Source organism: Oreochromis niloticus, linkage group LG2 (genome assembly GCF_001858045.2).
Source record: "Oreochromis niloticus isolate F11D_XX linkage group LG2, O_niloticus_UMD_NMBU, whole genome shotgun sequence".
Lineage (NCBI taxonomy): Eukaryota > Metazoa > Chordata > Actinopteri > Cichliformes > Cichlidae > Oreochromis > Oreochromis niloticus.
The window spans coordinates 1,729,260-1,801,348 of record NC_031966.2 but is presented as its reverse complement, the minus strand read 5'-3'; the positions used below and the strand labels follow the sequence as shown (position 1 = coordinate 1,801,348).

The 72,089-nt window shown below is 41.6% G+C and overlaps 2 long non-coding RNA genes across 4 annotated transcripts in view; both read right to left on the bottom strand.

Annotated features, from left to right (window-relative positions):
- Positions 1-39,973: 39,973 nt before the first annotated feature.
- Positions 39,974-50,737, bottom strand: LOC109203244 (uncharacterized). Its single transcript, XR_002063163.2, has 4 exons — positions 50,581-50,737; positions 45,515-45,547; positions 41,315-41,474; positions 39,974-41,098 (listed from the first exon to the last, which is right to left on the bottom strand). It is a non-coding gene; the product is annotated as an uncharacterized LOC109203244 (long non-coding RNA).
- A 19,222-nt stretch (positions 50,738-69,959) lies between these two features.
- Positions 69,960-72,089, bottom strand: part of LOC102082311 (uncharacterized) — a 2,250-nt gene continuing 120 nt past the window's right edge. Inside the window, exons 1-4 of one of the 3 annotated variants that reach the window (XR_003221118.1) lie at positions 71,390-71,570; positions 70,774-70,968; positions 70,202-70,675; positions 69,960-70,084 (exon numbers count right to left, since the gene is read on the bottom strand). This is a non-coding gene — a long non-coding RNA (uncharacterized LOC102082311). Of the gene's footprint in view, positions 70,085-70,201; positions 70,697-70,773; positions 70,969-71,389; positions 71,571-72,089 lie in introns of those variants that run through there. The other 2 variants (XR_003221120.1, XR_002063067.2) reach the window with 2 other exon arrangements.

The following is a 72,089-nucleotide window of genomic DNA, read 5'->3' as shown; positions in this document are numbered from 1 at the left end:
GCTCTTCTCACCATCATTAAGACCATGATGTAAGCTTTGGCAAGGAAGCACACGGGCCTGATAACACAAGCCATAATCACATCTGATCGTTGAATTACCTTCTTTCAGTCACTATTATATCCATCCCTGAGCTCCCATCCATACAGAAATACACACACCAATACAAACACACATACACACACTGACACACACACCATAACCACCTATCTTCCCTCACACAACACCTATCCAAAAATCCCCAAAGATGTGCTTTAAAAGGCTGAGGAATCCTATTCTGGTGTCCGAGTGCAAGCTGGCATCAGTGTTTGCAGTGTGTTGCATCAGCGCATGTACAAACACACTCTGACACAAGCAAAGAGGTGCAAAGGAGAGGGGTCGCCTGGCGGTCTTGATAGTCACAAACATAGTCAAATGACTAAGGGATCTTATGGTCCCTTGGGGTTGGCCTACTTGTAACTAAAAGCCACACCTGGTGCTCCCAGCTGCTTACTCACCACCTTTCATTTCTAGCTGTAAGAGCTAGAGTCGTCTACGGGGGGGATTGACGATATTCAGATAGTGAGAAATAACACATTCTTAATATTTTAATGTTTTACACACACACACACCCACACACACACACACACAGTTGCTCAGTCTCCAACTTATTTTGTTGAAATTTAGTTAATGCTTTAAGTTAATGCTTAAATTGGCAAACACTACTTTGGATTACTCTGCTGCATTGAGGATTTGTTGAATTTTGCAAAGTAACGTATGTAGCACTGATGAACTCTTTCACAGGTATTTCTGATTCATTTTAAAAAAGACATCACTAACTGTCATGTGAGGAGCTATGGAGGCTGGTTTTGGACCCAATGTGGTTTGGAACCAGTATGCAGGATTGAGGAAGTGGAAACACTTGAGGAACACAGCTGAACAGAATCTAACTAATGAACCAAAAGAAGCAAAACTGAACATAATGCACACTGGACAAGAGACTATCAAAACAAGACAGAACACAATAATAGAACACAGGACAGAAAGAATAATACACAGAGACAAGACTGGCTTCATATAGAAATGCTAGTGACCAAACACAGAGATGATACCAGGACAAACTGGACACCAAGGAACTGAGAACTAGAAACATACATAACAAAACTCAAGATTGGCTGGGAAATAATACTGTAGTAAAAGATTTAAACAATATAGGACCAGGACATTAATTACTCCATTAACTCAAAAACTAAAACATGAGCCCATAAAACTCAAAACACCGGTCAACAACCCAGGTACTATGACACTAACTAACTTATTTAGTTGAGTTACACTTCCAGTCAAAAGTTTGGACACACCTTCTTGTCTTTAATGGTTTCTCTTTATTTTCCTGGCTATTTACATTGTAGATTCTCACTGAAGGCATCAAAACTATGAATGAACACATATGTAGGAAACAAAAAATGTGAAATAATGTTTTAGATTTTAGATTTTTCAAACAGCCTCCCTTTGCTTTAATTACTACTTTGCACACTCTTGGCATTCTCTCAAAATTAGTTAATTTAAACAATACTTTTACTCCTATTTCTCAAATCAAATCAAATGCTAAAAAACTCATTCATGCATTTATTACTTCTAGGCTGGACTACTGTCATTCATTATTATCAGGAAGTCCTAAAAATTCCCTGAAAAGTCTTCAACCTCTAGTTCCTTTGAGTATTCTTGCTTAACGAGAGAGCATATTTCTCATATACTGGCTTCTCTTAATTGACTCATTGCTATATCCAGAAATGTAAGTTAAAATCCTTTGCATCACATACAAGGTCTTGAATAATCAGGCCCCATCTCATTTTAAAGACCTCAGTGTATGTTATCACCCCGATAGAGCAATCAGTCTGCTGTTTTACTTGTTGTTCCTAGAGTATTTAAAAGTAGAATGGGAGACAGGGCCTTCAGTTTTTAGGCCCCTCTTCTTTGGAACCAGTTCCCAGTGTGGATTCTGGAGACGGACACCCTCTCTACTTTTAAGATTAGGCTTCAAACTTTCCTTTTTGAATAAGGATATCCTTAGGGGTGGATCCGGTAATCCTGAATCCTCCCTTAGTTGTGCTGCAGTAGGCCTCGGCTGCTGGGGGCTGTTTCTTCTTCACTCACTATGTGCCGCTCTACATGTAATCATTAGTTGTTATTAATCTCTGGTTCTCTTCCACAGCGTGTCTTTGTCCTGTCTTACCCTCCTCACCCCCAACCGGTCGCAGCAGATGGCCCCGCCCCTCCCTGAGCCTGGTTCTGAGAAGGTTTCTTCCTGTTAAAAGGGAGTTTTTCCTTCCCACTGTTGCCAAAGTGCTTGTTCATAGGGGGTCATATGATTGTTGGGTTTTTCTCTGTATGTATTATTGTAGGGTCTTTTTCTTACAATATATAACGCCTTTAGACAACTGTTGTTGTGATTTGGTGCTATATAAATAACACTGAATTAAACTGAATTGCCCATCTAGTAATTGTAGAGGGCTGGGGCTCATTACTAATGGTAATGCCGAATAGACCAATAACATTCAAAGGGGTTGGGTTGCCATGCAGAGTTAAATTCTCATCTTTTAGCTTTATTGGGTTTTTTTTTTCAAATAAATTTTAGTGTGTAGAATAATGTAGTTTGATGAAGTTTTGTTTTATTCTTCACTCACCTGCATGCTTTATATTGTCTGTAATGTTATCAAATACCATACTTTCACAGACTGAGAGGACAAACTAAAAATAACCTCTGAGGTGAGGTATCAGAGAAAATGAAACCAAGGGAACGTACACATCTCCAAACAATAATGCATTACACAATATAACACTACAAGTTCCCCCAAATAGTTTTGGTTATAGTCTGCAGTCCCCAAGAAACCTTAATATTTACAGCCTGTGAGAAATCTGATTACACTTTGGCCCTTCAGCAACTGGGGAAAAGGTTTTCTGTGAATTGTTGTAGTTGTTTTTATATGTCACAGACTCTGAGTGAATCCTATTTTGTAGAGCTAAAGGTCAGGGATCATGGCACAGGTCTGGGAGGCCAGATTCAGATGAAAAGGGAGGAAATATTAAAAAAGAATCCCTCAAGCACATTAAAATCACTAAGTGTTTCTTTCTGTCTTTATGGTTGACTCATAGATAAGAAGTCCTTCGGAGATCCTGTTTGACAGAGACCATCTTTGTGCGCTCAAAAAGTTTGCAGTTATAATTGTTATCAGACATGTTCACACAACTGAACTGAATCATAATGAACTGAATCCCACTAAGGGGTAAAAGCTGCAGTATAAACTGCAATTTAAAGAAGGCAAGACAAAAGAAAGAGCTTTCCTCCTGCCCCAGCTCATTCAAACTGCAGACTTTTGGCTTTACACATGTATTAAACCCCACTTTCTTGAATGAAAGTCTTAAAGTTAAAAGAGATTCTTTATTTTATTTTGAAATGACTGCATTCCACTGACTGTGATTTAATCTAAAGAGACTTCTGATTGGCCGACCCATGCGAGATTTTCTGAAAATAGAAATCAGTCAAGTCTAATTCCCTATTTTCCAGCGTGTCTTTCAGATTAACTAACTGAATGGTACTTTCAGCGCCTCTCTTCTTCACAAGCGGTCCAAACAGCAGGTAGCGCTCCATGTGTGACTTGTCAGATGCCCTTCCTGATGCAGCCTTAAAGGAGTTTTTGACTCCTCACAGGATCAAATCAGAGATTTCTCACTTATTAGACAAATGTGGGAACTACAGCGTTAATAAGCCTTTTAAAAAGCAACTTACTAATACAGTTATATTTTTAAATATGCTTTGATTTCCAAACACAGGTGGTCTTTGTAGTTTTTATCAAGCTCGAGCTTTATAATAATGAGAATGATCATGTTTCCTCTTAAAAAGAATTCTACAGACTCTCTGAGAGTTTTGTTAGACTGCCTCGATGACATTAAATCGTGGTTTGCGTTAAACTTTTTGAATATAAATGATCAAAAAAACGAAATACTATTATGACCTCCTGACCCTCGTTTTTCTCTTAAGGTTGACCTTGGTCCTCTGGAAAAGTCCAGAGCTCCTGTACTTGGCTTGTTTACACTGGTTTCCAGTACGTTATAGAATCGATTTTAAGGTTTTATTGGTTGTTATTAAGTCTCTAAATGGATTAGCTCCCTCATAGCTCTCTGATCTTTTAACTAAAAACACTCCAAACAGAACTCTTAGCACAGCTGAGAAGTTGCTTCTGATTGTCCCTAGAAGCAGGCTAAACCACAGAGGAGACCGGGACTTTGGGAATGCTGTGCCCAAACTTTGGAACAGTCTGCCTCTTCAGATTAGGATCTCTCCAACACTCGACATCTTTAAAACCCGTCTGAAAACTCATCTTTACTCACCAGCTTTTAATTGTGACTGAGCTTTTGTTTTATTCTCTGTGTGTGTTTGTTCTACTTTGTTACTCTGTGCAGCACTTTGGTCAACGTGTGTTGTTTTTAAATGTGCTTATAAATAAATTGATTGATAGATTGATGTTAATTAGTGTAGTCGGGAGCTAACTTTAGTTTGGTATTTTTACATATGATGACTATAAAGTTTTTCAAAAACGATGAGCCGCCTCTAATAAAGTTAAAGTAAGGAAATATATTCTATTTACTGAGTACTCAAATTGCTTTTTGTTGCCATTCACCCAATCACACACACACTTTTTATACACAAGTACCAACTCAGGGTTCATTAAGTTTCTATGGATACTTCAAAGTGCAGACTGGCGAAACCAGGGAGCAAACCACTGACCTTCTGGTTGATGGATAACCTTCTCTAGCTCCTGAGCTACAGTCAGGGAAAGCTGTCAGCTGTTGGACACATTTCTGCTCTAGTCCAGAACCTTTGGGCAATAACAGCAGAGCATTGGAAGCCTATTGGAAGCATGACATCAGATCCATGATGTATTATGTAGGCGATCCATGGATGGGCTGAAAAACAAATCAAATTTTAAAATCAAGAATGATTTGTCGTTTTTCCTTTTGCCTGTTACAGGTCGAACAGTGGCGTTTTAAATCATCTCCAAGTGGTGATGAAGTATTTTGGAGTTCATAAAAGCTGAAAACATCACTGATCAAAATCAATAATGAGCGCTGAACAGACACAGCTGAGCGCTACATCAAAGCTAACCCTTTACGATACTAAAGATGTAATTAGCCAAAACTTGCAGTCGTCTGTTCTTCCACTGGTTTTCTTCCCTTTCAGTTAGAATCAGGGTCCTGTCTAAACTGGAACGCTGCTACGTGACATCTACTGGTCTGAACAAAACATAGCAACAGTGAAAAGTCAGAGGGGAGCAAGTCTTTGTTGAGTTTCAAAACATACTCCGTACAGCCTCAGCTAGTGCTCACATTGATTTGACTTGTGATTAAGATGTGTGGCATAGCAAATCATCTGTCATTACAAATCTGCCGTGCACACTCGAGAAACAGCTCCACACTCAAGGTCCATAACATACATGGATATGGATACATGATGACATGCAGATTATTATAGCTGGCTTACCTCTGACAAGTCCAAACGCTTACATCAGTGGCACAGAAGACGCACACATCAGTCAGCAACACAGCAACTGTTACATCGTCCACACAGCCAGGTCGTTTAACTCCATGTAAATATAAAACGCATGGTTTGTCTTCAGCTGGTGATATACGTGATCCAACACACACACACACACACACACACACACACATAAGGCGATGCAAATGTGTGTGTACTCTGAACATTTAAACTTGTTTGATTATGTCACCCTCCAAGAGAGCTTTGCTCGAAAACTCAAAATGTGACACACCTGGCAGCAGCTTGTGCGACATATGTTACACTCAATTACATCACATTGTTTGTTTGTGTGTGTGTGTGTGTGTGTGTGTGTTTCTAGAGAGACAGAGAGAGCGTGTGTGTGGAGGGTTGCAGTGCTCCATCACTTGTTGTAGTCCTTGAAACTCCCTGGAAACCTCCTGGAGTTTCCCACTTTGGAAAAAACAAGTCACCTAATCCATGAACACCTTGAAGAAATTAGCTGGGTGTTAAAATATCACAGAAACAGCATCAGTTGAGCTATAGATTAAGGTTAAATATAGTTCAGAGACTATACTGACCTGGTTTATTGGACACACCTTTGTTTACCGGAGAGAATATAAGTGTGCTGTTAATAATAATCTACTTTCCAGTGAGCTCAATATGATCCATGAGTGAGTCACTGGGGACATTAGATATTCCCTGAGTCGTAACTCAGCAACAACTCTAAAGAGGCAGCGTCTCCATCAGCAGTGATTCTCAATGAGCTGCTGTAGTTTGTAGAATCATTGAGTTTCTCAAAGAATGAACTCCAAGAATGATGGTCACACAACCATTTGATTTGAACGAGTACAGGTTTAAAGGGTGTTAAAGTATTTTTTCACTTTACTGTATACACTTTTAATGATTCACAAATTGCATTGCCTTCAGGTTTTATTTGTTTAGTATTGCAGTAAATTTGTAGTAACTCCAAATGTATGAAAACAGTACAAAGGTTAAAGTACTACAGTATGTACTGCCAGTGAAAGCTGCAGCTGCTTCTCTGAGCTCGTCCCGAGCCTCTGTGCCTTCTCTGAGGATGATGTGCAGTACTTCTGACACTATCACAGTTTTCATGAAGTGCTGGCTCAAAACACCAGTTGAAGTTTGACCGTTTCATGCTGTGCCCCTTTGTGCCACCAAAAAAACGAAGCCTACAGCTGAGCTAAGTTCAACCACATGATGAAAAAAACATTCTGTACGTATCTGAGTTCAGTGAACTTTTGGACACTGGTTTACGTACATAGACGGGGACCTCCAGAAGCCTTTTCAAAGGTTCAGGAGACTTTGGGAGGAAAGCAGTGTTGTGCAAACAACACACTCTTTACTAGTCGGGATAGTTACAAAGCTTTCTTCTTTATGAATGAGCGATACATTTTTTATTAAACCTTTGATCATAATACAACACAAACTGTCGCAGAGGACACAAAGTCAGAGAGTTACATGTTGTGAAATGACAAGGAGCAGGTGCATCTAGTACATGTAGTAGTAGTAAAACAATGATGTACAAGCAGAGCGCATTAGCCAGTGCAAGAGAAATCTTGGGTCTTTGGCTCCAGTGTAACGGTCAGCACAGTGCATGCCGTGCTCTGTGTGAAAGGGTCTTTTGGCTCTTTGCAAGCATATACAAGACAGGATGCTAACGCTAAGCTATTCAAGAACCCAGAGTGATGTTAAAGCTACGTCAACGCCGACCTGAGCCCAAAATCCAGACCCTGAACTCCAACAGGTAACAAACAGTCAGGCTGCAGCCTCCTTTTCTACCCGTTTATATTTATTTAAAATAGAATCACTGTGGTGGTGGTTTTGAAGTTCCTTTGTGCTGGTTTTCATCAGCTTTGTGACCTAAATACTAAAAAAAGATGACCTATCTGTTCTCATCACGATGGTTAGGATTGGAGTGATGTTTACCACCTCCTGCCTGTGTTTACCTGTGTCAGTCTTAAATTCAATTCAGCGTTATACAGCACCAAGTCACAACAACAGTCACCTCAAACTGCTTTTCGTTGCCCTGTACCTCTGACATGTGCAATGACAATAAAGTTGAATTCTATTCTATTCTATTCTTTTCTATTTATATTGTAAGGTAGACCCTACAATAATACTGCCTTCTGGGAGGAGCCCTGGTTTCTCACTCTGCTCTACTCACCTAACATCGAGCAGCGAGGCTGCATTTAGGACCAGTGCTGCCATCGTTTCTCCACCAGTTTGTCAGCTTCCTCACGGTGGTAACACGGCCTCATTGCTTCTAGCATTCTTACTTGTGTTTTGTACTTAGGTTATGTCCTGTACCTGGACACCAGTCATATTGGCATATACTGCAATCTACTCCTTGGAATCAAAACTACTCAGAGTTTTCAGCTGCCTGTCATCTCCTCTGGATCATCATTAACAAAATGTTAGAACCTCGTTCCCTCGCTCAGACTCTCTCCCCAAAGCTGCCTGCAAGACCAGTGTCCTCTTACCTCCTCGTACTCGCTCCTCACTCACAGGTCTAACTACACTCTCCCTCTGTTACAGTGCCTCCACGCCACGCGCCCACGCCTTGTCATTGCTATGTTTGTGTTTGCAATAAACTTGTAAAATCTTACAGCTGTTTCTGTTTGGTGTCTGCACGTGGCCCACTCCCAGGTACTGGCCTCCAGGCCCCTTTGGTATGGGGTCTGTAGCCTAAACATCTATATTGTTAAATACTATTTATTATTTAAGACAACATACTTCAGGTAATTATAAGAAGAAAAATGAATGTAACGTAACAACTAGTGTAACAAATTACTTTCCCTGGCGAGTAATTAAGTAAAGTACTGTTAAAAAGTGTTCTGTGAAATAACATACTTTATGAGTAACAAGCTCAACACTGATCACAACAAAGAGGAGAAACGCCTCCAGCATGCACAAACATTTGACCACACAGCATGCAAATGATTTATCTTTGATATGCTGCTTAGCAACAGTGGTGCCTCTCAAAGTGGAACCAAAGAGAATCAATAAGGAATCGACTCAGTAAGTGATATCGATAATGGAATCTAAATCACTAAAGTTGGCTCAGTGACCATCCCTATCTATCAGCAGAAGTGACATCAGAGATAATGTGTTGCATAATTTTCATCAAATCATTCAGTGAACAAAGGATGATGGATTCATAAAATAATACATGCAAAAATGTTTGATCATAAAGTAAAGGTGATCAATCAAGACAGCTTAATTTGCAGTAATTCTTTCCTAGTAGGATAAAAGTGTTACAGCTTTATCTGCTGTAATGTTTGTAATGTGTAATGCTGACAATCCTCGCAATAGACTCACTGTGTACTCCGCCTTTCAGCCTATGACAACTCAGATAGGCTCCAGCATCTTGTGACCCTGAACTGGATAAGTGGTTAAGAGACGCATGGATGAGTTTTGTGAACATTAGATGACCCTGATAATAAAAGCATAAAAGCTAAGACTTGGACCAGCAAGAAAACATTATCAGAGGTGGTGTGTTTGCGTGAGAGCATTTCAGTGTGTGTGTGTGTGTGTGTGTGTGTGTGTGTCAGTCACACACTAATGCAAGGTGTGGGTACAGTTTGCCCAGGACATGACACATCATACTCAGTCTGTGCTGTGATGTTCCAGAGAAAGCTCTCATCAACTTACTCATTGCCTTTCCACCAACAGCGGCTCCAGTTCTGCCTTCAACAGCAACATATTGATTTCATGTATCACAATATTAATGAAGTTCACTCTAGAGGAAAGCATTTAATACCAGACTAATTGATACAAGGGAAATTAGCCCAGTTGCTAAAAAGCAGCCATGACTTTATTGCTTACAAATCATTACCATCTAACTGACAAGTGATTCTATTATGATGATGAATCGCATTAATGGATGTTTAAAATAATTATGGGCGGGTATTAGGCAGTAATAAACATTTGCAGTCACCCAGGACTGGAGGCCAGCTGTGGCAGGATGAAAACTGGACCTTGGGCCCAAATCTGGAGCTGGAAAAGCTCAGAGGTTCCAGGGGAAGGATGTGGAGGGCCACAGAGGAGGTTATGGGGACACCGAAAAGAGAGTATATGCCTGGTGGTGAGGGTAACGGGGGGTTAGGAAGTCTCCCATCAGCAGCCCAAGGCTACTTCAATAAGCTAGAGGCAGCAGTGGAAGGAATTCCCTCAAGTTTGAAAAAACAAGCCCCAAGACAAACCTTCAACCAAGGACACCGCCAACCCAGACCTGCTTACACTGCTTCAACATAATCCTCAAGGGTACGAGTGGGAGAGTGACAGAGACACAGACAGAAGGAGAGAGAGAGAGGAGGGGAGAAAGGGCAGGGGGACTGAGGAGGGGAGGGTGAAAAATATAACACTTAGTTTCTCGCACCAATGCACAGCAGCACAACCCGCAAGCTTTCCTGCCCCTCAACTTATACACCAAGAGGCAAAGTCAAAGACAAGGACTCCGCAGCAAAGTTACCAAAGTCTTAAAAGTCAAGTGCAACATGAAGGGCTGCAAACAGTAAAACTGAACCCAACTCTGAATAACATGTACAGTGGAGTGACACGGCACTTGGTCTTTTGTTGAATTAATATTGTATAGAGGATTTTAATTTATTTATGACTATTATCTCTTTCATATTTTAATTTTAATATCTCAGAACCCATCAGATAATAATCATAATAATACATTTTATTTGTGGGTGCCCAATGTCACCGTACAAAGCATAAAAGATAAACAGTAAAAAGGATAAAGGACAGCATTAGACAACAATTAGAGTCAATTTGAAAGAAAGTAAGCCAGTTTAAACAGTTGGGTTTTGAGCTTTGACTTGAGCGCCAGTATTCCTGATATCAGGAGGAAGTGAATTCCAAGGTCGTGGAGCAGAGTGGCTCTGATCCCCATACTGGTGAGACAGGCAGAGGGAACAATAAGGGGACAGAGACCTAAGTGAATGGGAGGTAGTAGCAATCAACAAGTGGGGAGGGGCCAGGTTATGGATACAAGTAAATTTAGTATCTATGGGCAGCCAGTGATGCTGCTGAAGAACAGGGCTGATGTGCTCTGGAGGCTGTGGGAATTATGATCTGGGCTGCAGGAGTTTGTGAAGGGACTTGTTAGGGAGACTAAAGAGAAGAGAATTACAGTAATCAATCCGAGAAGTGACAAGGCTATGGGGTGTGAGGAATGATGTGGCGTCTTCCCTTCATTGGCTCCCTGTTAAATCCAGAATTCAAAATCCTGCTCCTCACATACAAGGTCTTAATAATCAGGCCCCATCTTATCTTAATGACCTTGTAGTACCATATCACCCTATTAGAGCACTTCGTTCTCACACTGCAGGCCTACTTGTTGTTCCTAGAGTATTTAAAAGTAGAATGGGAGGCAGAGCCTTCAGTTTTCAGGCCCCTCTTCTGTGGAACCAGCTTCCAGTTTGGATTCGGGAGACAGACACTATCTCTACTTTCAAGATTAGGCTTCAAACTTTCCTTTTTGCTAAAGCATATAGTTAGGGCTGGACCAGGTGACCCTGAATCCTCCCTTAGTTATGCTGCAATAGACGTAGGCTGCCGGGGATTCCCATGATGCACTGGGTGTTTCTTCTTCACTCACTATGTGTTAATAGACCTCTTTGCTGAATCATATCTGTTATTAATCTCTGTCTCTCTTCCACAGCATGTCGTTATCCTGTTTTCCTTCTTTCACCCCAACCAATCACAGCAGATGGCCCCGCCCCTCCCTGAGCCTGGTTCTGCCGGAGGTTTCTTCCTGTTAAAAGGGAGTTTTTCCTTCCCACTGTCGCCAAAGTGCTTGCTCATAGGGGGTCATATGATTGTTGGGTTTTTCTCTGTATGTATTATTGTAGGGTCTACCTTATAATATAAAGCACCTTGAGCTGACTGTTGTGATTTGACGCTGTATGAATAAAATTGAACTGAATGTATGCAGACGGGGTGATGTGATTAATATGAGACTGAAATAACAAAATGCTGTCAAGGATGACCCTGAGACTCTTAACCTGAGGGGAGGGGAACATGGAGGAGTTGTCACCACTGCACATGAACCACAGCAGATAAATCTGTATATTTAACTTGGCACAGTTTTATCCAGTTACCCAGTTGGGACCAGCACTAGACGTACTGTTCCCAAGCTTCTCCTTGGGAGTTGTGATCCCTTGAGGCTGGGTTTGTGTCTTCTCCTGGTCTCGAATACATTTTACTGATTTTTGAAAAACATGTCTGCAGCTCATCACTACTGTTCTGGCTGGTACTGCTAACCCTGCATCATCAACATCTCACAACATGATTGTGTGACAGAATAAGATACAATAAGTACATATTACACATAAAAAACAGTAACAAGAATTTGATGGCACTGTAATGTCATTGGGGTCCTTCCTACTCATGGCTGGGATGTGCATTAATGCTTTGATGTTGTATTTTCTATGTTATGGTGTTTTTATTTGCATTGATTGAACTGTTGTGAAGTATAGCAGACAAGACACTTTAACCATGTGCTACAGTGTTAGCATTATGTTTTTACTTACAGAGTCAGCTCATATAAAGTAACATTACATAACTAGAAAATAATACAAACTGGGCAGCCACTGAAATTAGTTTTGCAAAGATGTTGAGATTTTTTCTTTTGTTGTTTTAAGTGTTCCTAAACCATTAAAAAAGTAAAATCTTCTGTTTTCAAGCTTTGCAGCAAGTTGTTACCAGTTTCTCTCTATTATTGTAGTGTCTTTATCTTATAGAATAAAGCACCTTGAGGTGTATATAGTGCTTCTCTACTCTAGTCAACATTCTTTATTCACTCAATCACACACATTCATTGAATTTTACATTGTATAATGACCAGTTTAATAAAGTAACCACATGCAAACTGTTAAAAGATGCTCTGTTTGTTAAACTTATGATACTGAGCAGTGACTGTAACTGTGAACCCAAGTGATCCTATTATGCTCATTTCTAGTGCACGTTCGAGAGAATGTTTGCATGATTTGCAGCTAAAACAATTCATTTATTAGTCTTTACAGTGGACAGGTGCAGCCCCACTGTTCCCTGAAACAAACCATTTTAACAGTTTTCCTTTAAAGGCCAACTTCTCCTGATGAGCTGCCCCTCAAAATCAAAAGGGTTGAACAGCAGGCAGGTGGGGCTGAGGTGATCACAGCCACAGCTGTGTTCTCCATTACACCGAGTTAAGAGAGGAAAAAACCTGACTTTAAGCCCGAGCCTCACCGTGAGCCAACACCTCATTAACAGTATGCACCCATGAAATGTGTAAAAAGCCCCCTCCCCGTGGAAAATAGTTACTACCTTGCATTCATATGGAGCAAAGCAAGAAAAGCAATAATAAAAATGCGACTGGCTGTCTGTCTAATAGTAAACATTTATTCTCGGCTGTCAAGCTTCAACGCTTAAAACACATTCCCATCATGCTGCACTGGATGCAAATGCATTGTTTGTGATTCTTGTGTGCTCCTAAAAAATGTTAATGTTAGCGGTCTGACTTTTTGTTTCGTGGGTTGTGTTATTGTTTTTTTGCTTTATGTTCTACTCTGCAGTTTTTATTAAATCCTGTACTAATCAGAAGCAAATCCACAGCTGTATTCCCTCATTGCACATGAGTTGTGTCTTTTTCATATTAGGATGTAAAATGCATAGCCATGCATGACCTCTGCTGGTTGGAGTTTCTGTTGTTTACCAGTGGACTAGCCAGCCACTCTATCACACATTAACCCTGGGGCCTAGCTAACAAGCTCTGGCCTGTGCTGCTCTCCAGCCTCATTAAGAAAACCACAGCGAGATCGCACCTGAGAATGCTAATAAACCTGCCTACTGTCATACAGCCCCCCCCCACCCCACACACACACACAAACACACACACACACACACACACACACTCATGGATCCTCTCCAGGTCATTCAGTTAAAACAGTGTGTGCAGGTTAACACAAGTGTATGGGGAGTAAGTCAGGAGGAAGTAACAGTTTCCAATCCAAGGTTCAATTCCCACTGGGAGACGTAGTTAGCAGGACTGGATGGACTGGTTCTTATATAGCGCTTTTCTACTCATCTGAGCACTCAAAGCGCTTTACGGTTTTCATGCAGGCACATGGCCTAAAGGTGCTCAGATGACGTGGGCACCTGCCTGTATTGCTAGTCCTGTGGTGTAGAGTTTAGACATGCTGTGTACTTCTGGTCTTAATTGCACTCATAGCATCACGTTGTATTTGACTTTCGGTGACTGTGCTCACTGTGAGCTCTGAACAGACAGCACTCCTGTGATACGCTGAGCTACACTGACTGCAGGACTATTTACTATGTGCACTGTGCTAATCTTTTTTCAGGGGAAGGGATGAAACTAAGAGGCCTTGGAGATGTGAAAAAATGAGCTTGGCACTCTAAACAGCATATACTTCAGAGGTAATGTGTTTGGTAGTTAAGCCAGTGACAGTGACCTATTCCTCCTCTGTCTTCAGAGAGCCAACACATCTTCCTGCCCTGCAAATGGACCATCTGGATCGCCTGTTTTAGCTCATGCAGATTACAACTTGACCATCATTTTTAACGGGGTTTTGTATTTCAATAGGCAGAAAAAAGGCAATTTGTCCATCGACGCTGGGGAAGATGAAAAAGTATGGGGTTATTAAACAGACATAATGGCAGAATTTAATGAACTTTTGGAATCTAAAAAGATAAAACTGCTCAAAGTCAGGGCTGGTCAGCTCAGAGAAGAAAAGTGAGGAAATGCTTCTGACAGCTGTATCATGTGCTGAAAAATTGCAGTGATTTTAGAAGTCATTTAAAATTCTCACAGTCCAGTTATAAAATGTAGATCTGTGCAGATATCCTGGTGACGTTTTTCTTACCCTGCCCTCAAGGTCTTTGGGCGTTTGTGAAGGTATATTTGCTTTTACTCTGCCTGGCTTCAATTGTGTGCGATCTAATATTAGTATTTATATTAATTATTTTTAATTAACTGTCAAAGTGCTTAATTAGCATTATTAATGTTAATGTAGCAAAACCACTCGGTGGTTGCTGAAAAATGAGACTAAATAACCCAGACCCAAGTTCATAGAAAGTCGTCATAAAGATTTAATTACACTAATTAATAAAACCTTGGGGGAGAGATTCATTAACCAAAGACAAGGCAATAGGCCAAGCTCTGCAGAAATGTCTTCATGATGTGGAATGAACGGCTGCCTCGTGTACATCGCCAAAATGTTCATCCTCAGAGTGGGTCACAGATAGATGCTGGTAGCAGACTGCGGACATGTTTTATCTTTTAATAATGCTGAGGGTGGCTGTCAGGTCAGAGAGCCAGACTGATCAAACATCAAGCCTAGGACAATGAACCAGGAGGGATAACAGTGCATTTAGTTAAACGCACACGAGTTTGCCAAAAGGTCCCCGAAGGACTCTCAGACCATGAGAAACAAAATTCTCTGGTCTGATGAAACACAGACTGAACTTGTGGCCTGAACGCGTGATTACACAGATTACAAAAGGAGAGTGAAAAGTATGTTTTTCAAACTTCAACAGGAAATGAATATATATATATATATATATATATATATATATATATATATATATATAAACACCCAGCACGCCCCTGCGGGCGGTTTTATTCTTCAAGCTCGGGTCCTCTACCAGAGGCCTGGGAGCTTGAGGGTCCTGCGCAGTATCTTAGCTGTTCCCAGGACTGCGCTCTTCTTGTCCACCATTTTGTCCGTCTGTATCTGGAAGTCCCACAGGATCTTAGCTCGGTCACTCTCCACCACTCTTGGGGGCGTCTCCCATTTTGACCTCGGGACTTCCAGGTTATACTCGGCACAGATGTTCCTGTACACTATGCCGGCCACTTGGTTATGGCGTTCCATGTATGCCTTGCCTGCTAGCATCTTGCACCCTGCTGTTATGTGCTGGATTGTCTCAGGGGCATCTTTACACAGCCTGCACCTGGGGTCTTGCCTGGTGTGATAGACCCCAGCCTCTATGGATCTTGTACTCCGAGTCAAAGGAGTTTGCATGGCAGCTTGTTCTTGTGCTGCCATGATTAGTGCCTCTGTGCTGTCTTTCAGTCCAGCTTTGTCCAGCCACTGGTAGGATTTCTGGATATCAGCCACCTCCTCTATCTGCCGGTGGTACATACCGTGCAGGGGCCTGTCCGTCCATGATGGTTCCTCGTCTCCCTCCTCTTTCTTGGGTTTCTGCTGCCTGAGGTATTCACTGAGCACTCGGTCAGTTGGGGCCATCTTCGTGATGTATTCTTGGATGTTCGTTGTCTCATCCTGGACTGTGGTGCTGACACTCACCAGTCCCCGGCCTCCTTCCTTCCACTTAGCGTACAGCCTCAGGATGCTGGACTTGGGGTGAAACCCTCCATGCATGGTAAGGAGCTTTCTTGTCTTGATGTCAGTGGCTTCTATCTCCTCCTTTGGCCAGCCTATTACCCCAGCAGGGTACCTGATCACGGGCAGGGCGTAGGTGTTGATGGCCCGGATATATATATATATATATATATATATATATATATACACACACACACAGAAAACAACCAAACAAAAAAAGATAAAGCCGGGCTTGGCTGAAAGAAGCAGTGAGGTAAAGTGATGGATTAAATGGGTGAAGATGGCAGCTAAAGTGCAGGAAAATCATGGCTGGCAGGTAAAGAGTGAAGAAAATAAGAACAGAAGTTGTAAAACGTGGTGAATGTCAGCTTTGCCATTTTAATTGCAGATTGATTCTGTTCACCGTCTGCGAGACTCTGTGGCTCAGCCTCACAACACCTGACAGCTCGTCACGATGAGAGTCAGGTGTTGGAAAAATGTAGCCACACAGGGGAGGAGGTTAGGAATGACAATAGGTTTCCTGCTTCAAGGGAAAAACATGCATATTGTTGCTGTAATAACCTTTGATGTTTCCATCTCTGTTCCATAAATCACTTACCTTGGCAGAGATCTATGAGGTTCCACTGAAGCCTGCTTGAAAATAGCAAATACGGCCTTTCTAAATCAGTGCTGACATGGCTGCGGCTTACCCTGCAACACTCAGGTTTCTAACACTCGTCCTGCATTTCCAAATATCCAAACTCCTCAGTGTTTTCAGAAAGCCAGTGATTAAATATTCATATAAAGATGCATAAGAGCTGGATCTCACAGTTGCACAGCAGGGCCATTTATTTGTCCGAGGCTGATGAATGTCGAGACAAGAGCCAGAAGAATATCGTCAAAAAAGCCTGACAAGCTTTCAGCGTAATCGTTCAGGAGCTGGAAACGTTCCTCTGTTTATAAACTGTTTCTTCTAGTTTAAGATCACCTCAGCTGCACCAAAGAGTGAGTCAATGAAAAAAGTAAGTATCTGTATTAATAAATGATTATTTAATAATTGCTCTATATATTGATTTATGGTTCCTTACCGAAACCTGGTTAGAGCAGGTGGAAAATGTTAGTTTAAACAAGAATCCTGGAAGCACAGAGCGAAGAAGAGGACTGGCATTAATCTTTCATTCTAGCTTATCAACCAAGCAAAGCAGACTTTTATTCATTTGAAAGCTTCATTCTTAGCCGTGTTCACCCTAACTGGTAAAGTAAAAAACACGTTTTAGTTTTTATCATCTATCATCCTCCTGACCCAGATCTGATTCCTCAGACTTTTAGCACTCAGTTCTAATAAAAGAATTATTGTGAGCAATTTTAACATTAATGTACATGTTGAACATGACAGTCTTATTACACTCAGGTTCTCTCGAACATGTAAATGATCCCACTGTTTGCCATGGAAACTGAATGTTTCCTAAAATCTCTCTTTTGTTTCTTGATTACATTTCATTTTACAATAATAGATCACCCAGCAACAAACAACACATTTTATTAGAGTAGATTACATTTTGTAACTAAATTTAATAAAGTGATTCCTCCACTTCTTCGATGTCATGTGCCAACAGAGGCTGGTTATCTTATTTTTACCTTAAGAGTGTCCTATCCTCACTCTGTGTGATCCTGGTTAATGTGGCTCCTCTAAAGAAAAGAGCACAACAAATGAGAGATGCGTGACATCGGTACAACTCACACAAGCAGAAAACACGTAAGCTGGAGAGGAAATTGCATCTCATTAATTAAAAGAGTTTCAATAGTTTCTTACTCATAAAAACAAAAACAGCGCTTCAAACTAAGAGAGCTTGGAAAACAGGAATATCTGCAATGAGCATGTCACACTGTAGCCAGGCGAGAGTTTCACTGACTGTACATAATGTAAGTAGTTTAGCCTTTGTACTGTTTTCATCAGTTACCTTTGACCTTACATCAGCTTTTATTTAATGCTGTCAGACAAAATATCCTCTTCATGCAGCTGACTGCACCGATGTTAAAAGCAGAAGCTGCAGATCTGAGATCAGCAGCTTTCTTACACTCCGTGCTCCTGTAAGACCAGTCGTGGGGTCCACTCATAAACTTCTCCTGAACAAATATAGGCGTAGTCAGGTAGAGTGTGTGCCGGCCTCCCAGGTCCACAAACGATTATTTACAAAAAGAATAAACAAATAATCCAAAACAAAAGTCTATTTACAGAACTCATGTGCTGAACCCGCCTACATGTTACCCTCACTGTAGCACCTCCCAGACTCCCAGGTAGGCCCCGATAGCCTCCCTTTATACTCCATCGCCCGTCCCACTGGCCATAATATTCATCCATCATTTCCGGCACAAACAATATTTTTTCTCTGCGCATTTCCCGCCATATTTTCTACAATAATCACAAATGCAGTCAGGACTACTTTCAGACAGCCTGCAGTGTCTCATAATAGGAGAAAACCCAAACAAAAAATTATGAAGTTCACGTGACCCTCCAAGCGCGCGAACCCACTATTTAAACCCCGGACCTTCTCTCAGCTGCTCTTGTAATCAGCGATCACAGGGAGACTGCATAACCGGCTTTTTACTAAAGGTAAAGGTAAGAGACAAAGGTGGCCGCCCGCTGTACCGCTGTCAGCCGCTCCGTTTATCTGCCCGGTTGACTAAAAGACACGCAGCCACAATAACCCAGCGCAAAGACTGTATGCTGTCTGCGCTCCGGGACGGTGTAACTGCGTCACAGTTACATGGATGAAAAATCCCTTTGACTTTTTGTCTTTAACGTTATCAGTAAAACAGCTGCAGCTTCCTCTGACAGTACACAATATGGACCTTTAGCCTTTACTACATAGAGTGAACATACAGGGTGCTGTCACTGGGTGATGCTGAGCTCTGAATCTGAGGGCAGCTTTTTTAATCAGAAAGAGAAAAAACTATGAAATCATTAACAACTGTGAAATGTGAACTTTATCCCTGAAATCTGAAGTAAAGCTCATTCTTCCCTGATCGGACACACTTCAAGATCATTTTTCAATTGTAAAGTTCTGCTGACAGCTAACAACTGTCTGTTAAATTAGACAAAGCCTTACATGCTAACTGATCATCCAGTATAATATTTACGTTGGTGCTTTTTATATGGAGATCTGCAAAGATGAGATGATGGAGCAGGTTTCCAGAGTTGTGGTCACCTACAGGAAAACAGAGGCAAACAGGGCGCTGCTGGACATGTAACTTAGAATTATTCTGATGAGCTATTGTTCACAGACTGATTTTTTTTAAACTGAATATTTAAAACACACTTAGTAAAAACAAGAGTCTGTGCTGAAAAATTCATCAGCAGAAGAATTAAACATAGACTTCATTGACTTTGGCTGCCAAATGTCCAACAAATGTTTCAGCACATAAATTGTCACGCCCGGTGTGGCAGGCGTGTGGAGATTATAGAGAGGACCCAAAAGGCGGCAGCTCTGGTGCAGGTGAGTCTTTATTTACACGCGTGGGTACAAACAACAAAGGCAGGTGAACAAGAACTGAAAAACCTAAACTGGGAAGAGCTAACAAACAAACCTGAAACCTTGGGTCGAGAAACGGAGATGCAGGGAGAAAACACAAGAACACGGAGGGGAGCAACACAGACGAACCAGCAACTAACAGAGGCAGACACGAGGTTTAAATACACAGAAGGATAACGAGGGAATGAGACACAAAAGGAGGGCACAGCTGGGAGTAATCAGACCTGACGAGACAGGGGAAAAGTAAACTGAACACACTGAGATAAGACAGAGACTTTTAAAGTAAAACAGGAAACACATGCACGTAATGACACAGACTCAAAACGCAGACTAAACACAGGGATACACGGGTAGAAAAGAATGAACACTAACCGAGGAAGAACAGAACCAAAATTACAATAATAGAAAACACAAAACGCTGGGTCAAACGGACCCAGGATCATGACATAAATATCAGGATTTGTTTATTGTTTCAGCTGATGTCCAATAACGAGCTGAGATATCAGCTGGAAACTGGACCTGATATTACAGGCAGTCAGCGAGTGAAGAACACTGTGAGAACATTTTCAGTACTCAGTGAGTCATTTCGTTTAAAACAGCATTAATGGGGGTTATTAAATGTGTTTTTGTTGTTACAGATGTGGAGAGAGACAGAAAACATGATGCTGTTTGCACGTTCAAGCATCAGCTGTGCAGAGGAACTGAAGAAGAGTCCAGCCTGTTACTCTGACAGTCTAATACTCTTAGTAAAAGTACAGTAACAGTAATGTTAGTTTGTGACTGAGCAGACTGAGTTACCTTTCTGTTTCTGTCCCTCATTTTCATCTGCAGCAGACATAATGTCTGAACTAGAGCTCTGACTTTAATCAACATTTGAGCTGTTTAGTCAGGGTGAATTCATTCTTGTGCAAAAAGTGAAAACGTGTTTTGTTTTGCGCAGAATCCAAAGATGGTAAGGTCACCATCACAGAGAAGGAAAGAAATAAATGGTCACATTTATTTAAGAACAAAAACTGAGTCAAAGTTGTGACTTTACATTGAATGCATAAACAGATTCACATGTTTATAACATCTGGCAGTACGGTGCTGTTTGTGAATGACAATTAACGAATCGTAGAATTTGCCCTTTCTCAGTTTTTGGGGGGAACAAAACTCTTACAGATGTTTGTGACAGCATCACAAACAGTCACAACATCATCTACAATGTTAACTTGAGACACTGGAATTACTCTATGCTAAAGTTGCTCCACCGTCCAATCACTCGTTCCTCGTGTATCCTGACACAACGTAGTTGTCTCGATGAGTCGACCTCCTGTGCACAGAGTTACTGTCTCCCTTTTGTAAAATGTGGTATATGAAGAGTGGCACCATAAGCTTCAAGTTCATCTCAGACTTGAAATCCTCTATCAGCCAGAATCTCCTCACTCGGTTCCAAAAGCCTCCAAAGCCCCCAAAGACCCGACTCTTTTTCACCCCAACCAGGTGACAGAACCTGCTCCAGCTGAAGTGATGGCAATCATATATTTAATGCTGTTGTTGTGTTTATTATTTGACCATGTCTGGGCTCTGGCAGTCAGATTAGGACTGGCTTGAGTATTATGGACATGACAAATTTTCCATATGGTGGTTTTTGATGCCTTCAATCAGTGTTATTTAGGCCCAGTCTTAATTTCACCACCAACAACAACAGATGATCCTGTAAAGTGGTAAATTATTTCTATGCAGTCTGGTATTTTGTAAACAGCCATTCAAAAATAAGTCCTGTGAGGAAAATCATTTGCCCCAGATCATCTGCACTTGGCATAGAAAAAGTATTCCAGCGCCTCTTTTAGCTTCTCAATTTTTCACAGTCCTGCTGCAGGTTGATGTAATGATTCTGGAGCTGAGTGTATGTCAGGTTTAGATCATCATATTCTCTTCTGGGACATAGATCTCCTCTTCAGCTTTAATACAGAAATGTGTACAGTCAGGATATCCAGGCACAGATTGGTTGATTGGTTAAAAATATCCTCACCAGGACAGTGATCCAACCTGCTGATGTGATCTGGAGTCCCAGAAGCATTGATTTGGTGGAGTGTGAACCATTTCATCCCTTCTCCTTTTCCTGTGGTACCTCAGCTTAAAAAAGTGAAATTACTGAACAGTTCTACTAATCAAGAGCCAAATTACGAAAACTGCACCCTGAATATCTTCAAAAACAAGAAACAGTTATATTAAATTGATCGGCAGTTGAAAGTATTATTACCTTTCCATCTTTGCTCCGGGTTTGACTTTGCTTTTTGTTCTTGAACACAGAGGGGACACAATCAGGACTCATTAAGTCCACGGACGCCTCACCTCTAAATAGATAGTCACGGCATTGATTCAAAGCCGAATAGCAAACTAGCTAATGCAGCTTACTTTAGATATTAGTATAAGTATAAGCCAGCTATTCCATTCTAAGCAGATGTCTGTGAAGGTTCTCAGTCATCCAGGTCATTGTAGTCAAAGGAATTTGCAAAGAAAAGCGTCTGAAGAAGCTTCTCGGATGAGAGGTGAAACGTCTTCAAGCAACTCAAAGAAGTCCAGACGCTTTTCTTTGCAAATTCCTTTGACATTCTAAGCAGAGTAGATACATAACTTATCTGATAGGAAAAGGGTGCATTTCTGTCCTCAGTCCAATTTTTGTCAACATGTTTGAGTGCTTGCAGCCACAGGCAGACAAGGCTGTGATTCCATCGGAATTCTGTACAACTTCAGTCCACTGTTAGAGGAGCCAAACCCAGCCGTAGTTTGAATACTGGCTTACTTTGTTACCCAACAGAACATTATGTTAGTGACTTTTTGTTATAATGGCTCAATTTCTGAGTATTTTTGTATTATGCTCCACGATGAATTTAATTGTTTTCCCCAGTTATGTTCACTGCACTTGATTGCTCCTCTTTGTATTAAATTCAATTCAATTTTATTTACACAGCGCCAAATCACAACAACAGTCGCCTCAAGGTGCTTTATATTGTAAGGTAGACCCTACAATAATACATACAGAGAAAAACCCAACAATCATATGACCCCCTATGAGCAAGCACTTTGGCGACAGTGGGAAGGAAAAACTCCCTTTTAACAGGAAGAAACCTCCAGCAGAACCAGGCTCAGGGAGGGGCGGGGTTGTGATTGGTTGGGGTGAGAGAAGGAAGACAGGATAAAGACATGCTGTGGAAGAGAGACAGAGATTAATAACACGTATGATTCAATGCAGAGAGGTCTAGTAACACATAGTGAGTGAGGAAGAAACACCCAGTGCATCTAGTAAGAGACAACAAACAAACAAGACTCGTATCTGTAGCTTAGACTCAGCTCTGTTCTGACAAAAGAAGGCGTTAAAAGCCACAGGTGTGTGTGTATATATATAAATACACACTCATGCACATTAGGTACATGTGTTTGTATGTATGCATGTTGCCAACAAGGGCATGCAAGCCAGAGGCAGACTGAGGCCTGAGAGCAATCAATTAAACTATTGCACACGCAGTGTGCTGTTTTTGATTCAGAGGGGAATAATAGGCTTACAAGCTCTAAGCCAAATAGATTTAGCTCTGTGCCCCTGGGGGCATGAAGACTACCTTCCACACAAACATCCAAATGAATTAAAAACACTTCAAAAACAGTTGAGCTAAAGATTTATAAATACTGACAATGCCACAGTGGAAGCATATCAATAACACAAGGAGATGATTAATGATAATAAAAAAGCCCAGCTCTGTTTGGCAGGAACCTGAGTCTCCATCCCTCCCACATGACTCTGTCTCTACTGGCTCAAACACTCGGAATATTTAACATCACCACAGCTCTCTCTGCTCTCTGAAACATCACATTGCTGCTTTACCTGTTCTTTGTTTTTCTGCTCACTAAATGGAAAAGACAAAAGAGGATTTCAGTCTTACAAAGCTACAGTTCTACTTCAGTCAAATCCTAATATTATATTGGAGTTCAGACTGAACTAAGCTCAACACTGAGACCACTTTCAACAGCGCAGAGACACAGGAAGCATTTAAGGTAAGATTTCATTCAGAGGAGGCAGGAACAACTTTAACATAGATACTGGACAGAGATCATTTTCATCTTATTGATTGCTAATTACGTCATTTAAAAGGAGGCTCCATGGATTTTTACATAGCAAAGTCACTGTACAGGTTTGTCAGCTCCCTGCTCGGCTTGTAAAGACAGACAGAAGTTGTACACATGTTGATTGTCAACTCTGCATCTATTTCTGATTTGTGCTTAGTCCTTTGCCAAATCGATGAGGTTTTCTTCTTGCTTTCTCCTGGTGTTAGTCTAAAGGCTTGCTTTTCAGTGCTGCATGCTGGTTTTAAGATGTTGTGCTTCACCGTGATGGATTTGTTTGCCCCTCCTGGACTGATCGATTATGACATAATGGAATCCAAGTAAAGACCTTTTGAGTGCTATTTCCAAAAACATTACACAGTCTCTCATTCATTTTACCCAAATTTGGTTGGTTGGTTGAATTGTAGTGGTCAGTAATGTTAGAATCTGTTTCTTGAATTTTAAGATTAGCTCTCAAACTTTCTTTTTTGATGAATCTTAAAGTAAAGACTAGAACAGCTAACCCTAAGCCATGTTTTATTTATGGCACAGAAAGGCCCTTAATTAGGGTTCATACCAGGAGCCTTCTCTCCAGACTACCATCATCCCATCCACCAACACATGTGCTGTGTGATAACATCTTTTACTTTAGCAGCACTCTCAGAACAGACTCAGGCAGCAAAGTGCAGACGATACATCACAGAAGTGTCTCTATCTGAGCAGCTCACCAACATCTTCATGTGTGGGAGTTTTCTCCCTGACAAGTTCCTTCACTTCCATACGCAGTTTGTTTAGGATCAGCTACATGACTGAGTCCACAGTTACTTCTATAACCAGAAGCATTTACCAAAGGACTTTATTTACTTACAGACCAAATAATCAGTGAATCACACGCATAAGCCATGTTTTAATGAACCTCTTTTTAAAGTTTACACATCTGCCTTTGATTAGTTTGTTGTGTAGTTGGTGACTTATTGTGCATATTGACATGCCCAGAGATTGACCATACACTTGCTGCTGCTGAAAAAATTGGGTGAGTGCATGAGGGCAGTACAGAATATAAAGATACAATATTGCCAGCTACTTATGAAAATTGCTGTTAGCTGTACTCCATGTTCAAAATTTGTATCAAAACATTCTAAACCTTTGACAGAACGCTCAGCAGAGAGATTCCTTCGAAGGGTAGCTGGGCCATGTGGGTTTCTCCTACAGTGTTCACTTAAGCATGCCCCAACCTTCACCTACACTAAGGTTTCCCACGTAGTTTATTTACTTAGAGATCATGATCATAACTCCATAACTCATGCATTCAGACCATTATTTACTCACAGTTTAACCTGAACTTTGTGACTTTCAATGAGGCATCTCAACAATTATTGTGTCTTTGCCAGATTAATAAGCCTGTAGCCGAATTTTTCAATTCAATTCAATTTTCTATATATAGTGCTAAACAGTTGACTCAATGTGCTTCATATTGTAAGGCAAAGACCCTACAGTCAATAAAAAACTAATAATCATATCACCCCTATGAGCCAGTGACAGCGAGAAGGAAAAACTCCCTTTTAACGGGAAGAAACCTCTGGCAGAGGTTATATTTCATTCGTCCAGCCATTTCCTTCTACTTATCAAGTTCACGGTGGCTGGAGCCTGTCACAGTTGCCTCTCAGACAGTCCAAAGGCTGAGGTTAATTGGTGATTCTTAATTGGCCCTAGGTGTAAATGTAGCTGCATTTATACATTGTAAAACATTATTTTGCAAGTCTGTAGTGTGGACTCAGTATCGGCCTTCAGCCACGTGGTAAGTGCCAAATGTCCCATGTGCTGGGTGTTCTAGCCATGTCATGTTCCAGCTCACAGAAGATAAATAATCCACTGATATGTGCTTGGTACAAACACAATCTGCACAGTTCATCTGTCAGCCTTGTTTTTTGTCAGGCACAATATTCTGTTAGTCTCATCAGCTTAGGCCTGAATTTATTATCAGCAGGGATGCAGTCAGCCATCACTAGATACTGTAGTGCTTTACTGCTGTGTTTAAGTGGCCTCTGTGAATCATAGAATCACTTTTAACAGAACTGTATCCTTGTCAGAACTTTTCTGACAATCATTTGATTTACAGAGTCAACCCTCCATCACCACACAAGACTAATTTAACTCTGACACAGTATTTGAGCCAACGTGGTTTTGCCTGAAATGTCCCACACCCTAAACTAGTGCTCTGTGGGGATCTTTACAGAAAGGCAAGCAGAGACAGTCGCCCCAGTCAAGCTCAATTTAAATACTTTATACTCTGTTTAATGTCCAGTATCATATATTATAAATCACATGTTTGTAGTGGCCTGTGAGGACCACGTATCTCTGAAAAAATAGAGCCAAAAAACACAGACCTACATCTTTAAAAAAGACAAGTGTATTCAAATATATGACAAAAAATAAGCTTTTTAATAAAGTTAAAGGCTTGCAGTCTGTGACATGGTTAACTGTCAATATATAAAGAGGGGATTAAAAGTATTAATCACAAATTAAGGTGGAGCATATTACATCCATTCAATCACGGGATCTGAAAGTGCTGGCTGCACATGCACCTGTTCAACTTGCTAGTTTTATTAGACTGCAGATGGTAAGAGCTGTTAGATAACACATAAATCTGTAAATAAAATCAAGAATCACATATTTTTAATATAACTGAATGACAGATAAACCCCCAAAAAAGAGCTAATCACATTTGCAGATGCCTGAACCACCTGAACTGGTTCCCTTTGCCATGGTGGAGCAGCACCTCTAAACTGGCCAAGCTCCTCACCCCACCTCTAAGGCCCACCAACCCTATAGATGAAGCTTATTTCCACTGCTTGTAGCTGTGATCTAATTCATTCAGTCACTACCCAAAGTGAAGTGAAACCATTTCAGGTGACGGCATCATGAAGCTCACTTCAGGGACAGCCTTACAACTTTATACCTCCTGATGCATCCTTCCCCCTCAAATTCCTTAGAGAAGGAGCCTCGAGTCCAAGTCCAGCCCTTTGCCACGTCTTTCCCTCTCTCTCCCCCTCTGCTGTCCTGTCAGTTCTTCACTGTCCCTATCAATAAAGGCCAAAAACAGAAATGTATTTAATGCCACTAAACTTTGTCGTATAGTAAGCTTTATTTGTTTACATGAAAATCTAAATTAACGTGTAAAACTGTAATCAAATCATTCTTGGAAACAGCTTGTTCAAGAAACCATAATACTCATTTTAGGTAAAGATTTTCTAAATATTAGAGTATCTTACCTTACCTATGTAATACAGTGGCTTGCAAAAGTATAAAAAATGTGAACTTTCCAACATTTTGTCACATTACAGCCACAAACATGAATCAGTTTTATTGTAATTCCAGGTGAAAGACCAATACAAAGTGGTGTACACGTGAGAAGTGGAACGAAAATCATACATGATTCCAAACATTTTTTACTAAATAAATAACTGCAAAGTGGGGTGTGCGTAATTATTCAGCCCCCTGAGTCAATACTTTGTAGAACCACCTTTTGCTGCAATTACAGCTGCCAGTCTTTTAGGGTATGTCTCTACCAGCTTTGCACATCTACAGACTGATTCTTGCCCATTCTTCTTTGCAAAACAGCTCCAGCTCAGTCAGATTAGATGGACAGCGTTTGTGAACAGCAGTTTTCAGATCTTGCCACAGATTCTCGATTGGATTTAGACACCAGACAGGTCAGGGATAAAGTTATTGAGAAATTTAAAGCAGGCTTAGGCTACAAAAAGATTTCCCAAGCCTTGAACATCCCACGGAGCACTGTTCAAGCCATCATTCAGAAATGGAAGGAGTATGGCACAACTGTAAACCTACCAAGACAAGGCCGTCCACCTAAACTCACAGGCCGAACAAGGAGAGCTCTGATCAGAAATGCAGCCAAGAGGCCCATGGTGACTCTGGACGAGCTGCAGAGATCTACAGCTCAGGTGGGGGAATCTGTCCATAGGACAACTGTTAGTCGTGCACTGCACAAAGTTGGCCTTTATGGAAGAGTGGCAAGAAGAAAGCCATTGTTAACAGAAAACCATAAGAAGTCCCGTTTGCAGTTTGCCACAAGCCATGTGGGGGACACAGCAAACATGTGGAAGAAGGTGCTCTGGTCAGATGAGACCAAAATGGAACTTTTTGGCCAAAATGCAAAACGCTATGTGTGGCGGAAAACTAACACTGCACATCACTCTGAACACACCATCCCCACTGTCAAATATGGTGGTGGCAGCATCATGCTCTGGGGGTGCTTCTCTTCAGCAGGGACAGGGAAGCTGGTCAGAGTTGATGGGAAGATGGATGGAGCCAAATACAGGGCAATCTTGGAAGAAAACCTCTTGGAGTCTGCAAAAGACTTGAGACTGGGGCGGAGGTTCACCTTCCAGCAGGACAACGACCCTAAACATAAAGCCAGGACAACAATGGAATGGTTTAAAACAAAACATATCCATGTGTTAGAATGGCCCAGTCAAAGTCCAGATCTAAATCCAATCGAGAATCTGTGGCAAGATCTGAAAACTGCTGTTCACAAACGCTGTCCATCTAATCTGACTGAGCTGGAGCTGTTTTGCAAAGAAGAATGGGCAAGGATTTCAGTCTGTAGATGTGCAAAGCTGGTAGAGACAGACCCTAAAAGACTGGCAGCTGTAACTGCAGCAAAAGGTGGTTCTACAAAGTATTGACTCAGGGGGCTGAATAATTACGCACACCCCACTTTGCAGTTATTTAGTTGTAAAAAATGTTTGGAATCATGTATGATTTTCGTTCCACTTCTCACGTGTACACCACTTTGTATTGGTCTTTCACCTGGAATTACAATAACATTGATTCATGTTTGTGGCTGTAATGTGACAAAATGTGGGAAAGTTCAAGGGGCCGAATACCTTTGCAAGCCACTGTAAGTTACATTTTCTTCAGTTAAGCATAAATTTTAGACAGTTCTGTGTAGTTAAACAGCAGTTAGCCAAGCAACTTTTGCTGACCCCACTGGCAGATTTGTGTTCTCAGAAAGAGACAATTTTGTCAGATTTAAGAATATTTGGCTTATTTGAAGCAGTGCTGTTATACAGGTGAGGGCAGCCAGGACCCAGCCCATCTTGCACCCATACCCGTACCTATTCCTCGGATGGGGATGGAAGATTTTTGGCTTGTCCCAGCGCCTGTGCTTGCTCCCCACAGGTGAGTAACCAAGCTTCAGCCTCAGTCACAACCAGAGCCTGCTGCTAGCTTCATGACAATTTTATTTCAGCCTGTGTATCAATTTAGTTTTGACTCAGACAGTCAGAAATATTATAATTGTGATCATTTATCAGTACATATCCATATTTTTATATCTATGTATAAAAACAAAGCTGAGACTTCATCTGAGGTGTGATCATCACAGCAGATGTACTTGTGTCAAAGTAACTGAGCATAAAACAGAACATGGATGACTCTGAACAGGGAGTTGGATCCAAAGCAGACGGGGGCTGAGAGCTCATTCTAATTTTCCAAGCTCTAGAAAACTCAAGTAAGCCTTAAGTCTTGAAACTAGATGCTTTGTTTTGATAAGCTGTAACGGCGCATGAAAAAATCTATTCAAGATTTTGTGTGAATGAGGATTAATTTTAAATTAAATTCTGAATTTACAGGGAGCCACTGAAGAAATGCTAATGTGAGATGATGGTCTCTCTTTTCAGTCCAAGTTAATACTCTTGCTACAGTGTTCTGGGTGAACTGGTAGACTTTAGAGCTCTGAAGTAAGACATAATGTTTCTAAAGGAATAGTTGCTCAAAAAAAAGCTATGAGAAGAGAAATGAAAACAAACCAGCATGGATTCCAGGTAGTCCAGTAAGTAGAAAGAGTGTTGACAGCAAAGGTGTTAGTGATTGCTTCTTTGAATAATCTAAAGATCTCTGCAATGTTGGAATTTAGATCTTGAAAAGTAGTGGCGTCTGCCTCTGTATGAGGAGCCACGGTTCTGCATGGGCAGCAGCCTCAGAGGCAAAATGAATGTGGTGCATACAGAAGCTGGTTGCTGGTGAGTTGGAGAACCAAACTGATGATGATGGTTGTCTAGTTTCTGCCACTGGGAGGGGAAGGAGGAGCAGAAGACATCTCTGCAGATGGAGAAAGGTCTAAGCATGTTCTCAAATTCTTATGGAGTAAAGTCTTTAGACCCAGATAAAGCTGTTGTTTGCATGCGGATAATGTCTTTGCCGCTTTGTTTTTCATCTCTTGAGCTTTGAGATTTCATTTTCAGCAGACTGAACTGAAACACAGGAGCAGTGAAACTGCTTCTGAGCCTGGTGTTGAGGTGGTTTCAGAAGGCCTGCAGTCTCTTCAGATTCATTCTGTATTTGTTGGTGGCTCAAACAAACTGCATCACAGATATAACTTTAAAAAACCTTGAAGTTAAACATGGCTGACGTATGTTGAACCAACACGTTCTAACTCCCAACTCGTCAAATGTGTGACGCATGGTCAGGCTCCCTCTGCTTCACTTATCGACGCACAGGGTACCCCCCTCGCGTCGAGAATTGACGTGCAGGGTCCTCTTATTGAATACTATAGAGCTCCCTAAACGTTGTTTATTGACGACAAGAGATTTCCGCGGAAGAGCCTGTTGTCCATATATTTATGCATTTCCAAAATCACATTGTAGTGACGTATTCAGAGAACAATATATTATATAATGTAAGTGTGACCCCACTCAGTCTCTATGTCCGGTGCTGTATGAGTAAAACTCTCTGGACTCGAGATGGGTAGAGCTCAGGCGTGGTTTATTCCCCTTTTGTGGGTCTCTGCAATAAAATGGGACATGAATAACCATGGGTTTCCAGCAACAGGATTCCAAACGATCAAGAAAAGTTTCAAATTATTAGACACGACAGTCTCCTCTAGCTGTTAGCCGTTAGCTCAGCGTGTCCATTTTTCCTACCGTCTAACCCAAAACAAGATCATAAAACTGAAATCTACTCAGATGCTACTGTATTGGCAGTTCATGCTGTTAATGCACTGTCATGTTAACCTCAATGAGGATCTTCAAATATGTTTTAAACTCATGTTCAGTCAGGGCGGACTGAGGAAGAGATTACCACAGCAAAAGCTTCATTGCTACTAACGGATAAACTTAGGGAAAACCAGTTTACCAGTAGCAGACTTCCGCTGCAGATTTTCAAAATAAAAGTTTCAAAATAAACCCATGGTTCTGATCCCAAGTTTAACAGGAATTTAACAACAACAAAACCATATTCATTATTTTACATCGTTACATACACCCCCCTTAAATTCTGTTAAACTCTAAGCCAGTTCAAAGGAGTATCAAGGGCCAGAAACAAAAGAAACTATGAACAGCAGGTGCTTTAGGGTGAAATCAATACACTAATGTTAATCGTTGTCGATACAGAATCTTTTTATATAAAAGTTTCCTCAACTTTCTGCGCCGCCATCTCACAAATCAGTCTCTTGGGAGGCCTAACACTCCTCCCATACCTAGTGGTAGCTAGCCCATCCAAGCCTGCCTGAATACCCTGAGGCTGTGTGCAAATAGCAACATCTAGGTTAACATCAGCTATGGGAGCCACAGGAGCCACGGCAACAGGTTCAGAGCTTCGATGGAGAGCAGCATCACTGATCACGGGGGCAGGCAAGGGGGACTCACTAATGGAGTTTTCAAACACTTCAGCGTTAACTTCAGGGGGTGGGTCCTCTGCTGTGATAGAACCACTGCTGGGGTCCACATCGCAGAGAGAATGGCGTCTCACGTTGAGGGAACCTTCAACTGCCACCGGCTCATCATCAGCGAGACCCTGTATCTCCGGCGTTTTCAGTAGCCAGTCCAGTGTCCTGTCATAATGATCTATCTGTGTTGGCTGCACAGACCCTTGGTCATCTCCATTATTCGGGTTCCCTCGTCCCAATTCAACAAGGGAGGCCGGGCTCCCCTCCAGACCTAAGCTCAGGAAGTTAACAGGAAGAAGGAGGTTTCTGTGTACAACTTTTTCCTTGCCTGTATGGCTCTCTCTTATCCTGTACACATTGATCCCAGACCTAACTGACACAACATCATAAGGCATGGGATCCCACTTGTCGGCTAACTTTCTTTTTCCCCTTTCACCACGATTGGCCAACAACACTCTATCACCTACAGCCAGAGGTGAGCCTTTGACTTTACGGTTGTAGAGTCTGGCATGGCGCGCTTGCTCATGAAAAGCATGGTTCTGGGCAATCTGTGAGGCATCAAACAGGTCTTTCTGCAACCGTGAGACGAACTCATGTTGGCTGATCACATCATCATTCTGAAGCACATGTTGGAACATTATGTCAATAGGGAGGCGTGGAACTCGCCCAAACATGACATAAAAGGGGGCCAAACCAATTGTCTCATGCACTGTGCAATTGTAGCAGAACGTGAGAGTGCGTAACATCTGAGGCCACCTAGCCTTGGCTGCTGGAGGGAGAGTCCTCAGCATATTCCCAAGTGTCCTGTTGAACCGTTCAGTGACCCCATTGCCCATAGGATGGTATGGCGTAGTATGCGATTTCTGCACGCCTGCCATCTCTAAGAGGTCCTTCAACAGCCTGCTTTCAAAATTTGATCCCTGATCCGAATGAATCCTCTTAGGAAAGCCATAAACACAAAAGAAATCATCCCACAACCTGCGTGCTACATGTTTTGCAGACTGGTTTCAACAGGGGAAAGCATGTGCCAATTTGGAGAAATGGTCAGTTACGACCAGAACATCCACCTTCTTATTATCGCTGAGCTCAGCGGTCCAAAAGTCTATGCACACTAGTTCCATCGGCTCTGATGTCTGGATGTTTTCCAGTGGTGCAGGTGTTTTTCCAACCACACATCTCTCACACTGTCGAACATGGTTGGTTATGTCTTTCTCCATCCCGACCCAGAAAAACCTCTCACGGGCGAGGGAAAGCGTTCGTGCCTGGCCCTGATGGCCTGCATTATCATGAAGGCTGAGGAGGACTTGAACCTTCAGGCTATCAGGAACAACAAACTGGAAAATCTTCTTGCTCAAGCGGTGATGCTTTATCACCCTGTATAGGATGCCGTTCTGTACTTTAAGCTTCTTCCACTGCCTGAGAAGGCCACCAACGCCACCATTTTCTGAAGCTGCTTCTCGCCTAGTAGCCTTCCTCTTTCTTCGCACATAGAAAAGGACTCTGTTTATTGCCTGATCTTGTTGTTGAAGACTTGAGAGCTGGCTTTGTGGGAGAGGAATGACAGGGTCCTCCTCAGGAAGCTGTGATAACGGTGGGTTGACATTGGTCAAACCATGGTCATACTGCGCACTCAGCACAGCTGACACCTCATCAGCATCGATCGAACCCCTCTGGCTCTGATGGTCACACTCAGAAACAGAGTCTGGTGAGTCTGGCTCTGTGTCCTGAACAATGTGGCAATAGTTAGTCAGCCGAAAAGCATCCTGCACAGTACCTCTCACAACCCCATTGACCTCATCTAGTAGAGCAACATAAGGCTCTTTCAGCAAGCGGTGACCAATACATGACTCGACAAATGGTTCACGGCTCAAAGCGTCAGCTACTGTATTTTTAACCCCTGGCACATACTTCAGATCAAAATCATACGCCGCAAGCTTCGCCACCCATCTCTGCTCGCAAGCATCTAAACGTGGCTTTGTCAAGATGTAGGACAGGGGATTACTGTCGGTCCAAGCCGTGAAGTGCCTTCCTTTTAGCCAGTGGCTGAACTTGTCACACACGGCCCATTTAAGCGCCAAGAACTCTAGTCTGTGTGCTGGGTAGTTCATCTGAGACCGTGATAATGTCTTGCTGGCAAAGGCAACAGGTCGAGCCACTGTCTCGCCAGGAGAAACTTGTGAGAGTACTGCCCCGATGCCATCAAAGGAGGCATCAACTGCCAGGATGAAAGGCTCATTAAAGTTGGGATGAGCCAGGGTGACAACATTAGCCAGTTCCATCTTGAGCGTCTGGAATGATGTGCGACACGCTGATGTCCAGTCACTTGGTGTCAGAGACGGTTTGGCAGAGGGTTGCTTCTTGGGCCTCTTTCCTTTCCTCCCACGGAGATTTGCCTGTCGTCCCGAAAGTAACCTGAACAGGGGCTTGGCCTTCGCAGAACAATCAGGAATGAAATGTTGGTAATAAAGGATCATTCCTAAGAAGGACCGGATCTTCTTCTGGGAGGGAGTCACACCATCGCTCTCCATAAGCTGGTCCTCCCTAATGTTGGTAATGGTGTTAACCTTGTCTTGATCAGTTCTCACACCATCCGCACAAATGACATGTCCAAGGAATTTAACTGACCTCCTAAGAAGATGGCATTTCTTAGGGGCCAGCTTAAGGTTGTGACTCCTCAACCGAGAGAAGACCATCTCAAGACGTTGAAGGGCAGTCACTTTGTCAGGCGCAAACACCATCAAGTCGTCCAAGTAACAAAGCAAGTTGCTGAAATTCTCGTCACCAAAGATCGACATCATCATTCGCATGAAGGTCGCCGGACTGTTCGACAGGCCCTGAGGCATCCGGTTGTACTCATGGAGACCAAAGGGAGAGGAGAATGCTGTGTATTTCTTGTGAGGCTCGTAGAGAGGCACATTGTAAAATCCAGAGGTCAAATCCATTGTTGAAAAGAAAACATTTCCACTGAGAGCAGCCAGGACGTCGGCTTGGTGTGGTAGCGGGTGCGCGTCTTTAGCAGTCTTCGCATTGAGCCATCTGAAATCAGTGCAAATGCGCAGGCTGCCATCCTTCTTCCACACCAAGACCAGCGGCGATGCATACTCACTGTTTGACTTCCGGATTATGTCCCTTTCTTCCATCTCATTTAGAGCAGTTCTCAACTTCTCATACTGACTCGGCGGCACTTTGCGATAAGGCAAACGAAAAGGCCTCTCATCCACAAGGTGTATTTTGTGGACAAAATCAGTAGCTTCTCCACAGTCCATTTTATCCTTAGAAAAGATAGACTCATACTTTTCCACAAGCTGCAGAAGCTGATCTTTCCATCTGTCAGACACCTCACAACTGTCTAAGTCCAAGTCTTGTAGTCCTAGTCTATGCAAAAGTTCCTTCCTTTGTTCAACAGACCTTATGGGCACAGAACCCTGTTCAAAAGAGTGGCTGTTAGCTATGATCTTCTCAGGAGGAGACAGCTCTTCAATCGCGATACAAGGGTAGACATCAGCAATTTTACAGTTCTTCCTCAGAGTCACACGCTTGTTGCTGGGGTTAATCAGCTTGAGGGGAACCCATTTGTCACCCCACAGTGATGAGACGGAATGGCCAACCAGGATGTTTCTGGGTCTACATCTCGACTGTGTAGGCTCAACAATAACAGTGCAGCCTGCTGATAGAGGTGAAGAGGGAGGTAATTTACCCCACACAAGGTGTTTCTGAAGAGGTTCCAGCGTAACACGCTGTCTCAACTTCACTGTGCCAATCTTATCAGGCACCGCCCCCCCCCTCCAACACTCAACATTGGAAGGCATGGATAAAAACTGGCTACAGTCATCATTGGTGGCATCACCCGAAATAGATAGAAGCCTCCAATACTCATCCGTATTCTTCATCACATGAATCAACGACTTAATAGCGTTACTGCCAATGATCATGTCATCACTTTGGCCTGGAATAACCAGCATGGGGATGAGCAGCTTGAAACCATAAATAGTCACTTCCAAATCACAAACTCCTTTTGGTCGGATCTGGTGACCCCCAGTACCAACAACAACAATGTCATTAGCTGATTCGATCTTCAGATCAGGGCAGGACTGTAAAAGTCGCATGGCAGCAGCCTCACTAATAGAGCACGACATAGAGCCACTGTCGATCATGGCTCTCAGTGAAACTCCACCCACAGTTCCCACAGTTGTGTAAAACAAACTGTCAGATTTCTTAATTCTTTGCGTCATTTGGAAGACAACTGTCATACCAGGTGGCGAAGCAGAACACAGAGATTCATACATGGATTCCAGGTCATCACTGTCGCAGCTGGGAGAGTCACTCAGATGATCCACACCATCCTCTCTCAAATGTGGATCAACTAGTTTCCCGACTGTTGAGGGACAGAAGACGACGAGGATCTAGGACAAGCACGCCTGGCGTGATCAGGTGAGTGGCACAGAAAACAGAGTTTGTGATCTCGACAGTGCATAAAAGCTGTGTGAGACATATCATGACAGACGGAGCAGGGTTTATCATGTAGGCCCTCAATCCTGGAACGTCTGGAATTAGGCCGCGTGGTCAAACCAGGCTGAAAGGATCCTTGCAGAAGAACCTTCTCAAGCATGCCTATGAGCCGCTCCAAAGTAGCTGAATCTGTCGACTGTGGCTGAATGTGTTTCTCTGTTGGCTGGGCAGGCAATGCTGCTGATATCTGCTGTGCATTCATCACAACTCTCCCAGTTGCCATGCTGCTTGAAATCAACATTCCTCCAGAGTGGGACTCACATAGGATTTTCTGGACCTCGTGGGCTGTCCATTTATCAATTGTCTTTGATCTAAAAATCACGGCAAGCTCAGGAGAGGGACAGTTTTTGATGAACATTTGGGTGACCTCAGTGCTGGGGCTATCCAATGCCTGTCCTCGTTCCTGTAGACGCTCAACAGCAAGGTCAACAGCACGGTGCAGCCTAAGCCAGTAATCAAATGCACTTTCACCTTTCTCTGGGACAGTGGTGTAGAAGTCTGCCAGTGGAAGAGGTGAGCACTGAGCAGAGTCAAAGTGTCAGAACCATCCCCTGTGAAGCATGGTGGGTCCTTAAGCTTCCTGTGGGACACAAACTGCACAGGCGCAGCATCAACAGCAGATGTAGACGACACAGCATGGAAAGACGTGGCAGCAGGTGCAGGTAAAGGGGTACTAGCAGACGGGCTGAGCTGGGTTAAGATACTCTGTGCTACCCTCTGACCAACCAGCTGGATCACATCCCCCATCTGACTCACAATCTCCGTGGCAATAGTATCTGGGTTAGGAGAAGGTGGACTGTTGTTCTGAGACGTGTGACACAGGGCTAGGGGGAGGGACAACAACCCCTCCGCTCGACTGGGACCCTGGGATCCTCTGACTATCCCCTCTAATAAAACCACGCCCACTAACAGGAGTGTCATAACGCAAACGCAAAGGGGAACAAAACAACCCCCTACCCCTACCAACAACATTAGGAGTACTCGATCCCTCCTCTGTGATGTACATCACGGCAACTAGAATAAAACAAAAATGCTATATTTGTTCCTTTAAAAAAAAAAATGTGTCAGAAAGAACAACAATAAATCACAAATGTGCAGCGCTGAAACTGGCCCCACGTCGCTGAGAGGAGTCCACCGTCCAACCAGCTGATTGACGGCTCACGGCACCAATGTGACCCCACTCAGTCTCTATGTCCGGTGCTGTATGAGTAAAACTCTATGGACTCGAGATGGATAGAGCTCAGGCGTGGTTTATTCCCCTTTTGTGGGTCTCTGCAATAACATGGGACATGAATAACCATGGGTTTCCAGCAACAGGATTCCGCCCAAACACAGCAAAAGCTTCATTGCTACTAACGGATAAACAAATGATCGTATAGTGGAACTCTCAGTTTTCTTAAAATAAATAAAAAAAAACAAATATTGATTGAAAAATAAAATGGCAACAAAACTTATTACGGAAAATAAAATAAAAATATTACTGCATTGTGGTTTAGGTAAAAAAAGAGAAATTAATTCACTTAAATGCACATTCATGTGAAAATAAACTTCCAGACCAAAGCCAAAATTCCCTTTCATGTACAATATTAAATGGAACAATGCTGCCATCTACTGGGCAAAACTTAATAAGCAGTATTTCTTAAACAGAGTTAGCCTGCAGCTCAACCAAATACATGTTTCAAAATACACATACCTGCAATAACATGGGACATGAATAACCATGGGTTTCCAGCAACAGGATTCCGCCCAAACTATCAAGAAAAGTTTCAAATTATTAGACACGACAGTCTCCTCTAGCTGTTAGCCGTTAGCTCAGCGTGTCCATTTTTCCTACCGTCTAACCCATTAATTGGAAAACAAGATCATAAAACTGAAATCTACTCAGATGCTACTGTATTGGCAGTTCATGCTGTTAATGCACTGTCATGTTAACCTCAATGAGGATCTTCAAATATGTTTTAAACTCATGTTCAGTCAGGGCGGACTGAGGAAGAGATTACCACAGCAAAAGCTTCATTGCTACTAACGGATAAGCTTAGGGAAAACCAGTTTACCAGTAGCAGACTTCCGCTGCGGATTTTCAAAATAAAAGTTTCAAAATAAACCCATGGTTGCGATCCCAAGTTTAACAGGAATTTAACAACAACAAAACCATATTCATTACTTTACATCGTTACATAAGCAACTATCTGAGAAACAGCAGATACAGCATATAAATTAATTATAGGCCATTACTTTTGTATCGTTTATTGCATTTATGGAGGGAGTGATGTATGCTGGGTAATGGCACAGCTAGCGACTGGGTGACTTTATTTACCCGCTTCGGCTGTTATCAGTCCATACAAGGGGCGTTATTAGCAGACATCAGTCCCATAGATGTGGGCCATCTCCACCTGCTAGATTGTTCAAAAGGTTGTTCTCATCCATCCAGATGGAGGATCACCAACAGGAGCGTGGGAAGACTCCAGAATCCACTCTGGCTGGAATCCGGTGGATACAGCAGTGTTTACAGGTAAGACCATTTAACCGGACAGCATTTATAGAATGACTATTAAAAGTCAGCGAGTGTCAATAATGTTAATGTGGTTATGTTAGTAATACACCGAGTGCTAATATAACAGCTTTAAGATGCATTTGTAGATATTATTACGTGTTTTACCGTCTTTATGGTGCTAGCTTAAAGTTACGGTGTAAATGTTAGCTTATATTGTAGTAAAGCTGTTACTGTTTAAACGATGTTGGGACAGAAATATTAGCTTCTGTCATGACTGATGAAGTTACTAGTTAATAAAGTTTCCATTAAAGTGTTTAATTGCAGCCACAGATTGACAGTAAATATCCCGATTAGCTTCAATGCATCTGTAATAAATATGTGCAAGATTCAGTGCTTCGTTTAAACTGTATGATTCTTATACTGACCCAGGGTCAGTGTAAAATACAATCCTAGCTGTGTGAACAAAGCCTGGCTCCTTTAATCCTGCATGACAAACCTCAGGATGCAGGTTATTATTACTCTTTCCTGCTGGCACACCTGTCACACCTGAGAGTCAGCTAGAAAGTTACAGTGACGTGGACATCATGCAAAGACTGCCAGACTCTGTAATACTGTAAAGGATCATTGACTCAGGTTAACACTAAACTTTAAACGGTACCTCTGTGTCTCTGTGTGTGCTGAACATCTAGAATTAGGAGTGAGTCAGGCCCATCAGCAGAATCTGTTATATGTAAATATCAGTATTTTCTATTCAGGTGTCAGGAAAATAGGTAAGACTGCAGTGAAGCGATGTACCAGATTAATCCCTGGCCAAAGGTATCGTACTTAAATCAGACTACTGAACCAGCCACATCAGCCTTTTGTGAGGTCTGTTTAAAGTAGACTTAAATGAACTGCAGGTTCCTGAGAGGTGGACTGTGAGCACAGAAACACATGCTCATACATACAGCTGCAGCAAGCTTACATTAATTTTAAATAGATTTGTAACTCTGATGTCTGTCTCTCTGTTAGTCCTCTGACAGCCAACATTTATATGTGGGGCCCATATGGTTTGGAAATGGGCTAGAAAATGGGCCCCATATAGGATTGTCCGCGGGTTCCGTAATGGCCCCATATAAAATGCCCATATAGGTGTTATATTGGTAAAATCTGGGAACTAAATGTGCCCCAACTGGGCAAAGTACACAGAAACCCATCCGGGCCCCATCTTTCAAGTTTTTGTGGGTACCATGTGGGTACCACAAAGGCTAAAAAGTGGGTTTTAAGTGGGATTGTCCGCGGGTTCCATAATGGCCCCATTTTATAAGCCCATCTCGGTGTTATATTGGTAAAATCTGGGAACTAAATGTGCCCCAACTGGGCAAAGTACACAGAAACCCACCTGGGCCCCATCTTTCAAATTTTTTGTGGGTACCATATGGTTACCACATAGGCTAAAAAGTGGGTTTTAAGTGGGATTGTCCGCGGGTTCCATAATGGCCCCATTTTATAAGCCCATCTCGGTGTTATATTGGTAAAATCTGGGAACTAAATGTGCCCCAACTGGGCAAAGTACAAAGAAACCCACCCGGGCCCCATCTTTCAAGTTTTTGTGGGTACCATGTGGGTACCACAAAGGCTAAAAAGTGGGTTTTAAGTGGGATTGTCTGCGGGTTCCATAATGGCCCCATTTTATAAGCCCATCTCAGTGTTATATTGGTAAAATCTGGGAACTAAATGTGCCCCAACTGGGCAAAGTACACAGAAACCCACCCGGGCCCCATCTTTCAAGGTTTTTTTGTGGGTACCATGTGGTTACCACATAGGCTAAAAAGTGGGTTTTAAGTGGGATTGTCCGCGGGTTCCATAATGGCCCCATTTTGTAAAATCTGGGAGCTAAATGGGCCCCAACTAGGCAAAGTACACAGAAACCCACCCGTGCCCCACCTTTCAAGTTTTTTTGTGGGTACCATGTGAGTACCACATAGGCTAAAAAGTGGGTTTTGGGTGGGATTGTCCGCGGGTTCCATAATGGCCCCATTTTATAAGCCCATCTCGGTGTTATATTGGTAAAATCTGGGAACTAAATGGGCCCCAACTAGGCAAAGTACACAGAAACCCACCCAGGCCCCACCTTTCAAGTTTTTTTGTGGGTACCATGTGAGTACAACATAGGCTAAAAAGTGGGTTTTAAGTGGGATTGTCCGCGGGTTCCATAATGGCCCCATTTTATAAGCCCATTTTGGTGTTATATTGGTAAAATTTGGGAACTAAATGGACCCCAACTGGGCAAAGTACACTGAAACCCACCTAGGCCCCATTTTTCAAGTTCTTAGTGGGTACAACACGAGGAAAACGTGAGCTAAAATGTTGGAATGGCATTATCAGTGGGTTCTGTAGTTGCATCTTACTTCTAGTTTGAATTGGCTAATTTCTGGCACTGAGTGGGCCCCATGTAGTAAAACAGTCACAAAATCAATTTTTCAGACGGCTAATACGGGTTCTGTGACACAAAGACACCAAATATATTAAAGCTGACCGCAAACAAAAACTAGTTTGTAAATAAAACCATTTCAAAAATCACGAGGGTACACAAAACAACATTTTTCACATTTATTTTGTCCAACAACTGTGATTTTACGTAACTGTATTCCAAAGTGTGTAAACAACTAGAAATGTCAAACTACATCAAAATTCCTTAGATATTCGGAACTGTTGCAACAGTGGGAAAAAGTCAGATGGAAAACTCAAAAGCTTATCTTGAATCAGCAGGGTTTCTTTTTTTGTTTTTTTACAGAGCCGTAAGTCTTTTTTGTACCCTTGCAGCCCTCGGTCCTCCTCTGTCTTTAGCTCCAGTGAACCACTTGGACAGAGCCTTCTCTGCTTCTTGCAAGTTGACTTTTGATGTTAAATAGTTCTTCTTCAGTGCCTCTGCAAATGAAGAAGAAAAATGGGCAAGCCAAAGTAAAGTTAATCTTAGCTTACTTCATTTGGTGATGATTTGCAAAGAACAATGTTTATTTCACTTTATTGCCTCAAAAAATATATACAAATTGTATGATAACCAATCTCAGTTACACTTTCAAACACTTTATTAAAAAAGTTTAGTTTTCTAAAGTTCAAATGTCTCAAGTGAAACTAACTTACCATACACAACACTAAAAAGACGCCAATCTCTGAACTTTTTTTTCCCATGTCGGCCAAGCATGTTGTACTCCACAGCCAGCTCAGGTGATATGAGGAATTTCATCATCCTTCTTGTGGAATTGTCTACACTCGTTCCCCCTGTATCTGCTACCATGGCAACCTCAGGGGAACATACAAAAAGGACAGATTAGATACTGGCATCTGGTTAGGATGCCTCCCTGGTGAGGTGTTTTGGGCATGTCCCACCAGGAAGAGACCCAGAACACCCAGGACATGCTGGAGGGACTATGTTTTTCGGCTGGCCTGGGAATGCCTTGGGATTCCCCCGGAGGAGCTGGGCCAAGTGCCTGGAGAGAGCGAAGTCTGGGCCTCTCTACTTAGTACCGGATTGGGTCGAGGGGCAGCAGCCTAAGCTTAAGATAATGGACTGGAATGGAATATAAATGGACGCTTTACATATTACTTAATGTTTACTGTGTGGTGATAAAAAAAAATATGGTAGTAAACACAAGCTAAACTAAAAAAATTAATTGTGGTTCCTTAACCCTTTTTCCCCAATAATGTTACGCAGGATAACCGGAATTATATATTGTTTTAGCTGTAAAAGTGTCATAAAATCAGCTGTGAGTGTGTGTGCTTTTGTCCCTTTTTTCAGTATTACTACTACTTCACACATCTGGTAGGTTTTTTCCTCTACTGTATACTATATGAATGTAATCAAGGATTAATAACAGAAAAAAAAAGAAATTGAAATTTTCCCATTTTTACTGAAGGCAATCAAAATGTACATGAATAAAATATTTAAATTAGTCAATTCAAATTAATAACTCTAAAACACTGAACAAAATCAAGTATTTGACCCTGTGGTTTATTTTCGGACATCTCTTTTCTTCTAAAAGTCCAGGCGTGTTGGGCCCCTGGTTTGACGAGACAGGTTTGGAAAAACCTGTCGCTGGCGACTTTTTGGGGGCTAAAGGGTTAAAATAAATAGGAATTGGCCAAAATTTGTATAAACTATCATAGCAGAACAAAAGTAAAAAAAATCTTTATCTGTTATCAGAATCAAATATTTGATTAGAATAAAAAATTTAACTTTCTGGAAGATTTCTCATTACATCTGTCATAAAAGTAACAACATCTCAGAAAAGAAACATGATAGCAACAGAAAAATATGATAGCAGTGTGATGTGATGGTCCCTGGCCAGATTTTTACACATATTATAAGCCCTGTGACACAAAAGCCACTGAACTCGGACACGCACAGACTGTTTTCCTTCGTGGTAATGAAGAAAAATGCTGGTCTGGTATGTAAAAGGGAATTTATTCTTCCAGGACCTGAAGCTCCGTAATGCAGCCCTCCAACAGCCAAACCTATCTGTTCTCTGATTGTCTTGATGCATGCTCAATCATCCAGGTAAGTAAATCTCCAAAAGTTGATTCTGTTCATCTGGACGTAGCGCTTTCAGCATTTTCTCCCACTGAAAACGCTACGTCAAGATGAACAGAATCAACTTCTGGAGATGTTCTCTGATTGGATTGTTTAATTGGTGATTGACATGAAATTGACCAATCAGCTGAAAGGAAGAAAAATAGGGTCAAAATTTGGATGTGTAAGTATAAATCCACACACAGCCAGGAAAGCCGAGCGCAGAGTTGTTTGTAGCACCAATTCAGCCAGACTGGAGCCAGATGGATTTTCCATCCATCCACACTGTAAAGTCTATAGACCAGCAAGTGATAAATTAACAGTGTTGTTGGTATTTTCTAAAACAGTTGTATGCAATAGGAATTGCTGTTTATAGTCCTCCTGTATATCTGCATGTTGCCTCCCAATTAAAACCTGTGATAATGGAGATTCAAATTCATGTCATACCTACACCAACAGTTATCAAGTATCCGGATCGACCTTTACTGATGTGCTTAAAGGAAAACTGTTATTTCCATGTATTTTCCTGTTCTGCCTTCAATTTTGAGGACTTCCCCCCCACATTTCTAGTTGTGACAGTGGACTACAACAAAAAAATCTGCTGTGATTTACATTTGCTGAATGAGCACTTTTGTAAAATAGTCTATTTTTGTATGCACAGTTTACAAATCTGTCCTGTACAGCATGGACTGATTGCATGCTAAAAAGTTGTTGCTTAAAAGTAAAACAATAAATTTTTAATTAACAACATCAGCAGAAAGCCTTGTTATTAATTAGATGTACAATTTCTATAGAATACGAAACAACTCAGTTCATTTTTGATCATATCAATACCAGCATATTACACAACTAGTGATGGGATTTCCGGCTCTTTTTAGAGAACCGGCTCTTTCGGCTCAGCTCACTAAAAAGAGCCAGCTCTTTGGGCTCCCAACCGGCTCTTCAGGTTGTTTTGTTGCTTTAATTAATTTATTATTAACAACAATATAAAATTATGCACAAAAGAAATTACTAATGTAAAAAAAGAAACGTGGTTGTATTTATATATGTTTATATATAAATATATATGGTGGCCCCTAGAGACAAAGCATGTACAAACTCCAAAACACATTTCTAGCATCAAATGAACTTCCAAAACAGAGCTACCTAGATCACTTAAATTACACAACTGAAAGCATATGTGTATTGTTTGTGTATTTATACACAAGCACTCATATATATTCAAATAATTCCAAAAACTGTTCATTTACCTGTTACTACCACACACCAAATCCAGTCGTTGGTACTTCCTGGCTTGTGTAGCCACAAGGTAACAAAAGCTCAACACTGTGCCTAGCATCCTGGAGCACTTCCGTTGTGTTTTGTACGTGCTATGGAGTTTTTACGTGTTTTGGAATTTTTACATGTTTTGGGGTTTGTACGTGCTTTGTCTCTAGCGGGCACCATAAATATACTTTTATTTATTCTCTCCGCATAAAATGTAATAAATAAATCATATAATACAAAAAACAACTATTTACATTTCAACTTTTAACTATTTAAATTTTCACCTTTTTCCTTTTAAGCAAATTTAAAGTGAAACAACACAAAACACTGCAAACCACAACACAAATATAAATTAAAATATGAAAACAAAAAGAAGATGCACATTCTCTGTCATATGGGCCTGCATGAATAAACTTTCTGTATCCTTTATCATCCGCAATTGAAAATAGTTGTGGATGATTACTATACCTTTCTAATGTGACGTTGTTGTCCCTGGCTCTCTTTCTCTCTCTCTCCCTCCCGCTCTGTTCCTGTGCTACTGCGAGTGTAACTACCGCCCCTTGCCCCTCTTCCCAGCGCAAAGCACAAGGCTCGCGTGCGGAGTGAAGTGGAAAAAAAGGGCGAGAGAGAGGGTGAGAGAAAGAAAAAAAACACACGCTCGCGTCGTTCACTTCAAAGAGTCGGCTCTAAGAGCGGTTTCGTTTCGACCAACACATCACCAACAACCATGATGAAAAACGCTCATCTGCTTCCATCACCATCAGCTGATTAACATTGAGCTGCTGCAGTCAACGCCATCAAACTAACTTAGTGTTTAATGTTATGTTATTTAATGCTTTTATTTTTAAATCTTTACCAGAGCTTAAAGACTGTAGATGTTCACACCTGGTGTTAGAAAACCGAGCTCACAGCAGTATTTTTTTTTATAACAGGAAATTTAAATTTTTATTGGTTACTGTGGTTATTACCACTTTTATCAGTAATGTACTTCCTATAAAATATAGATTTGATAAGTTACCGGTTTAATGAAATCAGCTAGTGAACACATCGATCACTTTATTGAACTACACGCCTTGCACTCTTGTGAGCTCTGGTTACTAACAGCAGGTGTGAATGATTGGGGTCCAAAACGCAGATAAAGATTAGAATAACAAGGCGATGTAAAATCAGTTTAATGCAGTTTGCAGTAGCAGCTCAGATGGAAATCAGCCAATTGTGAGGAGAGCAGAGGACCAAAACTGTCAGAGTTGTGGGACAAGTGAAAAGAACACTGTTGGCATTATTATTAGCATAAAAGATGGAAATTTAAATAAATGTTAAATTTTAAAATTGATCATTGCCTCCTGTGCCTAAATAAATATATATATATGTATATGTATATACTGAATACCAGTAAAAAAAAAAAAAAAAATGAAGTAATGCACTCCTTTCAAGGATGCCCCAAAGACCATCACTTTTCAAAAACAATAATAATAATAAGTAATACAAATAATATGAAAGTTACTTACATGTCAAAGATGGTGCTTGTGATCTTGAAGAATCTAAACGTGGTAAGTAAATGAAAGAAAGTGCATGAGAAAAAAAAATACAAACATTTTCGTTTTTTCCCAGGATAATATAATAATAATCCCAATATAAAAGATTCTCTTACTAATGCACAAAATGAACAGTGTAATTAAAAGTTTGAAAGGCACTGCATGTGTTTATATGGTAAACTGACTAATTCAAGCAGCAAACACTAGCAGTGCAAAAATGTATCTAACTAGCTGACAGACTTTAAAGTCACAGGAAGATATATCAAAATGGTGACTTATGCCAGAACAAATGACTTGACAGACATAAATCCTAAATTCCTTTAAGTAAAAAATTGGTGACATAGTAATAAGTGGTCCCTAGTGGTTTTCAAATTATTACATGGCTTGTTAATTTTTTATTAAATTATTAAGAAGCCAGATGACTTCAAAACATTTAGAAATTACTATAAAGCACTATCCAAACTTCAAAACAAGTAGCAAGAGCTCCAAATTAAAAGTACTCGCAAACTATAAAAATTTGATTATACTTAAAAATATGCAAAAACTAATTTAGTGGAATTTTTACCTGCTCAAGAATATATTAAACATGCACTATTTAATTGAAAAGAACAAAATTTCTGTACTTTTAGAAAGGACTATTAAATATTTGGGGATACTAGCCATAAAGAGGGTCTCGTACATTTACGGGCATCTAATTTCCTGGATTTAATGGTTTAAAAGTTTAATAGGTCTTTGAACTTGATAATAAAATTGAGTCCATTATTAGCAAAAAGAATAAAAAAAGAGCAAAAAAAATGCTTAATATATAATAATTGTTTTAAACTTAAGCTTTGTAATTGTAGCAGATTTCATTATGTCTGTAATTTTTTATTTAGCCTCACAGTAGTAAAAGCCATAAATGGGAGTTAGATTTATTACTAGTATTTTACACAGCATTCAGCTATAGCAACATGTTCTGCATTTTCCTACTTCACCATCTGATCTGAACAGCTGCACTCTCTTAATAAATTAATAGCCAAACATTTATCAGTAACCAATAACTAGATGGAACAGCACAGTATCTAAGAGAGTGATCAGACAGTGTTTGAGCTAAAGAGGCTGTGTGTTTCTTTTGGGGGCTTTTTGCACACTGATCCACCACCGTTTTCCTATAGTACAATGCATATCTGGTAACATTACCGTAAACGTGACCAGTAGGTTCACGTTCAGATCAGAAAACTGTTTCAGCTGCAGGCATCTACTCCTGTAATTTAAACAATCACCTCATACACCTCATGTTTTACACCCCTATAAGATGAGCTTGCTACACTGCACATGAATATTACGTAACATGGTATGACTAGCTCATGTTCAAACATTTAAGATACTGTTCAGTCATTTTGTTTACTGGGTAGTGCATAATGGCCGAGTTAGCTGAGCGGGAATCCACTAAAGCCAAAAAAAATTATATATATTTTTTTAACCCTAGAACACTATCGCTGGGTGATTTACACCCGAGCAAATACATTTACATGATTTCTCTCTCCTGCAGCTGTTTGCGTGTCGAGGAGCCTGTGCCTTCACCAGGGAAGTCTCAAATGTCCCAGGAATGGGTGGACCAAAGACCAGCTTTCCAGAGTCATTATTTTGTTTTAGGAGTTTTTTTTTTCCATTTTGTTAGACATGGCACAGTTGAAAGTAAAAGAAGACCACTCTAATTTGTCATGTGTTGTCATATTTTGATATATTTGATTACTTTTTATTGGTTATATTATATTGGGTAAAAATCACCCGGCATTAGTGATTGTGTTACTATTTATAGCGATAGTGTTCTAGGGTTAATTAATTACAAAAACCTTATAGGAAAACCTAAGAAACAGTTATAGAAGCACAGAAAAAAACTGCCGTGTACGTTATAGTATGTAAATTCAAAAACTGTATAGAGAGAATGGCGCAATGAAAACAGAATAAGATAAGATGAACTTTATTGAGTAGAATATAGGCAGTAAGAGTTGTGTAATTAACTTTAAATTATGTTTGCCAAAGACAAGCATCTGAGCCGGTCGGGCTCAGATGCTAGGCTACGCAAACAACCACACCGGCAGCACTTCCGAACCTTTTCCTGTCGAACGCCAGATCCATCACCCACAAATTAGACGAATTGGAGCTACAGATAGCCACCACGAGCTTTGCACGTAACTGCAGCATTATTCTTATTATGGAGTTGTGGCTTCACCCGCTGATTCCCGACGCTGCAGTCGAGTTAGCAGGCCACACGCTACACCGGCATGACAGAAACAGCAACTCAGGTAAAAGCAGAGGAGGGGGGCTATGTGTTTATGTGCATAACGAGTGGTGTTGTAACAGCAGGATCATTCACACACACTGTTCTCCTGATTTGGAGGTTCTGGCAGTCTCGTGCCAGAGGGAGTTTACAGTAGTTATTGTGATAGCTGTTTATATACCGCCGGATGCTAACGTTGGCACGGCTCTCAGCCTCTTGCTCAACACCATAAACAAACAACAGCTTGCCCACCCCGATGGGGTTTTTATTGTCGCCGGTGACTTTAACAAAGCGTGCCTAAAGACTGTGCTTCCTAAATTTGTCCAGTTTGTGGACTTTGCTACGAGAGGAGAACACACCTTGGATCATGTCTACTCAAACATCAGGCATGCTTTCAGAGCGACAGCCCTCCCCCACCTGGCTGGATCTGACCACCTCTGCATGTCCCTCACCCCCACCTACACCCCCCTGCTGAGAAAAACAAAGCCCCAGACAAAGACAATAAAAACCTGGCCTGAAGGAGCCCTCTCTCAACTGCAGGACTGCTTCTCAACTACTGTATGGGATTTATTCTCCAGCCACAACCTCCAGGAGTACACGGACACTGTACTCTCGTACATCAGGAACTGTGTTGATAATGTCACCGTCAACACAAGGGTCAGGGTGTTTCCAAATCAAAAACCCTGGATGAATAGCGAAGTGCAATCCCTCCTAAAAAGCTGCAACACTGCCTTCAAGTCAGGGGACAGGGCTGCGTATAGGGCGGCCAGGGCAGACCTGAGTAGAGGCATCAGGAAAGCTAAGGCTGCCTATAGGAGGAGGATTGAAGATCACTTTGCTGACAACGACCCCAGAAAAATGTGGCAGAGGATCAATCACATTACCAACTACAGAAGCAATAACCAGGCGACATCTAGGATTGATGCCTCGCTGGCTGAGGATCTAAATCGTTTCTTCACCCGCTTTGAGATGACCAGACCCTCAGCTGTCACACCACTTCCACCCGCCCCCAGCACCGGCACACTAACACTTAGGGAGCATCAAGTGAGGTGTGTTCTAAGGTCAGTGAATCCCAGGAAGGCGGCAGGTCCTGATGGAATACATGGAAAGGTTCTCAGAGCATGTGCTGACGAACTGACCGGAGTCTTCACTAAAATCTTCAACCTTTCCTTGTCATTAAACACCGTCCCGCCCTGCCTCAAAACCTCCACCATCATCCCCATCGCCAAGAAGACAGCTGTGGTCAGCCCAAATGATTACAGGCCTGTTGCACTTACGCCTGTAGTGATGAAGTGCTTTGAGAGACTGGTCTGTCAGCACATCAGGGCCGGTCTGCCTCCCACTCTGGACCCCCACCAATTTGCCTACAGGACAAATCGATCCACCGAGGACGCTATCACCATAGCGCTCCACACTGCGCTGAGTCACCTGGAGCACCGAGGAAGCCATGTGAGAATGCTCTTCCTGGACTTCAGCTCAGCATTTAATCATATCATCCCAGAGATCCTGGTCCAGAAACTGTCTCACCTGGGACTCTCCACCCCCATCTGCCTCTGGATCAAGGACTTCCTGACAAATAGACCACAGTCTGTCAGACTCGGCCCCCACCTGTCCAGCACCATCACACCCAGCACCGGGTCTCCACAAGGATGTGTTCTGAGTCCCCTCCTGTTTACGCTCTACACATCCGACTGCTCCCCTACCCATCTCTCAAACACCATCATAAAGTTCGCGGATGACACCACTGTGGTTGGACTCATCTCAAGGGGGGATGAGTCGGACTACAGAGAGGAGGTCAACAGACTGACTGAGTGGTGTTCAGTTAATAACCTCCAACTGAACACCACGAAAACTAAAGAACTTATCTTGGACTTCAGGAAGGGCAGAGCAGACCCGGCCCCACTTTACATTCACGGGAACCGTGTGGAGAGGGTACACTCCATGAGGTTTCTGGGCGTGCAGATCTCTCATGATCTCTCCTGGACCATGGCAGCGGTGGTAAAAAAGGCCCAGCAGCGTCTCCACTTTCTGAGAGTGCTCAGGAGGAACAACCTGGAGGAGAGGCTGCTGGTGACATTCTACAGAGCCACCATAGAGAGCATCCTAACGTACGGCATAACAACATGGTATGCAGGGTGCTCAGCTGCAGACAGGAAAGTACTGCAGAGGGTCATCAACACTGCCCAGAAGATCACTGGCTGCTCTCTGCCCAGCCTGGAGGTCATTGCAAACTCTCGGTATTTCAGCAGAGCTGGCAATATCATCAAGGACCATTCTCACCCCAGCAATCAACTGTTTGAACTATTACCGTCAGGCCGACGGTACAGGTCACATAAAACCAGGACAAACAGATTCAGGGATAGCTTCTTTCCCAGAGCTATCACTGTAGTAAATAAGCACAAAAACAATTGAACCTGCTTAGCCATACCATACTGTCACTGTCATTATATTATGCTGCTATTCATACTGTCATTATATTAATGCTGCTATCCTGTATATATATCGTACTTACTATTGTTTGTTTTATTGTACCTTTTATATTTTACATTTATATTTATTATTGTATTTTGCACCAAGGGAGTGGCACTCCAATTTCGTTGTACCCTGTACAATGACAATAAAGGCTATTCTATTCTATTCTACAATGCAGTAAATTAACCCAGTTCTACCTGCTAGCTAAAGACGTTATGCTTCTCCCCCTTATACCGTTTAGGACAACTATAGAAAGTTACTAAAATAACTATTAATCAAAACTTATCAAACTTTAAGTATTTACCTTTGTCATAGTTTTCGATTCTTTGGTATCCTTTTGTCCTCCACGTTCTCAAACACCAGGGAGAGAAAAGGCCGCAACTGAAGAAAGACCGCGAAGACTAGATGTTAGGCGGTGCAATCTGCTCCTCCCTCTTTTTAAACGAGCCAATAGGAGCTACTCACATTAAAAACAACTTTATTTAACCCTAGAACACTATCGCTATCAATAGTAGCACAATCACTAATGCCGGGTGATTTTTACACGATATAATATAACCAATAAAAAGTAATCAAATATATCAAAATATGACAACACATGACAAATTAGAGTGGTCTTCTTTTACTTTCAACTGTGCCATGTCTAACAAAATGAAAAAAAAAAAAAAACTCCTAAAACAAAATAATGACTCTGGAAAGCTGGTCTTTGGTCCACCCATTCCTGGGACATTTGAGACTTCCCTGGTGAAGGCACAGGCTCCTCGACACGCAAACAGCTGCAGGAGAGAGAAATCATGTAAATGTATTTGCTTGGGTGTAAATCACCCAGCGATAGTGTTCTAGGGTTAAAAAGTCATTTTACACCTGATACAAAAATTTTAAAAGTCAAACAATGCACAAGTTTAAAAGAACAATTTTATTTTTAAAAGTTTTTTAAGCATAAGGATGGTTAATATGTTTAAAAAATTAATATATAATATTTATCAAATAATTGTCACCCAAATCAACATCATAATAAAAATATAATTAATAAAATATATAATAATGATAAGAATAATAATAACAGTTTACCTAAAAGCTCTTCTAACATTAGACTGCTTTTGAAAAGTTTCAATACAGGGAGTGCAGGCAAGTTGTATTTTTGAGGAATAATTTTATTATTGAACAACAACCATGTTCTCAAGGAACCCAAAAAACTCATTAATATCAAAGCTGAATGTTTTTGGACGTAGTTTTTAGTTTGTTTTTAGTTTTAGCTATTTTAGGGGGATATCTGTGTGTGCAGGTGACTATTACTGTGCATAATTATTAGGCAACTTAACAAAAAACAAATATATACCCATTTCAATTATTTGTTTTTACCAGTGAAACCAATATAACATCTCCACATTCACAAATATACATTTCTGACATTCAAAAACAAAACAAAAACAAATCAGCGACCAATATAGCCACCTTTCTTTGCAAGGACACTCAAAAGCCTGCCATCCATGGATTCTGTCAGTGTTTTGATCTGTTCACCATCAACATTGCGTGCAGCAGCAACCACAGCCTCCCAGACACTGTTCAGAGAGGTGTACTGTTTTCCCTCCTTGTAAATCTCACATTTGATGATGGACCACAGGTTCTCAATGGGGTTCAGATCAGGTGAACAAGGAGGCCATGTCATTAGTTTTTCTTCTTTTATACCCTTTCTTGCCAGCCACGCTGTGGAGTACTTGGACGCGTGTGATGGAGCATTGTCCTACATGAAAATCATGTTTTTCTTGAAGGATGCAGACTTCTTCCTGTACCACTGCTTGAAGAAGGTGTCTTCCAGAAACTGGCAGTAGGACTGGGAGTTGAGCTTGACTCCATCCTCAACCCGAAAAGGCCCCACAAGCTCATCTTTGATGATACCAGCCCAAACCAGTACTCCACCTCCATCTTGCTGGCGTCTGAGTCGGACTGGAGCTCTCTGCCCTTTACCAATCCAGCCACGGGCCCATCCATCTGGCCCATCAAGACTCACTCTCATTTCATCAGTCCATAAAACCTTAGAAAAATCAGTATTGAGATATTTCTTGGCCCAGTCTTGACGTTTCAGCTTGTGTGTCTTGTTCAGTGGTGGTCGTCTTTCAGCCTTTCTTACCTTGGCCATGTCTCTAAGTATTGCACACCTTGTGCTTTTGGGCACTCCAGTGATGTTGCAGCTCTGAAATATGGCCAAACTGGTGGCAAGTGGCATCTTGGCAGCTGCACGCTTGACTTTTCTCAGTTCATGGGCAGTTATTTTGCACCTTGGTTTTTCCACACGCTTCTTGCGACCCTGTTGACTATTTTGAATGAAACGCTTGATTGTTCGATGATCACGCTTCAGAAGCTTTGCAATTTTAAGACTGCTGCATGCCTCTGCAAGATATCTCACTATTTTTGACTTTTCTGAGCCTGTCAAGTCCTTCTTTTGACCCATTTTGCCAAAGGAAAGGAAGTTGCCTAATAATTATGCACACCTGATATAGGGTGTTGATGTCATTAGACCACACCCCTTCTCATTACAGAGATGCACATCACCTAATATACTTAATTGGTAGTAGGCTTTCGAGCCTATACAGCTTGGAGTAAGACAACATGCATGAAGAGGATGATGTGGACAAAATACTCATTTGCCTAATAATTCTGCACTCCCTGTAGTGTCAATACACCGTAAGGACAAGGGAGTTTCACAGTTGAAGTGTGACTGCTTGAAAGACCCCATTCCCTCTCATTTCCACTAGGTCAAAGAAAATATAAATTATTTCTGGTTATATAATTTGAGGTCACAAGTTTGAAGAGTAACATTTTAACAGATCGGTAATATACTTCAGGAGCTTTACTGGATCTGATTAACCAAAACTTCCAACTTCCATGTAGCTAACTGTCTTTTCTCTAATACAGTAGAGTGTGTCTGATCTACTAAAAATCCTCAATTGCATGTTTGCTCAAGTAAATAGTCTTAATTGTTTGAACAACCAGTAATCCTTAATTTGCAAATGCCAAATCTGGATTTTGTCTGTGTAATTCACTTTTATCTTAGGTTTTTTATTTGTATTTTTTGCTTTTCTTTTTTTCTACTCGTGTCCGTTTTAATCACTTATTATTGCTGCTGTGACAAGTGAATTTACCTAAGATTAATCATAAAGTCCTTATTTTATCTTATCTGAGCCTCACCATGCAGCCTACCATGCAGAGCGCTGAAAGTTCAAATTAAGTACTTAAAATGAAATCTAAAATTAAAAAGTAACCAGTTTCAAACCAGTTATTTGGAATAGTGTGCAGAGTGTTTTGAGTAACATTGAATGTTCAAAAACATCAAAGTTCCTATAGTCTCACTTGACAGCTGGGTTGTAGTGTCTGATAACACATAACATCTTGAGGTCTCAACGTGGACTTTAAGTACATTCGCTAGCCAAGGCTAAATACTGAGAGGGTCAAAAATGAAGGGTAAAGAACATCTGACTGTACGTAAGGATAGCAGAAGTGATAGACTGAGGTTGTGCCAAATATGTTAAAGTTAGGGTGATTCGTTAGAGCAGTGGTTCCCAAACTTTTTTTTGCCAGGCCCCCCTTTGTTTTACAAGAAAAATGTTCGCGCCCCCCCAAACACATCCTCCAAACACACACACCCATATTTTGCTCCATTGCCGTTTATTTCACACCTCCAACATTTAGTAAATGATTAAGCAAATACAAGTAAACGGCAATAAATTACAGGCAGTAATAAAATATACTACTAACTCTTTTACGCTACGTCCACACCTACACGGGTATTTTTGAAAACGCAGCTGTTGCTATGCGTTTGGGCCTTTCGTCCACACGTAAACGGCGTTGCGATTCACCGAAAACGGAGATTATTTAAAACTCCTTTTTTGCGTTTATGTGTGGACGAGGAATACAGAGTTCGTCACACAACGACAAAGGTGCCTCTTTTCACATCACGCTGTGCGCCACGTCAGTAGCGGTTTTAGATACGGGCGACACGGGCGGTCGCCCGGGGTGGCATCGTGATATGCCATATTAGGAATGGCATAGGCACCGATCGGTTTTCTCTCGCCCATTTGCTGGGAGTAAGGGCGCCCTACGTTTGCGAGGTGCGCCTGCTGCTTGCAGCACAGGGAGGAGAGGGCGGGGCGGCAGGGGAGTCTCTGGCTGGCTGGAGCAGCATCTAATAACCAACTGGCAAAATAAAACAAAATAAAAACAAACCAACAAACACGAAAACACCAGACATCATGATACAGACTTATAATTTGCACCGATGTTTTTTTGAAATTCTATACACGAAAAGTGAGCGCGAGAGCCCTCGGTGCGCCTGCTCGCTGCTGAAGTCAAAGTAAACTTTATTGTCATCTCCGCTACATACAGTCCAGTATATAGAGAGACGAGACGACGAGGCTCCAGTTACAGCAGTGCAAGTAAACAAACAATAAATATAAGAAGAGTAAGAAAATAAATATACACTTTAGGACCAGGGGTAAAGGGATCAATAATAATTTAAAATTTACAGTTTAATGAATTAAAGTCTCACACATAACCTGTTGAAAGGGAAGGAGACCTGCTGCTTCCAAATAGAGCACATTTCACTTATAATGTTTTAAATCCAAGCCCATTATGTATTCATGATTTGAATCCTGGGTTGTGTGAAATCTCAGAAATGCACCTTAGACAAAGCGAATCTGTGAACTAAGGTGTAGGTCTGTTAGATTATGTTGGGGTGATCCTCGGGTTGGGGGATGGGTGTTCATAGTGGAGTGGAAAATTAAAACCAATGGAAGATGGAGAAGAAAAGTTCAAAGCCATCAGGTGCTCAGTTTAGAAAAAAGAGAAAGAAGAGGAAAAGAAGAGCAAAAGATACAGGTAAGCAGATGTGTCATTGGATAATGGCAGGTCATCCTGAAACAATCAGAATACTTTATTAATCCCTAAGGAAATAATGTGGATTACAGTTGCTCCAAGAAGAAATGGTAAAAATAGCAACACTAACAGACTAAACTCCCAACAATACATTATGTTACAGATTTTAATATTAATGAGTCATTGTCAATTGTTGATTTGTCCTGTTCTCATTGTATGACGAATTATGATGGCTGTTTGGTAGCCATTTGCATACTATGCATACTCTCTCTCTCTTCATGTGTGTGTTTGGACAACAGTTTTATGTAAATGTACAATCGAAATATGTTTTGTGTGTGTGTGTGTTTGGGGTAGGGGGTGGGGGGCGCCAGAGGGAGTGTTCGCCCAGGGCGCCAAACAGGCTAGGACCGCCACTGCGCCACGTTATTGTTTACATGAGATGAATTGCAGAATGGCAGATAGAGACAAAATACTGTTACTGTTAATCTGAGTATCTGCAGGTTTTACACGCTTACATACACACACGCAGTTACTGTCCCTCCATTTAGAAAGGCAGAGGCGTCATGGTGTGATTATTTTACGTGTAGTTGTTGTTTTCCTGTGTAATAATATTCAACATTGCTATCAGTACATTTTTCAAAAAATGCCTCTCTGTGCAAAATAGGTTCAAAAACAAAAACAGCTGTGGGATACTGTTTGTCCGTGATTTGAACCGGGGGAACAAATTACGGCAGGATCAGCCTGATATTATTTGTATCCCACTGTAACTTTACTGCATAAAGAGCTAACATGTCCAAAATGTCAGGAGTAGTTAGTTATTACAAGAAGTGTTTGTGAACTAAAAATCAAGAATGTGGGATCCTGTTTGTCCGTGATTTGGAGAGCCCAGCGCTGCTCCCGACGCAGGGAAAACTAATTATGCAGGGGAGACCTACCTTGGCACTTGTGCAGGTGAAGCCAAAGGGAAGATATGCTTCACCATATTTTCCTGTCTTTGGCTTGGAAGGAAGTTGGTTTGGAAACGTATTCAGCGATGCTTCATCTCCTGCTTTGCGTTTGTGTGGGAGCCCCATCAAAAACCTGTCCATTAGCAGTGTCCAAGCGCTCTTTTCTTTTTTTTCTTTTCATACCGTGCCCCCCTTGCAATGGCTCTGCGCCCCCCCCTAGGGGGCGGGCCCCACACTTTGAGAACCTCTGCGTTAGAGAATGGGTGCTGTCTGCAGGTTATAAAAGAGAGTTATGTTCATACTTTCTTTTGAGATTCTTTTTACAATTTGACTTTCAGAACTCCCTGGGTTGTGTGCAATCTGTGATGGGCTTGTTTGGAATAAATCCTCCTTTATTCAAATAACACTTTCTCAGGCTCTTCACAGAAGAAGAATCCTCACATAAGCATGTGCTACCATTTTGCACCAATGTACACATTTACCATCACTGACCCAACTAGGACCTACATTGGACGCCCACCCATATGGATTTAATGTTAGAAACCCACGTGGGTCCCATATATACTAAACAATCTTGAGCCCACGTAAAATATATGCCCATATTAACTTAACATAACCCATTTGGGGCCCACATAGACATGTTTTCAGGGTCTGACTTGCATTTGCCCATGTGTGACACATATAGTTTGACCAGGTGGGCCCCACCTATGTCATCAGTACCAAAAAATATATACTGATTACCTAACTTTGCCCCACCTGGGGCACACAGCAAATGCTTTTCTTTAAATGACTGTTTGCCCATGTCTAACCCAGGTGAAAAACCCAAGTGGGTCCTACGTGTGTTTCTCATTTTGAACCAAGTGAAGTGTTTCCCATGTTTGACCCAGCCAGGACCTACTATATGTTTCCACTTGGTTTTGCCCATATGGCTTTCATGTGAGAAACCCAAGTGGGTCCCATATATACTAAACAATCTTGAGCCCACGTAAAATATATGCCCATATTAACTTAACATAACCCATATGGGGCCCACATAGACATGTTTTCAGGGTCTGACTTGCATTTGCCCATGTGCGACCCATATAGTTTGACCAGCTGGGCCCCACCTACGTCATCAGTAGAGATGGGCAGTAACGCGTTACTGTAATCTGATTACTTTTTTCAAGTAACGAGTAATGTAAGGGATTACTATTGCAAAAACGGTAATTAGATTACCGTTACTCTCCCATAGGAACGCTGCGTTACTGCGTTACTAAAACCGTGATTTCTTGCGAGAATGTCTCATGACAGTGACGTAAGCGAGTGCGATGTTCATGACAACAGCTGTCTGCAGATCAACAATGGATAATATATCGAGTGCGGGAGAGAGTATGAGCGTGCAGCGTTTAAAGCATGGAAGTACTGACCTTACTTTGAGTTTGATTCCATAAAAAGTGACAAAAACATTAGTGTCCATTGTGCGTGGGAAGAAAACTTCCTAAAGCGCTTTGGGTGCCTTGAAAAGAGCTATATAAATCCAATGCATTATTATTATTATTATTTTACAGCGAAAAAAACCCCTAAACTTCCAAGCAAGCACCGAGTGCGCTACGACGTAATGTGAAACTCACAGAGAAACTCGCGGAGTCTTCAACTGACCGCTGCGGCACACCTGCACCAGGGTAAACCTCCGCCTACCCCAGTCCTGCTTTACAGGTGAAAATAGAGCAACAGGACCGCTGAGTCTTTGATTTTATTTATTTTCTGCTGTGTTTTACTTGCATCTGTTTGAAAGAGTGAGTGTAAACACAAAAAAATATTTGATTTTATGTGCTGGAATGTGCAGAAAATAGGTTTAAATGTTAAACAAATTTCTTCCAGTCAGAGAATGTTGCATATAATTAAGTTTTTGCTTGATGCATGAAGTTAAAAGATTTAAAGTTTTAAAAAGAGACTTTTCCATTCGATTACATTTTGTATGATGGATTATGCAGAAAAAGTAGAATTGGGCTGAAAGATCTATCGCTTTATTACCTATTCAGGTTGTAAATCGTGTTTTTAAAAAGTAACTAAGTAACTAAGTAATTAATTACTTTTGAAAATAAGTAATCAGTAAAGTAACGTGATTACTTTTCGGGGGAAGTAATGAGTAATTAGTAACTGATTACTTTTTTCAAGTAACTTGACCAACACTGGTCATCAGTGCTAAGAAAATATATTGATTACCTCACTTTGCCCCACCTGGGGCCCACATAGACATGTTTTCAGGGTCTGACTTGCATTTGGCCATGTGCGACCCATATAGTTTGACCAGGTGGGCCCCACCTATGTCATCAGTGCTAAAAAATATATTGACTACCTCACTTTGCCCCACCTGGGACACACAGCAACAGCTCTTCTTTAAATGACTATGGTAGCACATGTCTAACCCATGTGGAAAACCCAAGTGGGTCCTACATGTGTTTCCCATTTTGGACCAAGTGAAGTGTTTCCCATGTTTGACCTAGCCAGGACCTACTATATGTTTCCACTTGGTTTTGCCAATATGGCTTTAATGTGAGAAACCCAAGTGGGTCCCATATATACTAAACAATCTTGAGCCCACATAAAATATATGCCCATATTAACTTAACATAACCCACCTGGGGCCCACATAGACATGTTTTCAGGGTCTGACTTGCATTTGCCCATGTGCGACCCATATAGTTTGACCAGGTGGGCCCCACCTATGTCATCAGTGCTAAAAAAATATATTGATTACCTCACTTTGCCCCACCTGGGGCCCACATTGTCAAAGAATTGTTTCAGCAGGCAAAGAAAGACACAACTCAAACATGTATATACATGGGTGATCTCAGTGGAGACTCACACTGAGACATCAGTTCCCTCTTTATTTATACACTGCTCCTTCCTAAAATATGTCGGGTCGGTGCCCCTTGTGTGTAAAACAACTCCTTACAAGGTGATAAGCATGAAACATATTTAAACTGTTAAAAATAGTAACCGGTCAAGCTTATCTCAGCAAACTCAGCAAAGGTGGAGGCACCTGTGGTATTTCCTCATGCAAGCTTTGTCATGAAACACAGTAAAATAGGAGATTTAAATGAAGTTAAACAACTAGGGATATTTTAACTACAATAAAGCAGAATACATATAAAAATCCTTTAACATTCCCTCCTGTTTTAGCTCATTTCAACACGTTTCACCCTTTGTTTCAGAACATGTTCTCTTGCTCCTAGCATTTTCAAACATGTCATCATTATGTGTTACTTATATTGCAATCTAGCTTTACAGGTCGTCTTTAAGATTTTCTTCTCACACATAAACATCTTCGTCTTCAAAGTTATCTTCACTGTTACTCAGATCATTTTTGTCATCCATTGGTACAGTAACATAAGCTGTCAATGATGTGGAAATCATTTTAGAAATCATCTTCCTGAGACAAGGGAGAATACATGTGGAGAATACACAGAATAATACAAGTAAGAGTCCTATGAATATTAGACCTTTATACAGCAAAACAGTCCACGAGCCACTTAGCAACCATCTCAACCAATCTGTACCCCCATCTACATATTCCTTTGACTGCACATTCTGAAGTCGTTTTAGAACTTTTAATGCATCCGTCATGTTACTAGAATGTATGTGGTCAGGTATGTAAGTGCAACAGGTGGTGTTAAAAAGCACACATAATCCTCCTTTTTCAGCCAGCACAATATCAAGCGCCACTTGATGTTGCATGACCATTATTCGCAGGGCATCTATCTCCTCGTTTTGCTGGTCATTGACGTATTCAGGAACAATCCAAATCAATAGTTCAATGTCTCGATCCTCAGTGCATTTTTCCCTGTGCCTACCCACGGAAAGAGTGAGTGCAGCACTTTCTGTCCTGTAGTCCAAAGCTTGAATTCCTGTGGGACGTCAGAGCCCCATATTGGGTCATGTGGTTTCGGATCTGGAGTGTCAACTGATCTTTTCCCTCTTTTAAGTGATGTATCGTCGGTAGTTATCTTAAACGTGTGATCAGATATGAAGATTGGAGCACACATACCCGTCCAATTCTGGGGGAGAGTCAAATAGGCCCGCTGTCCACATAGCCAGGCCATTCCCTGCACCCAATAGGTGCCATTGGAAATGTCATTGTTCTTCACTGGCCCTCCAAGAGCATGCATCACTACTGCTTTGCAGTTGGTGGTGTTTCCCATGTCTATAGTTCCCTTAGACTGGCGGTAGCACAAGGTATGATCCCAATTTCCAGGGTTCTCAAGGAAGACTGGAAATGACCGAGCCTTGTTCCTTTGCTTCACCTTCAGGTCGACCCAGAACCATTCATCGCACGTGCCATTTCGTAATCCTATTTTCTAAGGTTCATTGTGGTCGATCACAATTCCAGAGTACTGATACCCGAGACTGGCGTAGCTTGCTGCACACTTCACCTGAGTCATGTTCATTGCTTTGCCATACAATGTTGCATATTGTGTTGTTGGTGGCATATGTGAGCAGACATAACAGTCTTTGGTGGGTGTGCTGTCATGTATGTACCGATACCATGCGTTGTTCATCCAAGGGTGGATATTGTCTTGTATCATTGTATAGTGATGTGAATTATCATGTGTCCAGGCTCTCTTCTGGTGACGTCTTCGATCCAGATCGAATAGTAGGAGGCATCCTGCAGCCAGCACCGCTAGGGTTAGTGAGACCAGGAGCAGCTTCATGATGACCTGGCGCACCTGACCCCTCTGATAAGTAGACCAAAGGCAAGAAGCAAAGGGCGGGATATACCCGATCAGCCCTTCCTCCACCTTTCGGGTCACCAGAGGGCAGGGACGTCGGCGTCTATTAGTCTATGCTCTCACTCACTTTCTTACAGTGGCTTTGGTGAATCCAGGATGGTCTTTCTGCAATCTTGCAGGCAGTCGGCGTGGTTAAAAGCACTTGGTATGGTCCCTCCCAACGGGGTGAGCTCCAATTTTTCCTCTGGAGTACCCTGATTAGGATCCAGTCACCTGGCTTCAACCTGCAAGATACTGGAGAAGAGTCATGCGGCAATTTGTTATTCAGCACAATTTCTTTATTTTCTAGTAGCTTTGCCATCCACTCTGCTAGAGTGGTCTCTCTAGCTGATTTGCTTACTGGTTCACTCGTTATCGGTAGGGGGAAAGGTCTTCCATGAATTATTTCAAACGGCGTCAATTTTTGGGAACCTTGTGTTAATCTCATCCACATTTTTACTAGACCTATACATTCAGGCCACGGTCTCCCCGTCTCTTCCATGCATTTCCTTAATCTTTGTTTGATAGTGCCATTTGTTCTTTGCACTAGCCCTGCACTTTGTGGATGGTAGGCACAGTGATTTTTTATACTAAATCCTAATGCTTCGGAGACCTTGCTAATCACATCATTTACAAAATGTGTTCCATTGTCTGATCTTATCAGGGACGGTATGCCATATGTTGGGACAAAATGGTTGCATAGGCATTTTGCTACAGAGATTGCATCTGCCTTTTACAGGATAAATTTCTGGCCATTTTGAGAACACATCTATAATCACTAAGGCGTATTTTGAACCTTGGCTTTCATTTAGCTCAATGAAATCCATGTGAATAGTATGAAATGGGTGAGGTGGTGCAGGAAAATGACCTCTTTTTGGTCTTAGGTTACCTTGTGCATTATGCTTTTGACAAGTCATACACGTCCTTACAAATTCTCTTGCTGAATTTTCGAAATTGAGAGTATAAAAGTATGTTTTAAGTAATTGTGTCATCCCTCCTGTTGACACATGAGTAACTCCATGTGTCACCAGAGCCGCTGTTTTGTGTAAAGACTTTGGTAGTATTGGTTTCCCATCACATATCATCAGATCATCCTGTAAAATTGCTCCGCACCTCAACCATTTCTTTTGCTCTAATAATGGCGCCGATTTTTGTTCATTTCTCAAAACATCCAGTGGAATTGGTGTGGGGGTGGGAAGTGTCAGTGTGTCCACTTTTTGTTTTGCAGCTGCTTTAGCTGCTTTGTCTGCAAAGTTGTTTCCTTTAGTTATGTCTGACACATCTGTTTGATGTGCAGCACATTTGCATAAGGCTAGTTGTTTTGGTAAGATAATTACATCTAGTAAGGTTTTCAGAAGATTTCCGTGTTGTACCGGGCGTCCTGTTGACGTGACCATGCCTCTATTCTGCCATATTTTTGCAAAATGGTGTACTGCAGAGTAGACATATTGGCTATCAGTGTGAATGTTTATATTTTGTCCTTCATGCAGCTGACACGCACGTATTACAGCTGTGAGTTCTGCACTTTGCGCAGAGTGTGAAGAAGTAAGCGGTTTTGCTTCTATTATTGTATCACGGTTAGTCACAGCGTAACCTACGCAGCTTCGACCAAAGCTATCTTTAGATGCTGAGCCGTCTACAAAAATGTCAAGGAAACCAGGCTGTGGCGTGCTGTAAATGTCAGCGTGTGGTTTCGTTTCCTCATCTAATTTCTGCATACAACAGTGTGGTTGGCCATCATTTGGTGTAGCCAAAAGTGTGCTTGGATTCAACTGTCCAGACTTTTCTATCGTTATATGCGATTGTGACAGCAAAATTCCTACATATGATAATTGTCTGGCATGTGTGAGGTATGACAAATTGGCTTGTAACAATATTGAGGTTACTGCATGTGGGACTTTAACTATCAGCGTGTGTCCTAAAACAATATCTGCTGCAGCTGCACATGCTTGCACACATGTTGGCAGGCCAGCTGCGACAGAATCTAGTTTGGATGAGTAAAATGCCAGCGGGCGTTGTTTCTCACCAAATGTTTGTGTCAGAACTGCCTTCATGTAACCTCCTCCCCCATCTACGTGTAGATAGAACGGTTTATCATAATCTGGCAAAGCTAAAACAGTGTTAGTTTGCATCATGGTTTTAAGGTGTTCGAATGCTGTGGATGCCTCAGAGGACCAGGTTATTTTATCCTTTAACCCTAAATCTTTTCCATAAATGATATTTTGCAGGGGTTGTACTTTTAAGGCGTACTCAGGTATCCATGATCTGCAGAAAATGCACAGCCCCAGAAAGCTTATCATTTGTTGTTTTGTCTGAGGTTTGGGGGCATTTTGTACTGCCAACTTTCTCGAGTCCAGCAGTTTCTTTCCTTGCCCTGATAGTGTGTGACCCAAGTATGTTACTTCTGACTTCCACAATTGTAATTTGTGTTGGGACACCTTGTGGCCTTGCTCTGCTAAATGATGCAGCACTGTCAGCGTGTTTGTTTTGCAATTCTGTTCTGTGTCTCCAGTGATCAAAATATCATCTACATACAACAAATATTGGCCTGGAGCTGGCAACTTGCAGGATGACATTGACTTTCGTAAGGCTTCAGCATACAGAGTAGGGCTGTTTTGAAAACCTTGTGGGAGGCGTGTGTACGTGTATTTCTGCCCATCAAATGTGAATCCAAAAAGGTGTTGTGAGTCTGGGTGCAGAGGCACAGAAAAGAAGGCGTTTGACAAATCTATTACTGAGAACCATTGTTCTTTGGGCGTGATTTGATTCAAAATAGTGTGTGGGTTTGCCACAACAGGTGGGATCTGTTCTGTTATTTCATTAATAGCTCTGAGATCATGCACTAATCTGTATTTTCCTGTATTTGCCTTTTTCACAGGAAAAATGGGAGTATTACATGTTGAGCTAGTAGTTTTTACCAAAATCCCTGCTTTTAACATATCTGATATTACTGGTGTTAGGCCTTCTTTGGCTTCGGACGTGAGTGGATATTGAGGCTTTAAGGGCCTACACATGGTTGTTGTTTTCACCTGCACTTGATCTGCTGTTTTGATTAGGCCTACATCCGTTTGACTTGTGGACCACAGTGTCTCAGGTAACTGCTTCAATTCTGGGTGTGTCTCAACCGTCACTGCATATCATTCAGTGATAGGACTTAATGAGTGTGAGTCTGCGCAGTCAATTAGATGTGTTGCTGGTTTAGCCGTCACTACCCAACCTAATGTGTACCTCATACATCCTGTCCTACGCCCTTGCAGCCACCCTTCATGCGTGTCTTCAGTTTTTTCATATCTATCTCTTTCAACCTGGGTCAACACATATCCTAAATTTTTCCAGACAGTGACATTATTTCGTGCCACTGAGACGTGTGGTTTCGCCATTCGATTTAATTCCTGTGTTTTGTCATTCTGTATCACGGAGCATACAGCATTTCCACTTTTAGTTACATACAGATGTTGCAGAGTTAGTTTTTGTGGGCCTAGTCTGTGCACTTCTTTGTCATACGAAGGATCAGGACCTGGGCTTTGTTTAAATCTCAAAGTGTTATGATAGTCTGTGCACGCTAGTTGCCGAGAGTCTGGTGGCAAATATTTTTCTGCTAGTCGCTGTAAAGGTTCTAAAGGTGGCAGGTCCAAAGTCCAATAGTAGTGGGGCGCACCCTCACCTTTACAGTTGAGAAGAAGTTGGCCTTCCCTTATTGACTCTTCATCACACATCATTAATTCTGCATGCATGCCATTCTCACCAGGCACCACTCCTATTTTTAATTTTTCTAAACTGTCTCTTCCTGACAGATTAACTGGGCAAGATGGATCATAAATGCACTGGTTTTTGCATTTTCTCCCACTCTTCCTTTCTTCCAATGTTAATGGTTCTGTGAGAGGCTGTACAGTTGTATGCCCTGAGGCTGATTTTACAATTACAGTGTCTACTGAAAATTTTAATCCTTTGGGTTTTTCATGTAGGACTGTTCGACATGCACCAGTGTCACACAGCATGGTCATAGGCTGACCATTTACATGAATAATTATGGTGGGTTTGTACTCTGAATCTAGAACTAATTGTTCTATGTTAAAAATGTCGCCCCCTGCCAGTTCCTCTTCTTCTGCTTTTCCTAGTCAATCCTGTTGCTTTTCTCCTCTATCCTTACAAAATCTTGCAATGTGTCCTTCCTTGCCACAGTTCCAGCAAGTATTATCTCTCTCCCTGTCATTCTCTCCTTTTCCACGGTATCCGCCTCCTCTGTTTTCACCTCTAAAACCTCCTCTTCTCCTTCCCCTGTTCCTCTGCTGTCCCTGCCTCAGTCCCCTATATCCACCTGCAAATGCTATGAATCCTGTTTCAGGATCCACAGAGAAAACGTTCCCTTTGCCTTTTTTCTTTAGCACACGGAAAGCGTGTTCTGCATATTGCAATGCATCAGGTAATGATCCAATGTTCATGGTTACCCAATGCTTTTCTACATGCGCTTTTACAGGTGGCAGAAGGCCATTTAAAAATGCATTTTTTAATTGCTGCTGATACGGAGTTTCAGGTCCTTCCTCGTAATTTAGTCCTGAATGTTATCTAAAAATGGGGCGCAGACGATCCAGGAAGTCTGATGCGGTCTCAGCCTCTTTCTGCTTTACTTCTCCTATTTTAGCATAGTCTGCTCTGGGGGCCAGTCGGACTCTAATACGCTCATACAGGTCTGTCATGGCAGTTTGCAATTCATTAGATCCAGGACCTATGGCCCTACCATTATCTTCTGACCCCGTGAAATTTCCTCTAACCGTTCCCATTTTTAATCCTAGTAGGTCTTGTATTACCTGAAGCATTTCATGGCCGTTCAAATACCACTGTCTTCTAATTAACTCAACAGCATCCCTCCATGGTATGAAACCTTCATTTAAGGGAGGGACGTCCTTGAGTACATTTTGCCTGTCTTTTTGCGACCATGGTCTAAAAACAAATATGTTTGGATTTTCATCTCGCTCATTATTTGCACCACCGGTCGGCTGTCCATATCTAGGATTAGGTGTGGCTATCATTGGAAAGAGACCTGACGGGCCAGGTGGGTCTACACTTCCTCCCATATCTCTCCCGTATGGGTCCTTTCCTATGTCCTCCTGGGGATTTCTGTCAGCGATTACACTTTTTAACATACTCTGTACTTGGGCATAGGGGTTGGTTGGGGTGGTAGATGGATTTTATTATGGTTCGGGTGTTGCCGGGGTTGGCACATATGGAGGTGGCCGTGGTTTTTGTAATGTTGTTTCTTTTTTCTTTTGTCTTTTTTCTTTATTTTCACTTCTCCTCTCTTCCTCCTCTTTCCATGCTTTAAAATATTGCAATTCTTGTGAACGCTCTGTTTTCTTTTTAGGATCCTTTTCAGTATTTATTTCTGCTCGGAGGGTTTCTTTTAATTGCGTTAATGCGGAGGGACTACGTTTTCCTTCCCACGTGGGACATTTGGTTTTCTTTGGATTCCTCCATCTACATGCACTAATTTGTCTGGCGCCTGGACATTTTTTCTCTAGCCACTGCTCGTCAGCAATGAGTTTTGTAGCTTTATTACCCATTACAACAAAACTGCAGAGCTGTCTCTGGTATTAGAGTCAGGAGTGGTAACTAACACGCCCTTCTACTCCTACGCTATTCGTGGAGCGGTGTCAGTTTTACGTGATGAACACAACCTTTCTCCTCTACTCACCAGTACTTTGGCTACTGACAGGAAACAAAGTGACAGTAACAAAAGAGCAATCCAGCAGCGTACTGTGCTGTCAAAATGATTTACTCTTAACACACAAAAAACACAAACATTTAATATACAGTCGCGCAGATCCTTTCAGCGGATCAGTCTACCAGCCCTTCAGGCGGGCGAATCCCTGCACTTTTATACCAGCCCGTGCGGTGGCGAATCTATTTTTGGATCCCTGCACTTTTATACCAGCCCGTGCTATAGGCGAACAACGATTTACGCGAGTGTATACGTGTGGGTTTCTTTACCTTACTGAAACGTCATTGCAGCCGGTTTCGTTAGATCGTTCCACTGAATCCCACCGCCGTGGACCACTGATAAAAACACTGGCCAAGACCCGAATTTTTTACGCTCTTGGGCTTTCACCTCTACCTAGAGAGGGCTGTCGACAGACTTCAGTGCGGGCTCCCCACGGCGTCAGGAATCAGTGTAGATCTCTGCTTTGAAGTCAAAAAAACAATTGTTATTTCCTATTCCGGCTCGAAGAACCAAAAAATATGTCAAAGAATTGTTTCAGCAGGCAAAGAAAGACACAACTCAAACATGTATATACATGGGTGATCTCAGTGGAGACTCACACTGAGACATCAGTTCCCTCTTTATTTATACACTGCTCCTTCCTAAAATATGTCGGGTCGGTGCCCCTTGTGTGTAAAACAACTCCTTACAAGGTGATAAGCATGAAACATATTTAAACTGTTAAAAATAGTAACCGGTCAAGCTTATCTCAGCAAACTCAGCAAAGGTGGAGGCACCTGTGGTATTTCCTCATGCAAGCTTTGTCATGAAACACAGTAAAATAGGAGATTTAAATGAAGCTAAACAACTAGGGATTTTTTAACTACAATAAAGCAGAATACATATAAAAATCCTTTAACACACATAGACATGTTTTCAAGGTCTGACTTGCATTTGCCCATGTGTGACCCATATAGTTTGACCAGGTGGGCCCCACCTGTGTCATCGATACTAAAACATATATTGATTACCTCACTTTGCCCCACCTGGGGCACACAGCAACAGCCTATCCTTAAATGACTGTGTTTGCCCATGTCTATCCCAGGTGGAAAACCCAAGTGGGTCCTACATGTGTTTCCCATTTTGGACCAAGTGAAGTGTTTCCCATGTTTGACCCAGCCAGGACCTACTAAAAGTGCCCACTTGGGATTGCCCATATGGGTTTAATGTGAAGAATCCAAGTAGGCCCCATACAAAAAGCCCAGTTTGAGCCCATGCTCACATGGTACCCATCCAGCCCGAGCAAAAACCAGGTGGGGCCCATACATTACCTTTCACTCAAGCATCCCAGGACAGAGCCCTGCCCCACCATGAGCCTGGGTGGATACGTGGTTATAATATAAAATGACTGATACTGAATATGAATATTTCATGAAAATCAAATTATAATATGAATTCCTGGGTGTTTGTTGTATCCAGCAAGAGTAATATTGATTACACATGTCTGAATTGCTAACCCTAGCTCAACAGACCACAATGCCCTGGACTGTCACTATTATTACATGCTGTGAACATAAGTAGCTTTGATCACAGTTTATGTTGTAAAAGGAATATTGAAAAAAGATCAACATTGTGATATTATTTCTTCCAAACTGACCAGAAACATGCTTGTCAGACTCTCACAGCACAGGATCAGACTCACTGTGCATGACGGCTCAGGCCAATAATGTTTGTTAGATTGTCAGTTGTTTAGTGTGCTTCTCTACAGTTAGGGTCACCATCTCTATTTCAGTATAATTAATATGCAGAAAACACTAAAAGTTGATTGTCTTCCAATATTCTAGCATAATTTAAAACTTTGACTTTGTAAGTACATATTGTTACAGTCCTAATGCCAGTATGACTCTTCATAACGCCTGCTTTGAAATACTGAACTTTAAAATGTACCTGATGAAAGATAATTTACAGTGGCAGTCTGTCAGGATAATTCTGACTATAAGATCACTGTATTAATCTGAATCCTTCTGAAATGTGCTGTGAATGAATGCTGATGCAACTCACTGTGGGAAAGCTGTTAATAAATGAATCTGTGACACATGCAACACATTCACAGAGGAAGAGGACACAAAGGCAGGACACGCAGAGGCTGTGTTAAAGTCAGAAATCCAAATCTTTAGTAAGAAACAGGCGGCGGTTACAAACGGGAACCAGAAAGCAGTCCATTAAACAGTCTACAGGGTCATACATACAGAGAACTCAAACAGCAGTAAAAAATAACTGGACACTGAAAAACTTAAAGCAATGTGTGACGAAATAAAAGGAAGCAGCAGAGTATCTTCACTGAATTATCATTAATTACAAAAGAGAAAAACAACAATTTTTACGGTTGTTTTCTTAATTGCAGTTAGAGTGTGGCTGGTAAAGGCTGTCTCTGGTGATGAAACCATGAAGGAACAGGATCTGGCACGTGTTGGTGAAACATCCCAGTACACTGGTGTAGTTTCCTCTCCAGCTGTTTGACATTTGACACTTCAACATTAAGGGGAAGAAGAAGAAACAGTCTTAGGTCAGGTGACCACATGGTTTCTAAAATAACTGACAGGAAGTAACCAGGCCTGAACATCAGGCAACAAATATCCCAGTAAATCACAGTAAGGTGTAAAGCACGTATACTGTGTACAACATGTGGCTGTATAAAGAACATTCAATTCTAAAACTCACAACTATTTCTATTTTAGCTGTGTGTGGTTTATCTGCAGCCTCTGATGAGAGATCAGAATTGTAATTTTCTCTGCTTTGTCTAACCTCTGCAGAGCCTCTGTCAACAAAAACATATCTATGAGCATAGAAGATGTAAAATATACATTTCATAACACCTCACTGGACAAACCTCGGTCAGTTGATTTCCTCTGTGCAGTGTAGACGAGCATCAGTCAGCAAGTCAAGGTGGTGAGATGGACTCGTGCCCTTTGTGACTCTGCTAGTTCCTCTGAGGAAACACCACCGTCTCTCCACACTGTCACCATCTGTGAGCACAAACTGCGGCTCCGCCAGCATGTAGGAAATCAGATATCACACACACAGGGGTGAAGAAACATCAGAGCTTGAGTTTGGAGACTTTAGATCTACACAGATCAAAGTAGCTCTTAGTTTCAGCAATCAGTGAACAGACAGACAATGATACCATACTGATTCTGTATGAGTACAATATGGTATTTTCAATTCAGGTGTCAAATTAATTTATCAAAGCTAATATACATATATATATGTATATATATTTTTTTGATAGATTACTTTGATAAATTGTAAGAATATATATTTTCTTGAATGAATTAAATATTGAACAAAAATACATTGTAACATTCTTCATTCTCAAATACAGATTTCACAAAGTAAAACAGTACTGTGGACTTACTGCTTGGGTAATAGTGATAAACTTCAGGGGAGATCATGATGACAGAAAACTGTAAACAACACTCTGAAGTCTGAAGCTGCTTTTCTTGTTTCTGTGACCTCAGCACGCTGACAGACCTGAAGCTGCTACAGATTTTAAAAAGTGATAATTACAGGGAAGAAACTTCTCTTTTTCATCCATTTAATCAAACATATGATGCCTCAGCTGTCTCAGTCCTATAGCGTTCTGCAACTACAACTAACCTGAGGAGGCTTGGATTTGGCTGCAGGTGCCCCTGTACATCCTTCTCAGCAGCACACATGTGGGTACCATTTAATCACACTTCTTCCTGAGCTTTGCCTCATCACAAGACTAAAGGTGGCATCCCGTGTCACAGTCTTATCATCATCCAACTGGAAAAGAAACATTTACAGGCCTCCTGGTTTTGTTTTCTGATCCTGCAAAAAGACTGAGGACAACAAAGCCCAGAGAACACGAGATACACAACATCCAACATTCAGACTCTGCAGCCTCCATAAATGAAGAGCACCACGTTGGTCCAGTTATACTAGATATGAGCATACTTCACATTACTGTGTATGAAGAATAATCAAGAGACAAACTTTGAAGATGCAGAGCATGATGTCCCATCATCAGACTGTAAACAAACATCCACCAGGCTTCTTTGCTGGCAGAGGTGATGATTCTCCCATCAGGGATCAGTAGCGTGTATTAACCTGTGGTATAAGCAGCAGTCACTGAAATGTTACTGTTTGAGATAAGAAATCTAGCACATAAAAGCCAGGGTGGGAGGGATCTCTACAAACTGACTTACCTCTGCAAGTGTGAGGCTGTTCCTCCAGCCTCAACAAAATCTGACTCTCCAGTCACAGACAAACAAAAAAACTCCAGCTGGGAGATAGAAAACGCTGTCTGGGTCTTGCTGGATGTTGCTGGTCAGAGTCCACACATTAGCAGAGTGCTGCTTGGTCCCACTGACCCATGTGGACAGTGACTGTGGAGAACTGTTCTGGCAAACTGAAAAGAGAATTAAAATAACAAAAAGCCAAACAGGATTTCCACAAAGACTCTCTTGGAATCAGCAATCAGAAAATCATTGGCTCATATTTCAATTAAATATGAATATGTTGCTTAACTGTAAGTTAAGTTAAGATCTGATTTGATTTACATCCTTCACACAGCACATTTTTCCAGGCCTTCAGGTAAACATAGCAGTAATCCCAGGTAACATGACTCACAGTAGAGATTCTATAAGAAAAGATCGCTAAAATTAAAATTAATGTAAGCTTGCTGCAGCTGTATGTATGAACATGTGTTTCTGTGCTCACAGTCCACCTCTCAGGAACCTGCAGTTCATTTTAAGTCTACTTTAAACAGACCTCACAAAAGGCTGATGTGGCTGGTTCAGTAGTCTGATTTAAGTACGATACCTTTGGCCAGGGATTAATCTGGTACATCGCTTCACTGCAGTCTTACCTATTTTCCTGACACCTGAATAGAAAATACTGATATTTACATATAACAGATTCTGCTGATGCAGCCTGGCTCACTCCTAATTCTAGATGTTCAGCACACACAGAGACACAGAGGTACCGTTTAAAGTTTAGTGTGAACCTGAGTCACTGATCATTTACAGTATTACAGAGTCTGGCAGTCTTTGCATGATGTCCACGTCACTGTTTGCTTCTAGCTGACTCTCAGGTGTGACAGGTGTGCCAGCAGGAAAGAGTAATAATAACCTGCATCCTGAGGTTTGTCATGCAGGATTAAAGGAGCCAGGCTTTGTTCACACAGCTAGGATTGTATTTTACACTGACCCTGGGTCAGTATAAGTATCATACAGTTTAAACGAAGCATTGAAACTTGCACATATTTATTATAGATGCATTGAAGCTAATCGGGATATTTACTGTCAATCTGTGGCTACGATTAATCACTTTACTGGAAACTTTATTAACTAGTAACTTCATCAGTCATGACAGAAGCTAATATTTCTGTCCCAACATCGTTTAAACAGTAACAGCTTTACTACAATATAAGCTAACGTTTACACCATAACTTTAAGCTAGCACCATAAAGACGGTAAAACACGTAATAATATCTACAAATGCATCTTAAAGCTGTTATATT